The 60948-nt window shown below is 45.0% G+C and overlaps 2 protein-coding genes and 1 pseudogene across 2 annotated transcripts in view; 2 read left to right on the top strand and 1 right to left on the bottom strand.

Moving 5' to 3' along the window:
- The window catches only part of LOC101396901 (solute carrier family 23 member 1-like), a 16334-nt gene extending 2891 nt beyond the window's left edge, over positions 1–13443 (top strand). The window contains 9 exon segments of the mRNA XM_087434368.1: positions 1–80; positions 1328–1448; positions 2584–2740; positions 3579–3767; positions 3770–3831; positions 10875–11039; positions 11448–11556; positions 11653–11748; positions 13083–13443. The exon segment at positions 1–80 is cut by the window's left edge and continues 149 nt beyond it. Coding sequence (XP_087290494.1) covers positions 1–80; positions 1328–1448; positions 2584–2740; positions 3579–3767; positions 3770–3831; positions 10875–11039; positions 11448–11556; positions 11653–11748; positions 13083–13342 — 1239 coding nt within the window. The 3' untranslated portion in view covers positions 13343–13443.
- Positions 13444–25396: 11953 nt separating this feature from the next.
- On the bottom strand, positions 25397–41769 carry LOC101396807 (stimulated by retinoic acid gene 8 protein homolog). Its single transcript, XM_087435742.1, has 8 exons — positions 41546–41769; positions 39483–39558; positions 38742–38826; positions 35329–35541; positions 34157–34442; positions 30326–30399; positions 28448–28559; positions 25397–25471 (listed from the first exon to the last, which is right to left on the bottom strand). Exons 1-8 carry the CDS (start codon positions 41735–41737, stop codon positions 25397–25399), a joined length of 1113 nt encoding a protein of 370 aa, XP_087291868.1. The 5' UTR covers positions 41738–41769.
- Positions 41770–58309: 16540 nt separating this feature from the next.
- LOC101396109 (protein S100-A10 pseudogene) lies at positions 58310–58672 on the top strand (annotated as a pseudogene).
- Positions 58673–60948: the final 2276 nt, after the last annotated feature.

The raw sequence follows: 60948 nt of genomic DNA on the forward strand, positions 1-60948 counted from the left end.
CCGACCATCTCCCTGGTGGCCCTGCCTCTCTTCCATTCCGCAGGCAATGACTCCGGGATCCACTGGGGAATTGCAGCCGTGTAAGTACTCTCTGGGGAGGGAGCGCCATCTAAGTTCTCTTTGGTGGAAGGTTACCCAGTAAGAAGAATAAGATTCCTGGATATTGGCAAACTCTTGTGGTTTAGAAATACTTTTATGGGACCGGCCCTGTGGCTTAGCGGTTAAGTGCGCGCGCTCCGCTACTGGCGGCCTGGGTTCGGATCCCAGGCGCGCACCGAGGCACTGCTTCTCCGGCCATGCTGAGGCCGTGTCCCACATACAGCAACTAGAAGGATGTGCAACTATGACATACAACTATCTACTGGGGCTTTGGGGGGAAAGAAAAAAACGGAGGAGGATTGGCAATAGATGTTAGCTCAGGGCCGGTCTTCCTCAACAAAAAGAGGAGGATTAGCATGGATGTTAGCTCAGGGCTGATCTTCCTCACAAAAAAAAAAAAAAGAAATACTTTTATGGACATTATGATACCTTAAAAAGCAGGAAAATTGCTACTTATAATTTATTATTGTTACTATTTGTTACATTATTAGTGCTCACAGACAACGAATTTGGAGTTCATCGCAGGCAGTGTATAAGAATACTTAGTGTAGTGTTCACACAAAGTTGATACTACCGGTCCCCTGCCAAATAGGTTTTCATTGAGCAAATGTTTGTAAATTTCTGGACCCTGGGGAGGCTGCAAAGACATGGCCCCATCTCTCAAGCAGCTTGTAGTGTGTGGGAGAGAGACAAGACTTAGATCCAAGTACCTATGACACCGAGAGACATTGATGAAAGTCATAGAATGCCATGCGTATTCAGGGGAAGGGGTGAAGACACCCAGCTGGGAGGATCAGGAAAGCTTCCTGGACAAAGAGGTCTTAAGCATTTAAAGAGAGATTTGAAGGAACTTGGGGATGACACTGGACATTGTGGTTCACTCTGCCTGCTGTGGTCTGACCACAAGGACCTGCTGAAGGACCTGGGAGAGATGTTCTCTGACTCTGGCCTCATCGGCTCCACCTGCTGGATCCATCCAGCTGCTGATCTCCAAGGAATAACAGCTTCCCTTCCCACTCCTCCTCCTCAGCCACCAGCAGTTCCTGAAAGGCAACAGCCCACCTTATCAGAGATGGCAGGATGCTGCCTGTGCTGCAGAGTGGGGTCTAGATGGGGACCCTCCTAACTTGCCCCCAATCTCAGAGACATGTGGTGGCCCAGCTTTCTGGACCCTCATTCAGGATGCTCCCCTGATCACCAGGTTGGGTGTGGTCTTTTTCTGTTTCAGGACCATCTTCCTCATTGTGCTGTTTTCTCAGTACCTGAAAAACATCACGGTGCCCGTGCCCATTTATGGACGAGAGAGGAAGTGGCACACCTCTAAGTTCTACCTGTTTCAGGTCTTCCCTGTAAGAAGCACTGCCCACCCCCTTCCATTCTGAGTTGACTCACCTGGAGAGTGAGGCACAGCCTCTTGCACTCCAAGAGGGCCCCCAAAGCAAATGCTCCCCCATCTGCAGTGGCCTCTCCTCTTCAGCCTTCCTCAATCACCAGAGAAGGAGAAGGAGGCCAAGGGGAGGCCGGCGGCCTGTGGGGCGCTTCCTGACCATTGGTGAAATGCTGTCCTATGTCTTCCCTCAGTGCTTCTCTCCCATGAGCAGAGAACCTGACCTAGGTCGCTGCACTGGGCACCAGTGTGGGACAGCCTTCTCACCTTCCTCGGGCCGTCCTTATACCCTGGTACTGGGGGACACAGCCAGGTTCACTGCTAATTATACAAAAATAAGAGCCAAGTTAGTTAGATCCGATTCTTTCTCCGTAGCCTATGGGTAGTCCAAATACCCCGGGATGAGGATGGTACCTCCCTTTACAGAGCATTCCCTGTTGAAGTCTCTGTTGAACCACACTGTCAAGTCTGTGTAGCTGTCAACCACACAAATATGTTTGAAGGTTTCATTCAGCTGTAAACTACATTTTGCATTGTAAAAAGATCCTTCTACACAAGGATCTCATTGCTCCTTCAACAACACTGTAGGCCAGTGGTTCTAAAATTCAATGTGCATAAGAATCACCTGGGGACATTGTTAAAAATACAGATTTCTGGAGTCTGCCACCGGAGATTAAAAATCCATGTATCTGAGGATTCTAGAAATCCTGCTTCAGGCTCTGCAGAGCAGGGGTCGTCATTCCACTGTAGAGAGGAGGAAACTGAAGCTCAGAGAGTTTGATCCAAGGTCATGTAACCAACAAACAGTGGAAAGGGAGCCAGATGGTAATCCCTCTGAACCCGGCTGTGCCCACTTTACCAGACATTTCCATGTGTTTGACACAAGGTCTCCCCTTAGTTTATTTGCTACGTTCCTTTAATGTGCTAATTATCCACTGACACACCAGATTCCTGTTGTCACTGGAAGGGTGAGTAACCCAACACTTCCTCATTCCAAAGGGCTTTCCTGAACTCCCTCCTTTGCCCCACCCCTCTGGGAGTTTGTTGACCTGGGCTGGGGGTGAGACCCAGTGGTGAAGGGCGGCTCCTTCTGGCAGGTGCTGCTGGCCCTCTGCATCTCATGGCTCCTCTGCTTCGTGCTCACAGTCACCAACACCCTCCCCGCGGACCCCACAGCCTATGGGTACCTGGCCCGCACCAACACCAAAGCCAACGTCCTGAGCCAGGCTCCTTGGTTTCGCTTCCCTTACCCAGGTAATGAGAAGATGGGCCCCTTCTTGCCTGGGACACACATTTCCCAGGACTGCCCATGGGGCCCAGGGCACTGGAGGGAGAGTTGAATAGGGCCGGTGGGGGAGATCTCCTCCAAGGGATCTGACAAGGAGGGACAGGCCCTGATATGGACTAGGAGTCCATATCAGACCCCTAAGAGAGGAAGACCCTTGGGTTGTCCTAAGAATCCTTTGGGGCTGCCAGGCCAAAGGCTCCCACTCCCAGACCTACCTCTCAGCTGGCCTACAACCCTCATCCCCTTCTTCACATTGCTGAGACCCATGAGCCTGGGAGTGGGGTGAGGGCAGTGAGGTCTTGACCTCCTAGCCAGAGCTTTGGGTATCCTGCTGGATTCAGTGGATCCCACACAAGGGAGGCCTGGGACTGAATGAGAACATTTCTGAGGAGACAAGGTCAAGGCCACCCCTTAGGCCCCTTCTGGTCTCCTTACCTTGCAATCCTGGGTTCAGGGTATACAAATAACCAGGTTCCAGGGATGGCTGGCCTTGCCTCATGGACTGTGACGCTAGGGCCTCCCTGACTAAGCATCTCAGCTTCCAATGCTTCAAGGCCTTCCTGGGAAGAGGCCCTGTTGCTGGCACTTTTTGTGCACAGTGACATCAAGGTCAGGGCATCTGACCACCTCAGGGATGAATGGTAGGGCAGGAGTCCCAGCCAAAGCCTCTGGACAGTTGTGGGGTTGGAAGACATGCTGCCTGGTCTTTAAAGCCTTTGAGAGACCTCTCCAGCAAAGAAATGATTTGGGGTTCAGCAGCCTATTGTCTTCTGGATTAATATTCCCTCTGCATTGCCTTTGCAGGACAGTGGGGCCTCCCCACCATCAGCCTGGCTGGGGTCTTTGGGATCACAGCAGGGGTGATTTCCTCGATGGTGGAGTCAATAGGTGATTATTATGCCTGTGCCCGGCTGGCGGGGGCCCCACCCCCTCCGAAGCACGCCATCAACCGAGGCATTGGCACTGAGGGCATTGGCTGTCTGCTGGCAGGGGCCGGGGGACAGGGAATGGCACCACCTCCTTCAGCCAGAATATTGGGGCACTGAGTATCACCAAGGTAAGGCTGCTGATGGTGGGTCTTTGGGAAGGTTGGACACCTGAATCTGTCGTCAAAGTATTAGTCTCTCAGTACTGCTGTAACAAAGGATCACAAACTTAGTGGTTTCAAATACCCAAAGTTTTTACTGATCTGGAGTTCAGAAGTACAACATGGGTCTCGCAGGGCTGTGTTCCTCTCTGGAGGCTCCAGGGGACAATCCATTTCCTTCCTTTTTCCATCAGCCAGAGGCTGCCCACATTCCTTGGCTCAGGGCCCCCTTCCTCCATCTTCAAAACCAGTAATGTTGCATCTCTCTGACTCTTCTTCCATGGTCACATCTCCCTCTGAGCACAGCCAGGAAAGATTCCCTGCTTATAAGGATTCATGTAATTAGACTGGGCCCACCCAGATGATTCAGGATATTCTCTCCATCTCAAAATACTTAACAGAACTTAATCATAACTGCAAAGTTCCTTTTGCCAAACCAGATGACATGTTCACAGGTTTGGGGATTAGGATATGGCATCTTTAGGGGCCGTTTTTCTGCCCACCATACTTGACCTTCTTTGGTTGTGGTGTTTCCACAGGCAGAAAGTCTATCTGGCACTGGCAGACGTCAGTGGCTTTATGAGCACTGAGGAAAGTCCTTACTTTCTGAGGTTTAGGTGGGTGGTCCATTACCTCTGGCCCAACTCTGTGTCGAAGCTCCAAACCTGAATATTCAAAGGCCACCTGGTCACCTCCACCGGAATGTCCCAAGGGCACCTCATACTCAGTATGGCCTCTGTGATGCTCAGTGCGTGCCCCTATCCTTAATTCTCTTCCCGTAACCTCGTCTTAGTGCGTTCACCCAAGTCATCTAACTTCTCACTGTCCTGCATCCTCACTGTGGATTCTATTTTCTCAACATGCCTGCTGCCCTTCCTGTCCTCCCTTCCCCATTGCCAGTGCCACAGCTTTATCATCTCTCGCCTGGACACTGCAGTCTCCCTAACACCCTCTTTTCTAAGGGTCTTTCCGGTCTCTAATCTAGATACCACATGGCTGCCCAAGGATCTTTCTAGAACTCAATTAGATGACTCCCTGCTTAAAATCTCTTCATGGTTCCCCATTTTCCACAGGGAAAGTCCATATGACAGCCAGAATTCTTCTGGAATGTGCTCTCTAAGGTGACTTAGAAAAGAATAGTATTATTCATGTTGCTTTCGACATGCTTCAGATATATTTGCAATGGTTCCCAGCACAAGTCCTGTGAGCTTTGGAAAACAAGATCCCCCCACCCACATCCCCTATTCTGCATTTTCTGATAGCTCCCTCTGTGGTTCTGATGTGCAGCCAGGTGGCACTGCATCTTTCTAGCATCAGATCTGTCCACCTTTGAACCCTGCATGGCCTCTGACCCACAGTGGGGCTAGGATCTGTAAGCAAACAGCTGAGCCAGGACCCACCCCTACAGCAAGTTCTGTGTGCTGTGACACTGTGGACTCTTTGGTACTTGCCCAAGGTTTCTAAACCTTTAGTGCAAGTGAGGGGAACATTATGCCACATGAGGGCCACTGACCCACACAGAAATACAGCCGGAGTGGGCTACATAGGTATAAAGCAGCAAATATTTTTCTTGTTAAAGAGAACAAATCTGATGCAGAACAGAAAATTATATTCAATAAACAGAACATTTCTTTGATGTATCATTTCTAAACGAAGGCCTTTAGAAGAGAGGGAAAGAGCAGGAGAACAAGATACATAGAGAGAGCAGGCTGAGAATCCAGTAGGAGACAGATTAACCCTGGTCTGGGCTCACCCCTCCTCCCTGTGGCCTTTTAAGGTATTGCTTCATGTTGTATCTGCAAGGGAAGAGCTCTGACCCATTCTTGGTTCTCTTCCTGTGGGTGTGTTGGTGGTGGGAGGTGGGGGATCTGGCTGAAGGCCAGAGATCTCCCATCACTCTCTAAGAGGTCATGCTCCCAGCGCAGATGTCAATGCCTAGGACAAAAGAAGCCCAGGGCTGCATAATAAATTTTGTGGTAGCAGGATTGGGGAGGACTGCCATCTTTATAAGACCATCAGCATGTCGAAAGGCTCTGGTTGACCCGACAAGTTGATCTCTTGTGCTTGGATTCATGCCCTTGTTCCCACAGTGCATTGTTAGGACTGTAAACAAAACAATGCAAAAAGTCCTTTTGACGTGGGAAATTCTTACCACATGTCTTCTAATGAAGACAGTTAAGTAAAGAAGCTCTTAGACTAGAAAGAAAAGTAAGCAAAGGCTTATTTTTGCTACTTTATCTGCTACTTTATCGCTGCCTTAATGGACTTCAAGTAGTGACATTAGAGTATCTTTTTAAAAAATATTTGTAATTGTGGTTAAAGGCAGAGTAACATAAAATAAAATAACATAAAATCTACCATCTTAACCATTTTTAAGTGTGCAGTTCAGTAGTGTTAAGTATATTTACTTAATATACTATCATATAATACGGTATAGTAATATCTAATAATATAGTCTACTATATACTTGTGCAACAGATCTCCAGATCTTTTTCATCTTGCAAAGCTGAGACTACATTAGAGTAACTTTTAAAGACTGGGAGTAGACACAAATGGATGAGAAAAGTTTCAAGAACTATCTAAATACATTCATTGACAATAAACTCATGATGGGATATTCAGACACTTGCAGTACAAGTCTTTCTTTTGAGGATGATGCCAAATGCCTCAAGGTCAGACGTCATTTTTGTCTCACTGGTAGTAGCTGTCACTCAGACCCCCTGTAACCCTTGACTAGCACAACAATCAGTAATGTCCAGCAGCGTGGCAGCCGTGTGCACCTGGCACTGAGACATTTTCTGTGATGGGATGGGATGTGGCCCATGGTTCATGATCCTCACAGCAGAGTGCTTTTTAAAGCTTTGTAGAAACTTAATTTTAAGATCTACTCCAAGGGGGTGAAATGTACTTCCTTAGCATTCCCACACTCCCAGCTACTCGAAAAACTCTGTGCAACCAGATAATAGCAATTAGTAGTGACTCTAGTGCAACACTTGGTCCTCTGTAGAAATAAACTAGAAAAAGCCTCACTTGTAAGATTCCTGATAGGACCACTTAATGTTGTATAACACCATGGGAGGGGGCCTCGTCTCAGTTTTGTGTCCTAAATGAACCTGATAGAGATTAAGGAGAAATTATAGTTTACACATATTCCATAATAATTGCTTGTTGAAAAAATCTAATTTATCCTGATAAAACGTACCAGTTAATAATAATGAAGTTACTTTTATAGACAGAACTTTCTGAAATGTAGATCACACCATGTCACCACCCTGCTTAACACAACTCTACTGAGAGTTTCCTTGGTTTTGGGTTCTTTATTTTTAATTGTGATAAAATACACATAATATAAATTTACCATCTTAACCATTTCTAAATATACATTTCAGTAGAGTTAAATACATTCAAATTATTGTGTGCCCGATCTCCAGAACTATTTTCATCTTGCTAATCTGAACTCTGTAGCAGTTAAACAACTCCTTACTCCCCCTCCCCCAGCCCCTGTTAACCACCATTCTAGTTTCAGTTCCTATGAATTTGACTACTCTAGGTACCTCATAGCAGTGGAATCATACAGTATCTATCTTTTTATATCTGGCTTATTTCACTTAACATAATGACCTCAAGGTTCATCCACGTTGTAGCATGTGTCAAATTTCCTCCCTTTTTAAGGCTGATTAACATTCCACTGTATATATGGACCACGTTTTGCTTATGCTCTGTCTTTGGATTGTATTCTAACTCCTTTCCATGGCCCTTAGAGCTCTATATGACAGATCCTTTGCCTTACTCTCCATCCCATCTCCTATCTCTCCCTGTGTCACTGTACTCCAGGCACACCAATTTTCCTTTTATCCTCCTCAGCTGTGTTGAGATATACATGACATACAACACTGTGGAAGTTTAAGGTGTACAATGTGTTTATTTGGTACACTTATATACTGCAATATGATTACCACCCTGTGCTAACACCTCTATCGCGTTCCATAATTACTACCTCTCTTCTGTGGTGAGAATATTTAATATCTACTCTCTTAGCAACTTTCAAGGATACAATACAGTATTGTTAACTAGAATCACAATGCCATACATGAGATCCCCAGAACTTATTCATCTTCTAACTGGAAGTTTTACTCTTTGAAAAACATCTCCCCATATCCCCAACCCCACATCTTCTGGTAACCAGTATTCTACTCTCTATTTCTACAAGTGTAGCTTTTTTAGATTCCACATATAAATGATATCATACAGTATTTGTCTTTCTCTCTCTGACTTCTTTTACTTAGCATAATGCCCTCAAGGTCCATCCATATTATCACAAATGGCAGGATTTCCTTCTTCTATTATGGCTGAATAATATTCCATTATATGTATGTATGTGTGTATATATATATACATATATATATATACACCACATTTTCTTTATCCATTCATCCATCGATGGACACTTAGGTTGTCCATATCTTGGCTACTGTCAATAAAGCTACAATGACCATGGGGGTGCAGATATCTTTTCCAGTTAGGGGTTTTGTTTTCTTCAGATAAATACCCAGAAGTGGTATTGCTGGATCACATGGAAGTTTGATTTTTAAATTTTTAAGGAACTTCCACACTGTATTCCACAGTGGCTGCACCAATTTACATTCCCACCAACAGTGCACAAGGGTTGCCCTTTTCTCCATATCCTTATCAACACGTTATCTCTTGTCTTTTTGATGATAACCATTCTAAGAGGTATGGATAACATCTCATTGTGGTTTTGATTTACATTTTCCTGATGATTAGTGATGTTGAGCATCTTTTCATGTACCCATTGGCCATTTGTATATATTCTTTGTAAAAATGTCTATTCAGTTCCTCTGCCCAGCTTTTAATCATTTTAGTTGTTTTTATTATTGAGTTGTATGAGTCCTTTATATATTTGGATATTAAACCCTTATCTGATATATAGTTTCCAAATATTTTCTCCCATTTCATAGATTGCCTTTTCATTTTGTTGATTGCTTGCTGTGCAGAAGCTTTTTAGTTCAATGTAGTCCCACTTGTTGATTTTTGCTTTTGTTGCTTGTGCTTTTGGTGTCATATCCAAAAAGTCACTGCCAAGACCAATGTCAAGGAAAGTTTTCCCTATGGTTTCTTCTAGAAGTTTTATGGTTTCAGCTCTTACATTAAAGTCTTTAATCCACTTCACGTTAAATTTTGTGAGTGGTATAAGATAGGGGTCCAATTTCATTTTTCTGCATGTGGTTATCCAGTTTTCCCAACAACATTTATTAAAGAGACTATCCTTTCCCCACAGAGTATTTTTGGCTCCCCCATCAAATATTAGTATACTGTATGTGCAGGGGTTTATTTGTGGACTCTTGATTCTGTTTCATTGGTCTATGTGTCTATTTTTATGCCAGTAATCTACTGTTTTAATTGCTATAGCTTTGTAATATAGTTTGAAATGAGGAATTGTGATGCCTCTAGCTCTATTCTTCTTTCTCAAGATTGCTTTGGCTATTCAGGGTCTTTTGTGGTTACATATGAATTTTGGGATTGTTTCTTCTATTTCTGTGGAAAATGCCATTGGTTTTGAACAGGGATTGCATTGAAGCTGTAGATGACATTGGGTAGTATGGACAATTTAACAATATTAATTCTTCAGATCCATGAACATGGGATATCATTTCATTTATTTGTGTCTTCTTCAATTTCTTTCATCAGAGTCTTATCGTTTTTAGGGTACAGATCTTTCATTTCCTTGGTTAAGTTTATTGCTAAGTGTTTTGTTGTTTTAATGCTATTGTGAGAGGACTGTTTTCTTTATTTCTTTTTCAGATGTTTTGTTGCTTAGGGTATAGAAATGCAACTGATTCTGTATGTTGGCTTTTATATCTTGCAACTTTACTGGATCGTTGATTAGTTCTAACAGTTACTTGGTTGAGTCTTTTTTACACATAAGATCATATGATCTGCAAACAAAGATAATTTTGCTTCTTCCTTTCTGATTTGGATGCCTTTTATTTCTTTATCTTACCTGATTGCTCTAGCTGGGACTTCCAGTACTCTGTTCTACTCCTATGTTGAATAGGAGTAGCAAAAGTGGGCACCCTTGTCTTGTTCCTGATCTTAGAGGAAAAGGTTTCAACCTTTCACTGTTGAGTATGATATTAGCTGTGGGTTTGTCACATATGGCCTTTATTGTGTTGAGGTATATTCCTTCTATACCCAATTTGTTGAGAGTTTTTATCTTGAAAGAATCTTGAATTTTGTCCAATGCTTTTTCTGCATCTATTGAGATGATCATATGATTTTTATCTTCCTTTCTATTAGTGTGGTGTATCACATTGATTGATATGCAGATATTGAACCATCCTTGCCTCCCTGGAATAAATCCCATTTACTCATGGTGTATGATCCTTTTAATGTGCTGTTGAGTTCGGTTTGCCAATATTTTATTGAGAATTTTTGCATCTATATTCATCAGGGATATTGGTCTGTAGTTTTCTTTTCTTGTAGTGTCCTTATCTGGCTTTGGTATCAGCCTAAAGCTGGCCTCATACAATGAGTGTGTGAAGTAAGTATTATTAATCCCATATGGTTTGTGGAGGATGACATTTGGAGAGGTTAGGTAATGTACCCAAAGTCACACAGCTAGTTAGAGGCAGAGCTGGGATTGGCTCTCAAACCTCCGTTCTTAAGCATTGGGCCACTGCCTCCCAAGAGAGACTTCTTGCCTCACTGTAAAGGCTTCTTAGAGGAGGAGCATTTGAGTCAGGACTTGAAGACAAGTGTGAGAGCAGCAGAGTGGAGAGGTGAGGGCAGAGGCCAAGATCCAAGGTCACACCCTCATCCTTTCCCAAACCCCATGTGGGAGCAAAGGGGGTTCATTTTGGGGTTAAGTGGTGCTGTTCCTAAAAGTCCACTGGAGTGATGTTCCAGGTGCCCTGGGACCAGGGCTGAGTCTTCTGGGCATGTGGCCTGGCTGGTGCTGAGCTCCTTGTCCCCCGTCTCCTTGAGCACTGCAGGTCGGGAGCAGGATGGTGATGGTCGCTGCAGGCTACGTGCTCCTTGTGATGGGAGTATTAGGGAAGATCGGGGCTGCATTTGCCACCATCCCACCCCCCGTGATTGGAGGCATGTTCCTGGTGATGTTTGGAGTCATCGCTGCCGTGGGGATTTCCAATCTGCAGGTGAAGCGAGGCACCCTTGGAAAAGCAGCAACATTGCATCCCCTGAAAGGAACCCGTGGGGATGAGATGAATGGAACAGAGCTGGGGCAGGGGGGGAGGAGGAGGGCTTCCTTGGTTCCAGGAACCACACTGGCCCCCAAATGGAAGAAATAAATAGCCATGATCATTCAAACTTCTGAAAAACAGAAATTGCATCAGCTTGCATCGGATCATCTAAACCACTCAATTCCCAAGGTCAAGTTGGAATTGGGGCCTAGCTGGCCCACTGAGAGCATGTATCACTCTAAGTCCAGCCTCCCTCTCCACGCTGGTGGTGGAGGGAGGGAAGGGGGCATTTCAGGGATGTTAGATTGATGTGCAGTATTGGTGCCGATGCTTCTGGCCTGCCATGGGGACTCTCTCCTGCAGTACGTGGACATGAGCTCATCCAGGAACATTTTTATCTTTGGCTTCTCCATCTTCTGTGGGCTTACCATTCCCAACTGGGTGAACAAGAACCCTGAGAAACTCCACACAGGTGATTCTCCATCCTCTAGACTGTGACCACTCCAGGGGCAGAGCCAGTGGGCCCCTTTGTCACTGGGAATCCCTGTCACTTTTGTTCCCACTCTAGGGATTCTCCAACTGGACCAGATCACCCAGGTGCTGCTGACCACGGACATGTTTGTAGGGGGACTTCTGGGCTTTCTACTGGACAACACCATCCCAGGTATGGCTCACTTTCATTCTACAAGCTAGCAGTTTGGGTAGATGGTCAGTATTTGGGCCACCCACATTGCCTCCCTGGCCCGGATTACCATGTCAGGCTGGCCACAGCATACTGTGAGGAGGCCCTGGGTCTCAGTGGGTTGTACGGGCATGTGTTAGCTTTCTAGGGTTGCCATAACTAAATACCACAGACTGGGGGGCTTAAACAACTGAAATGTATTTTCTCACAGTCTGGTTGCTAGAAGGCTGAGATCAAGGAGTTGGCAAGGTTGGTTTCTCCTGAGATCTCTCTCATTGGCTCCAGAGGGCCACCTTCTTGCTGTGTTCTCATGTGCTTTCTCCTCTGTGTATGTGCATCCCTGTTGTCTCTGTGTTCTAATCTCCTCTTCTTAGAAAGATGCCAGTCAGATTAATTTTGGGCCCACCCTAAATACCTCATCTTTAACTTAATCACCTTTTTAAAGGTCCTACCTGCAAATACAGTCACATTCTGCAGTAGGGGAGTTTAAGGCGTCAACATATGGCTTTTGAGGGGACACAATTCAGCCCATAACACTTCCCTAAGATGAGAAATATACCAGAAGCAAAAAGAAAAAGACTCAGTCCCATCCCCAGAGCCTGCAGTCTAGTTGGTGAGGGAGAGAACACATGTATTCATTCATTCATTCATTCATATTTTCAATAAAAATCCATTGAGCACTTGCTGTATTCCAGACGCTGTGTACTGAGAATGCAAAAAGCAGAAAGACATGACCGCTGCCTTCCAGAAATCCACAGGCTAATAGGGGAGAGACAAGAACACAGACAATTACAATACAGGGTAATAAGTGTGATGATGAGCAAACTGATTCTATAAGTGCTGAGGACACTGAAGGTGAAGAGTGCAGAGCTGCTATCACTGATGGCTTTCATTGCTCCCTTCTTGATCCTCCCACAGCCTCTAGACAGGACATCTATGATAGTCCCTTCTTCATGGTATTCAATTTTCCAACTTCCTTCTCTCTAATAAGTATAAAATACATCTGCATTCCAAAAAGATTAAATAAGGAGAGGCCCACTCCTGAAGATGAGAAGAGGATGGTGGTTCATATAAGGTCGTACCCTAGAGCTCTGCACCATGTCAGCCCCACTGTGGAAGCTCAGGGGATGCCTGATAAGATGAGCTGTGATTCTTCAGATGGGCTTGGAGGAGGAGGAGGAAGCCCTTTTGGCAGATGGAGGGCACTTAGAGGAGACCTCATGGGTGCCTGCAGAGGGTGCCAGAGGCTCCCTCCCCCCCAACCTCTGCCCAGCTACATCAGGGCCTGGTCTTGACTGCTCACTGTCTCCTATTAGGAAGTCCGGAGGAGAGAGGCCTCCTGACATGGGATCAAATACATGAGGAGTCTGGGGAGACTACGAAAACATCAGAGGTCTACGGCCTCCCCTGTGGGATTGGCACAAAGTTCTGCACTTCCTCCTATACTCAGTACCTCCCCTTCTGGCCGAGCCTGGAACATGGTAGGAAAGGTGAGATGGGAGTGTGCCAGCTTACCCTCTGCTCCCAGGATTCCTCAGGAGAGTGTCTGAAGGGTGCCACAGAAACCAGGATGTAAGGAGAACTCTCTGCACTGTGGGTGGGAATGTAAATTGGTACAACCACAATGGAAAGCAGTATGGAGGTTCCTCAAAAATTTAAAAATAGAACTACCATATGATCCAGGATTTCTACTTCTGGGTATTTTATTGAAGAAAATGAAAACACTAATTCGAAAAGATATATACGTCCCCATGTTCATTGCAGCATTATTTACGATAGCCAAGATATGGAAACAACCTAGGTGTCCATTGATGGATGAATGGATAAAGAAAATGTGATACACACACACACACACACACACACACACAATGGAATATTATCCTGCCATAAGAAAGTATGAAATCTTGCAATTTGCAACAACATGGATGGACCTGGAGGACATTATGCTAAGTGAAATAAGTCAGACAGCTCTGCCCTGGTGCAGCCAGGTGGGTGGCCTTAGCCTCCAAATTCCCTGCTGAGCCACACAGGAGATCTCTGTGGAATTGGTTAGGGCCCTTTGGGCTGGAAATGAGAAAAGTGTAACTCAAAAAATGGGAGATTTGTTGGTTCTTGTAACTGGAAAGGAAGGACAGTGGGAGAGCTCACAAAACCATAAGAGGAATCATATGAACCAGAATCTTAAGGATGAGAACTGACGGTTCTTTCTCTCTCTCTGTCTTTCTCTGTCTTTCTCTCTCTCTGTCTCTCTCTGTCTCTCTCTCTCTCTCTCTCTCACACACACATACACACACACACACACACACACGTACTCTATCCCTGTCTCATCACTGCTTCTCCTTGCCTGTTAGCCTCATTCTCTTCCACTGCAGCCAAGGACGATGGCCACACACCACCCCAGATTTACATCCATCCACAGTGACTGCCAAGGCAAAGGGAAGAGAGCCTTCCCCACTGGGTCTACCAGAAACATTCTGGGGAAGACTATGGTATCTCAGCATATCCTATGCAAAGTAATTTTATAAGTGCTGAGTTTGAAGACTTTATCTTAATTGTCCCTGTATTAGTTGCCCAGGGCTGCTGTAACAAATTACCAAACACTTTGTGTCTTAAAACAACACAAACTTATTCTCTTAGAGTTCTGGAGATGAGAAGTCTGGAATGAGTCTTACAGGGCTAAAGTCAAGGTGTCGGCAGGGCTGACCCCTCTGGAGGTTCCAGGTGAAAATTCATTCCCTTGCCTTTTCTAGCTTCTAGAGTTGGCCCATATTCCTTACCTTGTCACCCCTTCACCATCTTCAAAGCACATCTCTAAAACCTCTGCTTCCATCTTCCAATCTTTTTCTGTCTCCTTTGATCTTCTTGCCTCATTCTTCTAAGGACACTTGTGATTACACTAAGGGCCCACCCAGTTGATCCAGGATAATCTCCCCATCTCAAGATCCTTAGCTTAGTCACATCTGCCAAGTCTTTTTGCCGTGTAAAGTGATACTCACAGATTCTGGTGATTAGGACATGGATATCTTTAGGAGCCATTATTCAGCCTACTACCATCCCTAATTAAAAATCTTATAATAGTAACTTTATAGTATAGCAGCTGTTCCTTAAGAACATGAGCCTGAAGACCCTGCCACCTGGGGGAAATTGATATGCAGAGATCGAACTCTTTACAAACCTGCTTTATTGACTCTAAATTTTCTCCCTGTGAAGCCACGTCAGCTCCCACTGGCAGTAGGGTTTCCTGGTCACCTTGTCACTTCCGCACTTCCAAATACACTAACCAGAGTCAGCATGGACAGCGTCCTCCTTGCATATAGCCTTAGTTGGGGAAAAGTCATGTATTCTTTTTTCACCATTTGCCGGTGAAGTTTTTAAACCAATTCTGCTCTTTTGAACAGTTTTTAATTGCTAATATAAGCATCTTTTGTTGATTTTGTAATGTATCCAGTCTGTTCTTAGAAGACATTTTGCAGTGTTAGCCCATGAAAAACTGACAATTATCTTTGCAAAGATAAGCCTCCACACATTTTCCTTTTTGCTATAAAAGATAATATACTCAAGTGAAATGTAACTTTTGTAAAACTCTACTGGAAGCTGATTAACAAACAGAAGTTAGCACTTTATTTTAGGATAGTGAGAATGGGGAAGAACTTTAATTCTACTCCTACAGGACATCTCCACTCTACTTCTGCTTTGAACCTCACCACATCAGACTTTCCGCCTGTGCCCTGTTTTGTTGGTGGCATCTGCAGACCCTGGTTACTAAGCCCCCATCCTTGAGGATGTCAGTACATCGGTCACTGTCTCTCCAACCATCCTCCTGCCTTAATAATTGATGACTTCATATCCACATAGCTCATCCTTCCCCCACCCTGGCCTCTTGTTCCTCCTTCAATAACCTGGTCCTTCACACCATCTCAGCAGCTCATTCCCATGGCCACATTCCGGTCTGGGCCTTGAAATCTACCTCCTACAGTCTCAATTTTCTCAATTTAGAGCAATCTCTGGCCACTGCCCCCTGCCCTCTATTTTTCTAGCTTGCTACCTTTAGTCCCTCCAGTCCAATAACCCTCTAATTGGCCAGGATCTTAATCTACTGTCCCCCCACCTCCTTCTTGTCCTCTCTTCCCTCCTTACCCAGCTTCAATTCCGTGATCAGTCATAATAATCACTTTCTTTCATTCTTAACGCCATTGGTCTGTTCTCTCTTTATGGCATTCACTTGGAAAAACCTTAATGCTGATCAAAAGCAACCTTCACCTACTCTGTGCCTGCGCCCATGCAACTGAACTGAGCTGACTGCTCTTATCTTAGATTCATAACCATGAACTTCATGTGGGTCTTCAATGCTGCCCAACAGTCATGCCACCTTTCCCAAGTCCACTTGCTCTCTCTTTTTCTCTCTTCAGAAACCCCTTCCACCTCCGTCCTCATCCTGAGTCTCAGCTTCCTGTTTCACTGAGAGCTCTGTGGGGTTGCAATCAGAAGCATCCACATCTCTCCACCCACAGCTTCTGCACCCCTATCCTCAGCTTTCCCTCCTGTTACAATGAATGAACCATCTGGTTCTTCTCTAGAGCTGATTCCCTCCCTTTGTGCTCCAGAGCCCATCCCTTCGTTCCTACTCAATGATTCACTGTAGCAAAAAGTTAAATTCCTCCCCTCTTTCTCTTGCATCATCAAATTTTCTCTTTCTTTGAATGATTTATGTCATCATACACACCTGCTGTTATTACTTTTATCTTTTAAAAAGTCCCATTTTGTGATTGTGTCTTGTGGTGGGTTAAAGTGGTAGGGTCTGCCCATATAAAGTGCTGTAATCAATATGCTGTGGATCCAGGACCTGGGCTCAGCTCTAGGGGAGCCTGGCTGCCTCCCAAACCAGTCAAGAGCAGTCACATCCCCTCTTCAGCCCTTCTGTTCTTCAAATCCTCTCCAATTCTCCCATTGGATTTTATAGAGATGACACTGAAGCAAAGCAAAGAAATTATTTGATGAGCTATAGCTTAAATAGTTGTATTATTTGGGAAATCTAGTTGGCTATTTGTGGCGGGCTGTTCTTTTTTTTTTTTAATTCTTTTATTGGGGTCACAGTGGCTTGTAACATTTTGTAAATTTCAGGTGTACAGTATTATATATTAGTTTCTGTGTAGACTGCATTGTGCTCACCACCAATGCTCTAGTTTTTATCCATCACCATACACTTGTGCCTCTTTATCCCTTTTGCCCTCCCCCCACCCTTTCCCTTCTGGTTACCACTTATCTGTTCTCCTTATCCATGTGTTTGTTTATCGTCCACATATGAGAGAAATCATACAGTGTTTATCTTTCTCTGTCTGGCTTATTTAGCTTAACATCATACCCTCAAGGTCCATCCATGTTGTTACAAATGGGACAATTTTGTCTTTTCTATGGCTCAGTAGTATTCCATTTTATATATGTACTACATCTTCTATATCCATTCATCAGTTGATGGGCACATGGGTTGCTTCCACGTCTTGGCTATTATGAATAATGCTGCAATGAACATAGGGGTGCATAAATCATTTTGTATTGTTGATTTCATGTTCTTTGGATAAATATACAGTAGTGGGATAGGTGGATCCCTATCCCACTATTTCTATCCCTATGGTATTTCTATTTTTTTTTTAATAATTTTATTTATTTATTTATTTTTCCCCCAAAGCCCCAGTAGATAGTTGTATGTCATAGTTGCACATTCTTCTAGTTGCTGTATGTGGGACGCGGCCTCAGCATGGCCGGAGAAGCAGCGCGTCTGTGCGCGCCAGGGATCCGAACCCGGGCCCCCTGCATCGGAGCGCACGCACTTAACCGCTAAGCCACGGGGCCGGCCCTCTATTTTTAACTTTTTGAGAAATCTCCGTACTGTTTTCCATAGTGGCTGTACCAGTTTGTATTCCCACCAACAGTGTATGAGGGTTCTCTTTTCTCCACAGCTTCTCCAGCCTTTGTTATTTTTTGTCTTGGTAATTATAGCCATTCTGACAGGTGTAAGGTGATATCTCATTGTAGTTTTGATTTGCATTTCCCTAATAATTAGTGATGGTGAACATCTTTCCATGTGTCTGTTGGCCATCTGTGTATCTTCTTTGGAAAAATGTCTGTTCATATCCTCTGCCCATTTTTTGACTGAGTTGTTTGTTTTTTTGTTGGTGAGTTGTATGAGTTATTTATATATTTTGGAAATTAACACCTTGTTGGATATATGATTTGTAAATATGCTTTCTGAGTTCGTGGATTGTCTTTTCATTTTGTTCATGGTTTCCTTGGCCTTGCAAGAGCTCTTTAGTGTGATGTAGTCCATTTGTTTATTTTTTCTTTTGTTTCCCTTGCCTGAGTAGACATGGTATTTGAAAAGATACTGCTAAGACCAATGTCAAAGAGGGTACAGCCTATATTTTCTTCTGGGAGTTTTATGGCTTCAAGTCTTTAATCCATTTTGAGCTAATTTTTGTGTATGGTGTAAGATAATGGTCTACTTTCCTTCTTTTGCATGTGGCTGTCCAGTTTTCCCAATACCATTTGTTGAAGAGACTGTCCTTTCTCCATTTATGTTCTTGGCTCCTTTGTCAAAGAGCAGCTATCCATAGATGTGTGGTTTTATTTCTGGGCTTTCAGTACTGTTCCACTAATCTGTGTCTCTTTTTCTGTCAGTACCATGTGTTTTGATTACTATAGCTTTGTAGTATGTTTTGAATTCATGGATTGTGATGCCTCCAGCTTTGTTCTTTTTTCTCAGGATTGCTTTGGCTATTGGGGGTCTAATGTTGTTCCATATAAATTTTAGGATCCTTTGTTCCATTTCCATGAAGAATGTCATTGGGATTCTGATTGTGATGGCATTGAATCTGTAGATTGCTTTAGGTAATATGGATGTTTTAACTATATTTAGTCTTCCAATTCGTGAGCACGGAATTTCTTTCCATTTCATTATATCTTCTACCATTTCTTTCAATAATATCTTCTAGTTTCCAGTGTATAGGTTTTTAACCTAGTTGCTTAAATCTATTCCTAGATATTTTATTCTTTTTTGTTACAGTTATAAATAGGATTGTATTCGTGACTTCTCTTTCTGCTAGTTCATTATCAATGTATAGAAATGCAACTGATTTTTTAAAGTTGATTTTGTACGCTGCAACTTTGCTGTAGTTGTAGATTATTTCTAATAGTTTTCTGGTGGATTCTTTAGGGTTTTCTATATATAGAATCATGTTATCTACAAACAGCAAGAGTTTTACTTCTTCCTTTCCAATTTTGATTCCTTTTATTTATTTTTCCTGCCTAATTGCTCTGGCCAAAACCTCCAGTACTATGTTGAATAAGAGTGGTGAGAGTGGGCACCCTTGTCTTGTTCCTGTTCTCAGAGGAATGGCTTTCAGTTTTTCACTGTTAAGTATGGTGGTGGCTGTGAGTTTGTCATATATGGCCTTTATTATGTTGAGGTACTTTTCTTCCATACCCATTTTGTCATAAATGGATGTTGGATCTTGTCAAATGCTTTCTCTGCATCTATTGAGATGATCATGTGATTTTTATTTCTCATTTTGTTAATGTGATATGTCGCATTCATTGATTTGCAGATGGTGAACCACCCCTGTGTTCCTGGTATAAATCCCACTTGATCATGGAGTATGATCCTTTTACTGTATTGCTGTATTTGATTTGCTAGTATTTTGTTGAAGATATCTTCATCTGTGTTCATCAGTGATGTTGACCTGTAATTTTCCTTTTTCGTGTTGTCCTTGTCTGGTTTTAGTATCAGGGTGATATTGGCCTCATAGAATGAGGTAGGAAGCATCCCGTCTTCTTCAATTTTTCAGAATAGTTTGAGAAGGATAGGTATTAAATCTTTGAGTGTTTGGTAGAATTCTCCAAAGAAATCATCTGGTCCTGGACTTTTGTTTTGGGGGAGGTTTTTGATTATTGTTTCCATCTCGTTAGTTGTGATTGGTCTATTCAGAGTCTCTATTTCTTCTTGATATAGTTTTGGGAGGTTGTATGAGTCTAAGAATTTATCCATTTCTTCTAGTTTATCCAATTTGTTGGTCTACAGTTTTTCATAGTATTCTCTTATAATCCTTTGTATTTCTGTGGTATCCATTGGAATTTCTCCTCTTTCATTTTTAATTTTATTTATTTGAGCCTTCTCTCTTTGTGTCTTAGTGAGTCTGGCTCAGGGTTTGTCAATTTTGTTTATCTTCTCCTAGAACCAACTCTTAGTTTCATTAATCCTTTCTATTGTTTTTTTAGTCTCTATTTCATTTGTTTCTGCACTAATTTTTATTATTTCCCTCCTTCCCTGACTTTGATCTTTGTTCTTCCTTTTCTAGTTCTGTTAGGTATAGTTTAAGATACTTTTTTGAGATTTTTCTTGTTTGTTGAGGTAGGCCTGTATTGCTATAAATTTCCCTCCTACTACCACTTTTGCTGCATCCCATAAGAGTTGGCATGTTATGTTTGCACTTTCATTTGTTTCTAGGTATTTTTTTATTTCTCTTTTGATTTCTTCATTGATCCAATGGTTGTTCAGTAGCGTGTTGTTTAGTCTCTACGTATTTGTCACATTCGCAGCTTTTTTCTTATAGTTGATTTCTAGTTTCATAGCATTGTGGTCAGAAAAGATGCTCAATATGATTTCAGTCTTCTTAAACTTATTGAGGCTTGGCTTGTTTCCAAACATATGGTCTGTATTTGAGAACATTCCATGTGCACATGAGAAGAATGTGTATTCTGCTGTGTTTGGATGGAAAGTTCTATATATATCTATTAAGTCCATCCGGTCTAGTGTTTCATTTAAGGCCACTGTTTCTTTTTTGACTTTCTTTCTGGATGATCTATCCATTGATGTAAATGGGGTATTGAGGTCCCCTACTATTATTGTGTTGCTGATAGGTTCTCCCTTTAGGTCTCTTAATAGTTGCTTTATATACTTTGGTGACCCTGTGTTAGGTACATATATATTTGTAAGTGTTATGTCCTCTAAGTGGAATGTCCCTTTTATCATTACATACTGACCCTCTTTATCTCTCATTGTCTTTTTTATCTTGAGGTCTACTTTGTCTGATATAAATATGGCAACACTCACTTTCTTTTGCTTATCTTTTGCTTGGAACATCATTTTCTATCCCATTACTCTGAGCCTATGTTTGTCTTTAGAGCTGAGTTGTGTTTCCTAGAGGCAGCATATTGTTGGGTCTTGTTTTTTATTCCATCCTACCACTCTGTGTCTTTTGATTGGGGAATTCAATACATTTACATTTAGAGTGATTATTGATATATAAGTGTTTAATGCTGCCATTTTATCCCTTGTTTTCCAGTTGTTCTATATTTCCATTTTTTCTTTTCCCTGTATTTCTGGCTGCCATTTCAGTTTCGTGGTTTTCTGTGATGGTTTTCTCAGTTTTCTCTTTATTTGTGATTTGTGGCTCTGCTCTGATTTTTTGTTTAGTGTTTACCAGGAGGTTTGTTAAAAGATCTCATAGATGAAATAGTCCATTTTCTGATAGCCTCTTATCTCCATTAGCTTAAGCAGGTTCAATCCCTTTCCTCTTCCCCTTCTGTGTTATTGTTGTCACAAATTTTCTTTTTTGTGTTGTGAGTTTGTGACTAAATTGAAGTGTTTATAGTTATTTTTGATGTGTTTCTTCCCTTTATCTTTTATGTTACAATTAAGTGTTTGATAACCTGTTCTGATAGACAGCTGTAATTTTCTGGTTTTGTCTGTCTATGTATCTCCTTGCTCAAAGCTTTGTAAACCTTTGCCTTTTTGTTTGAAGTAGGAGGGCTCCCTTCATCATTTCTTGTAAGTCAGGCCTAGTGGCAATGAACTCCCTCAGCTTTTGTTTATCTGGGAAAACTTTTATTTCTCTGTCATATCTGAAGTATAATTTTGCCTGACAGAGTATTCTTGGATGAAAGTTTTTGTCTTTCAGTATTTTGAATATATCATTCCATTTTCTCCCAGCCTCTAAGGTTCCTGCCGAGAAATCCACTGAAAGCCTTATAGGGGCTCCTTTGTACGGTATTTTCTTCTGCCTTGCTTCCCTTAGTATTGTTTCTTTGTCATTGATTTTGACATTTTTCGTATGAAATGCCTGGGAGAAGGTATTTTTGCATTGACGTAATTAGGAGTTCTACTGGCTTCATGTACATGTAAATCCAGTTCCTTCCCCAGGTTTGGGAAGTTCTCAGCTATTATTTCTTTGAACAAGCCCTCTGCTCCTTTCTCCCCCTCTTCTCCCTCTGGGATACCTATAATCCTTATGTTACTTTTCCTAATTGGGTTGGATATTTCTGTAAGAAAATTCATTTTTTTAAAATCTTAGTTCTCTCTCCTCCTCTACCTGAAGCATTTCTATATTTCTATTTTCTAAGTCACTAATTCTGTCCTCCATAAGGTCTACTCTATTTTTTATGGTTTCTACATTATTTTTTATCTCATTAATTGTGCTCTTCATATCCATAATTTCTGGATAGTTTTTTTTAAGGCCTTCAATCTCTTTGCTGAAGTATTCTTCCTGTTCATTAATTTTGTTCCTGAGCTCATTAAACTATCTTTCTATGTTTTCTTGTAACTCATTGAGTTTACGATAACTATTTTGAATCCTCTGTCATTTAAATTGTAATCCTCTGTGACTTCAGGTTTGGTTTCTGGAGACTTGTCATTTTCCTTCTGTTTTGCAGTGTTACTGTAGTTCTTCATGATGTTTGATGAATTGATCCTCTGCCAGCCCATTTGTGGTAATATTTGGTACAGTTTCCACCCACCACTGCTGGGCAGGGCAGGAGCTGCATTTTCTGATTCTGCACTGTCCACTGGTAGTTGTGCCAGTCAGGCTGCTCTGCGTTCTCATGGACTGGCTGCAGTTCACGTGGGCAGGGCTGCTGTGCTCAGTGGGCAGGTCTGGCTGACCTACTGCACTCAACATGTGAGACACCTTTTCAGGGTCTGAACCATCACTCAGTAGGGAGCATTTGCATGGGCAGGGTCACGCTCCTGTGGGCTGGGCTACCCCTCCAAAAATGTTCATGTGTGGGCCAGGCTGTCCCCACCTCCAGTCACAGTCATGCCAGCCACTGTGTGAGGATCCACAACCTGGATCACTGCTGCCAGGGTGGAGGAGGGGTCCACTCACCTAGTTCCACTGCTTTCCAGGGATACAGTCCACCCATCTTCAGATGTATACCTGTGTGGATCTCTCAGGAATCCAGTTGTGTTGTGTAGGGAATCTTCTGTTGGTTAATGAATGTCCATTTAGTTGTAACTCAGAGGGGACAAAAGGAACAACTCACTCTGCCCATGGATACTGACATCATTCTGTGATGGGTTGTTCTGAAATGTCACTTTCTTGGATTTGAGTACTTGACTCTGGCTTAGTTTTGGTTTGCTTATGTAGGCTTCTAAGGTATCAGAGCCACCTCAACCTAATGGCCTCCTTTTTTAATTATTTTAACAGGCTTCAAAACTGTAGCATCAACTCCTGTCTGAGTTTCCAGCCTGCTGATCTGCCCTACAAATTTCAGATTTGCACTCTCCACAATTGTGTGAACCAATTCCTTAAAATAAATCTCTATACCTACACCTATATCTATCCTTTTGATTTTTTTCTCTGACAGATACAGTACTGGCTGATACAGGAAGATTTCATCAAGCAAGATAGAGGAAGGGTCCTTGGTGGGGAGGAAAGGAGAATAAGCGGTAGTACCATCTGAGGGTAGTTTTATGCAACAAATCTATCCCAGGCTGTGCCAATATCCAAGGCACCCTGCAGGAGAGGGAGAGGGAAGTAGAGGGCTGTTGGGGCTGAGGAGTGAAGGTGGGACCAACACTCCTAGCACCTCACTGTGGGGAGAAAGGACACAGCATTTGCTGAGGTCCACTCTGACCAGGGGCCCACTGGCACATACTGCTCTGGGAATGAAGTCAGTCTTAGACTAAATAGGATTAGGGTAGGGGCTGGTACAACAAGGGAAGGGCTAGTTAGAGCCAGTACATGTTCCTTAAAGGCTTACTATGTGCAGGCACCTCTGTAACAACACATTTCTTCTTTCCCACATGCTGGCTTGTTCCTGGCTTGCTTAGTTACTGGGGATGTCTGGCCTCAGCACCAGTGCCATGAGAACTCCTCTTTCCTTTCTTCCCAACACAAGTTCAGGCAACCCCCAACCATGAAGGCCCTGCCTGCCCAGCTGCCTGGAAAGCCCCTGGCTGCTCCTCGATTTGGACAGTGAAGTGCTGGCAAAGCTCCAACCCCTGCATATCCCCAGGGGGAGACCTTGGGGGTCGCTTGGCTCGTGTGTCATAGGATGGTGCAGTGAGGCAGTGAGAGCTGGGGCTGTGGCATCAGACAGACTGGGATTAGATCCTAAGACTTAACCTGCATGTCAAGTTCTCATAGGGAGATGAAACAATCAAAGCATTTGGGAGGCCTTCAGTAGAAGGGAGCCACTGTTGTTATGTTGTGTACACTGTAAAGAGCCAGGTTAACCCATTCTGTCTGTCCATTCAGTGGATTAGAGTTCTCTAGAGAAACAGAGCCAATAGGATGTAAGATATACACAAACACACACGTCTATACATATATAGATAGAAAGATAGATTGATGTACGTGCACACATACATATATATATATAGAGAGAGAGAGAGACTTATTTTAAGGAATAAGCTCATGTGATCATAGAGGCTAACAAATCCAAAATCTGCAGGATGGGCTGGCAGGTTGGGAAAAGTTGCAGTTCAAGTCTGAAGGCAGTCACTGGCAGATTTCCCTCTTCCTCCAGGGAGGTCAGTCTTTTGCTATATTCAGTCCTTTGACTGATTGGATGAGGCCCACCCACATATTGGAGCGTAATCTGCTTTACTCTAAGACTACTGATCTAAATGTTAATCTCATCCAAAAATACCTTCATAGAAAACTCTAGAATAATGTTTGACTAAATATCTGGGTACCATGGCCTAGCCAAGGTGATACATAGAATTAACTATCACATCCAGTGTGCATGCCCAGGGACATTAAACACTCTTTGCCCAGGAACCTCACTGGAAAGTGTTCAGAACACTGTTGGATCTGGCTTGGACTCCAGTACGAGTCTTTATCACCAGAAGAAGCAGACGTAGCTGGTTCTACCCTGATGTCCTGTAATACAGGGCTGAGTTCTGTACCACTCCTGGGCTCTCAGAACATGCAGGATGAGTGGGTGGCCTCCAGAACTCTCTAGACTCATCAGAACAATGCCCTGAACCCAGAGTGTGCTGCAAGAACCCAGTGTTACGGCAACTCCAGAGACAGATCCTGCCTGTCCTCTTCTTGCAAGGCTGGTGGCCTGGGCCTCAGCTGCACCCAGCACCCCTGAATAGGAGCACAGTGAGAGCAGGAGCGTGCCCTGCAGCAGGCCAGCCTCTTATACCAAACAATCCTGAAAGACCAACACAGGCCCATGATACTTTTAAATACTTTATAATAATCAGAAACTAAAACCATCAAAATGCTTTTGGGACAGCACACTCTAAAACTTCCCAGAAGGCTGAGGCAGGTGCAACCTTGGCTGCCAGCATTCAAACTTGGATGCTGCCCACTCTTATTCATTCCCTCCCCCTCCCAGCCCTGCATCACAAATCTTCATCGTCAAAGGTCTCCGTGCACCTCAACATTATCATCTCATCGTCAATGGGAAGATCTGGTTCCTGCAAAACACAAGGTGGAAGAGGATTAAATTTTATTTAAGGACTCCAGGCCCCAGGCAGGTGAGAAGCCCCCACCATCTCAGGCGTGCCCTGCTCCCTCAGTTGCTACTCCACATCTCTTCAGCTGTATCTTCTTCTCCAGTTTCTGGCCAGGAGGTGACAGCCACACGGGGGAAGGTCCCATTTCCATTTCACTCAACTCCATACTCTAGGATCTCCAGAAAGGCTTTTCCTGGATACAGCAGAACTGGCTTCTTTCCCATCCAGGGATTTCCAGGATCGCATGGGAGAGACAGGGAAAGTCTTAAAGCTTTATCCAAATGTCCATTAATAGAAGATGGTGAATTACACCATGGTGCACCCACCAATGGAATATTGTGCAGCTGGTTCAAAAAAAGGAATGAAATTGCTGTCTGTGGGATATGCTATTACAAAGAGCAAGGTACAAAGCCACGTGCATAGCAGCCTAACATTTGTGTTTGAAAGAATATATGCTTATTTGAGCATATCTTTGGATCACTATACAAGAAACTGGGAATGGTAGTTGCATTTGGGGAAGGGTATAGGGTAGTAACCAAGGGATTCTGGTTGCCAGTTCTTTGTATATCTCTTGGTAACTTTCGAATTTTAAACCATGTGCCTGGGTTAGCTATTAGGAGATAATTTTTTTTAGGAAGCAGCACTATGTTTCTTTAGCAAGCGTTGCTCATTCGCTTTATGATGACCCAGCCAACCTCTCCGACTCTGCATTCCCTCTTCCCCTCAAAGTATGTTCCCGGGTTTTTGCTCTTCCTGTCTGTCCCCACCAGTAGAAAATGACCCCTGTAATTTGTTAGCCCCGCTGGTCAGGGGTTGATCCCCTTATTCCCTGGGAAGCATCCCTCACCCCAGTCAACCATCTCTTGAATGTGGGACCTGGTCCCAAGGGTGACGGCCAGATTGGGGGATGACCCTGCAAATGAAACCTTCCCGGCTCTGGAGAACGGTCCTCCCTTACTGTACTCTACTGATGGAGGTGGGGTGCATGGGGAGTCAGTCTCCAAGAAGGGGGACTAGGTGGTTTCGGGGAAAATCACCAGGGCCCCTTGTTCAGGGTGAAGACAACAGCAAAGGTTGAGAAAAGAGGGAGTCAGAGCATAGCGGGTGCCAGAAGGCCAAGTATCCTGGGAGAGAACCACCCACTCAAATCTCTGTCACACAAAGTGCTTGAATGTCGTTTAGAACATTCCACTTCCTTAAGCCCCTGAAAATGGTGTCTGAGCCATGTTTAAGCTGCAGATTTGGGAAATCAAGAGGCTGTGAGAAGTGTTTGCTGGAACTGGGTGTTGAAGTGTGTTGAATAGTGCTCCCCCCAAATTCGTGTCCACCTGGAACCTCATTTGGAAATAGAGTCTTTGCAGATGTAAGTAGTTAAGGATGTCAAGGTGAAACCATCCTGGATTTAGGGGGTCCCTCAATCCAAATCACTGGCATCCTTATAAGATGATGAGAGGGACAGAGAACACACAGAAGAAGGCATGTGAAGGCAGAGGCAGTGACTGGAGGGACACAGCTACAAGTCAAGGAATGCCAAGGATTGCTGGGAGCCGCCTGAAGCGAGGAAAAGGCAGGAAGGATTTTTCCCTAGATCTTTCAGAGATGGCATGGCCCTGCCAAAACCTTAATTTGGCCTTCTGGCCTCCAACACTATGAGAGAATAAATTTTTGTTGTTTTAAGCTGCCACGTTTGTGGTTATTTGCTATAGCAGTCCCAGGAAACCAATACAGTGCTCATTAGTTTCATCCACCACCTCCCATGAAGCTGACAGAGTCAGGTGAATGGGGAAGAGAAGGAAATTTCCCTCTTTACATCAGCATCTATCAAAGCCCAAGGCCTCCTGCACCAGAACCTCTTGGACAGCTTCTTCAAAATGTAGGTTCCTGGAGCCCCATCTCGCAAGACTGAAGGGGAATCTTGGGTGCTGGGGCATCAGGAATCTGCGTTTCCAATAAGCTCACGAGTGATTCAGGTTTGAGCACCTCTGCTCTATATGGATCACCCGGTCCCTGCTTGTTCTACATTTTCTGCCATGTGTGGAGAAAGGAAGCAGGAAAGCTAAGATTGTCCCGTTAATCCGTTCTCTAGGCCTTGGTACAGTGGACTGACTTCACTGTGTCCCAGAGACAGAGGGACACAGCGGTGAGGGAGGGGCAGCCAAGGATTGGTGGGAGGAGGAGAGCACAGCACAGGGAGGGGCGCTCGGCTCCAAATGAGATTCACGTGGTCTCGGCAGAGGAACATGAAGATTAGTGGGAAGAGGGCCTCATTTTCCTCAGCCTATTGAAAAGCTGTCTTAACGATTTTTAGACATTTTCATTTTTATCACTTCCCTTTTGAAATAAACAGTTGTATTTTTGCTAAATTAGTGAGAAAATCTATGGCTATGAATCTGAAAGAAACTGTCCCCTTGCCGGCTCAGGCATAACCCCCTCCCCCCATGAAAGCTTCCAGGAATGAACCTTCTAACCAAGACCCCCACAACTTATGTCACCATAAGCTGCAGAGTCAGCATTTTGGAAGCAGAAATGAATATCCTTCAAAAGCTGAAAGAAAATATCACCCAGGGTCTCAGAAGATGATGAAACAGTGCAGCCTCTTGGAAAGGTGTCAAGGAGTCACACAACATTTAGAAATGCCTGCGAAGAGCCAGGCCCCTGGGGTTTGGGTTCTGCTTCAAGGGGCTCCCAGTCTCAGGTCTGCCCTCAAGAGCATCCCTCTGTCTCTTCCCTCAGTTTCCCTGACATCTTCCATCCCACAGGATGCATTAGGCTGAAGTCGACCATCCATGGAGCAGGCCAGAGAGAAGGAAAGAACGCCCCTGCCAGTGGCTCCTTATAATGTCATCTGGGTGAGGTCCAGCCAGGGCTCCCTCAAGAGCCCTTTTCGCCATCCTAAGGGAGGGGAGTGGGGTCTCATTGCACTCTGCTCTGTCCTACCTGTTTGACCTGAGGGTTAACACAGCAAAGGCCTTTAAAATAATCGATGATCTGCATATAGAGCTGAAACTTCTCCTCTGGGTTTTCTGGGTCACAGTTGGCAAACGCTGAACTGACAACAGAAAGAAAGAAGAAACAGCAAGTATTTAGAATCCTAAACTCTTACCTCTGCTTGTGCCCCCTAATGTATCTGGATGACAGTGTAAACCAAGCACTTTTCAACACTCAGTTGAATCCTTGGATAGCCTGGAGCCCTTGGAAGGTTTGCATTGCCTCCGTTGCAATGTCACATCTAGAACCTGGTGGGAAAGCGAGACTTTAGGGGGACAGGCTCTTGTGTCCTAATTTAGTATCTGAGCTGCCGCCTCCGGAACAAGGGAGCAGGATTTCCTCTCCACCTCAGAGTCAGCCTGGTACAGCACTGTCCCACCTGTGGCTGCTGAGGGAGCTGAGGGAGCACACGGCCCATCTGAGTTCAGCCCCTTGACGTGCCTCCACTCAGCAGGTCTAACAGGCTCACAAGCCTGACACAGAAAGGAGGCCTGTCTTGCAGATTCCTTTCCCACTGCCTTCCTGGGACAAGGGGAGGAGCCCAAGAACCGGGGCCATAGGAGAGAAGCTGGGAGTCGTGCCCATACCGCCAGCATTTCGACCTCACTTCCTCCTGGGAGGTCCCACAGTCAGCTGAGGAACCCTCTGGCAGCAGCCCCTGCCTTTTCTAGGGAAGTAGAAAAAGAATTTTAGTGGGTTGTTTCTTTGCTCCACCAGCAGGGTAAGGGGTTCCAAATATTGCTTGGCAAGTACACTTTGGCAACTTCTCAACAAAGTTGTCCAGCAGCCCGAGCACCGCTCAGAAAGAGGAATGTGTGCCTCCAGCCAGTTTCAGCAAAATCAGTCTCCACACACAGCTGAGAAGAGCTGAGTCACACATAAAATCGCTTTGGAGGTTTTGGACAAGTCTGTCCAGGCCGAGGTGGAGCAGGAGGAGTGGAGGAACACATGCTGATGTCTGATCTGCCCGCAGGAGGCCAGGTTCCCAGGCACAGCTGTGGCCGCACGGCCTCAGGGGTGAATGGAGATATTCTCTGGGATCATGGGGACATGAATGTTGCCCTCTCTCTCAAAGCACAACTAAATGTTCAGGCTTCTTTTTAGCCATGACACCAGCACAGGTCTCTGAAGGGCCTGGTCCTTCAGGCCATAAGACCACAGCTTGTCAAAGCACGAGGGAATTTCAGTCCTAAACTAGCTCTCTTTGAGAAAACGCCCCTGGCCTACAGACTTAGTCAAGCTGCTTGTTTTATAGTCTCCCCAGATCCTGTTCTGTGTCTTCTCACTTCACGGGGTCAGCCATGCCCCTCCCCTCCTTCCACATCCATCCCATCAGCATCGTGAAAAGCAGCTGCTCCCCCTTGCGCGGCTCAGAGACTCCCCTAAGCTCAGGGCACAGGCCTGTTTTCCCATTGGCCCAGGTTCTCCGTGCCCCAGACCCCCTGCCCACCTCTCAGACTGGACCCACAGTTGTAACCTGCCCTCGGCCACCTCGCCCTGGGAAAACAGTGCAACGCAAACAATTTGGAGCTGAGTCTCAGCCCCAGGCCAGGATGGAAGAAGTTTCTACTCTGATGAAATCCCAGACAATATCACCCCCAGGGCCATGGCTCAATCCTGGGACCTGCAGGGCCCCTCGAATCACAGAAAAGAGTGGATCTCCAAAAACTTCCACTCAATTATGCACCCATCCGGGGAGCTGTGGGAGAGGCTCCTAAACATCCAGCAGGAGTACACACATGCCCAGACACACACATACACTCACACACTCATACACTCACCCGTATACACAGTCACACACACAGTGTCTCACACCCCCTTCCTCACCTGGGGCTAGATGCACTTGGAACCTCACTTTTGTCCAGGACACTTGCCATGTCGAAAGCATCTTCAAAAAGGATCTGAAAGAAAACACAGAACTTAGTGTGTCAGACATAACTCTCCGGTTTGACTCTTGCTCTGGGCTGCTGGGGGAGATGAGCACAAAGGCTCTCTCTTACTCCTCACCCCCGAAAGGCGAGCATGTTAAAGCTGGGGCCCACACCCAGGGTCTCTGCTTGGTGACCTTCCCAGCGGGTACACATTAAGCTCTTGCCTGCCCAAAACAAACTGCCAACCCCGGAAGTGGCTGAGAGGGACAAGGAAGCCCTGGGAACGGCGGTGTCCTCTTTCTAAAGAAGGTGGGAGCTCATGTGCAAGATGCAACAGCCACAGCCAAGCCTCAGTTTACACTGGCACAGTCTCGTCCACACCACCCGAGGAGCAGAGACTGTTTGAGCCCAGGACCCACCATCTAGCAGTTTTGTGCCAGGGCAGCAGAATATAGAGGTCAGGGGGCTCTGGAGTTAGGCTGCAGGTGAGCTGACTCCCAGCCCTGCCACTCGCTAAGCTGTGTGACCTCAGGCAAGTGACTCATTTTCGCCAATCCTCCTCTATGAAGGGGAATCACAGCAGCAATGTCGCGAGAATTAAATAAGATGTATGTGAAGCACCTGGCACACAATAATGGCTCAAATATGTTAGCTATTATTGAATATTATCTGCGTTATAAAAGAAACACATGTTCCTTATGGAAATTTTGGGAAATAGAAACAGATAAAGAAAATAAAAATCACTGAGAAACAATTCCACCCGGAGATGCCCGTTGTTGACGTATTGATCTATTCCCTCCAGTCATTTCTCCAGGCACATTATATCATAGATTCTCGATTTTGGAATCTTGCTATTTAGATGATTTTCAGTCCTGCTTTTCTTTAATTTGTTGAAGAATATGACATAGTCCATAGAATGTGATATACATTTAAGATTGCAAGATTTAGAAAATAAAAAATACGATGATTGGTTAAATTTGAATTTTAGATAAAGAACAAGTAATTTTGCGTGGGACATTCATTTTAACTAGGCATGGTTTGTTTTGTCAGGCACCCCATTTACATAGGCAGCCACTCTGAAGAGAGGGAGTTCTCTGGCCCTGAGTTTGCAGGTTCCGGCAGGTTCTGAGAGGTTCCTCAGGGTCTGTCCCTTCCCCTTACCTGGGACACTATGCTCTTTCCCTGTAGGCCTCATGTCTCCCCTTCATGTCTTCTTACAATTTGCTTCCCCTGAACTGAATCCCTTGGGATTCTGGCCGTGTGAATTGGCCCCCTCCTGGTTTTCTGGACATTTTCTGGTGTCCTTCTTATGCTATCCCTTTGGTCACCTCAAAGAGGATCTGGAAAGGTGTCACTGAAAGGCCTGAGCTCTTGTGTCCACCAGCCCAGAAGCCCATTGGCTCCATGTTCCTCACCGGTGGGCTTGAGGCAGGGACCCAGGAGCTAAATTCCTGCCCTCAACCCATCAGTCCACCAGAGCTGTGGCCACACACTGTCCCCACCTATGCAAACCCCTTCTACAAGTGAGCCCGAGGGGCACGGCCAGGATGCTCGGCCCTTCTGGAGCACCCAGCACACTTACAGGCCACGCCTCTCAGCACTGAAAGGGCACTGTCCAGACACTCCTGGCACACCTGACCCTGAGTCCAGGGGCTGGCCCCGAACTCAATTCTTCCACAGCACCACCTCTCCATATGGACCAGGAGCTACAGAGGTTTCACTGCACTAATTTAAAAGCCACAGCAGGAGTTCCCTTGGCTCCGACCTTGCCCTGGGCGTTAACTTTTCTCTGTTCTGCCCACATTTCACCAGCCCTGGGTTGGCCTAAGCCTGGGGCCGGCAGTGCGGGCAGAGCCCTGCTTTGGGCACGGCTGAGGGACTCTGCTGCCAGCTTCCCAAACACCAGAAGAACATGAGCCCATAGTTCTTCCTAAAAAAGGCCAGATAAGCTGCTTCCATGATTTGGGGACATTAGATTCTGGGGTTTTCTCTTTGGGTCTGCTCTTCCTTAAGGAAGCGTGCATGCTTGCAAACGCACGCACACACAGTCATTTTACAGTTTGACTGAATTGTTCACGCATTTGGCATATATTTTCCTTTTGTCTTCTTTGCTGTGAGACGCCAGGGCCAGGCACTTTGGGGCTACAAAGGTGTCTAGGCTGGCTGGTGCATGCCTCGGGAATGAGGTCTTCATCTGCTGGTCGTCTGGCCCTGCTTTGACCGTTATGGAAGAGAACTCATGTCCTCTCATGGTGGACCCAACATCAGTGGACAAACAGATGAGAAGTCCGGCGGAGTGACGACGGGAGGCGGGGGCACGGGCGGTAGCTGATTGACTGTTGCAGATCTGCACCGGGAGTTCCCTCCAACACGGCCCACGGGCATCAGTCACCTGGCATGCTTGTTAAAATGCAGATTCTGAGCAACCCCCCTCAAGGACACTGATTCAGTGGGTCTGTGGTATTAACCAGGCACCTGCCTTTGTACTAAACTCCACTTGAGAAGCATCAGGGGAGATCATGGAGGGTTGACCATAAACAGGTAACCAAAGGTCAAAGAGCTTTGAAAAAATCTGTGATGAAGCAGATATGATCCCTGAGGCAGGAACTGGACATCCTGGACAAGTCGCCCTACTCGCTAGGCCTCGTCTGTAAACTGGAAGGACTGGACTAGTGACCGACATCCCGTTGTCTCCAGGCCTGGGCCCTGATGGCTGGGAAACTTCCCAGAGGATGGGGGCGTTACAGGGCTGTACCTGCTGGAGGCCATGGATGCTAGATGTCCTGCAAAGCACAGGACAGGCACAGAGAGCCAAGAACTGCCTGCCCCTGGGCTGGAGAAGAGAGGGCAGACGCAGCCCCTGTGGTGGCAGCAGGCTTCTGAGGCTGTCCTAATTCTGGAAGAGCAGCTGAGGGGCCCACGTTGACCTCAGCGCAGAGTGACTGCTAACGCCACCCAATGCTCTGCTTTGCTGACCGTGACCATTCGTACAACTTGCACTCTGAGAGCACATTTACAGTGGCCCTGAGGTAGCCTCCTCATTGGTGTTCCCCTCTCTTCACGGAGTGACAGCAGTGCTCTTTGGGGTGGGAACTAACCTCCTCCCAGGGATTGGGCCTGATTGGTCCAAATGTAATCCTATCTTGATTATGCCAGTCATTGGTTCAGTAATCTGGCAATCTGGCCAATTCTGGCCAATAAGAGTGCAGGAGAGGGACGGTGGAAATTTCTGGAAAAGTTCTTCCTTGACCCTTAAGAAAAAGCCACAGGGAATCTTTCTCTCTCTTACCTGGTGTAGAAAAGGAAGAATGACAGCTTGGCTGCTACCAGCTGCCATCCCACAGTCACAGGGAGTGGGGACAGCAGAGAGGGGGAAAAGGTGAGAAACCAGCCTTAAGATGAGGCAGAGCAGGGAGAAGGGAAGAGTGGAGTCCATGGTGACATCACCAAGGTCACGGAAGCCCTTCCTGCCCCGGGACCTCCCTGGCTGTGAGTATACATTTCTTCATGGTTTAATGAGCAAGTAACTTGTATCCAGAAGAATCCCAACAGATACAACCTTCTAAGCCTTCTCGTCAAAATCCCCATGGAAAGGCCAGGAAACTAACGAGAGAAAAAGAAATGCTGTTCTGTGGTCCTGGAGATCATGTCGGGAAAAGCAAAAACCTACCGCATGAGCCAGAATCCAAACAGCACCTCAAACTTGCTCAGTGACCAGAGCAGATCCCTGGTGTCTCCAAATTGTTCCTGTGCACCCCTCTACCCAACTCCCACAGGGTCTGCTCACCTCCTCCGGGGTGGAGACCAGCGAGCAGCTGACCCCTTGGCTGTCGACTCCACTGTCCTTCACGCTGCCCTCAGCACAGGCTGGCTCCTGACAGGCCCCTGCGAGGCCCGGGGGGCCTCTGTGCTTCTGCGCCCAGGCCTGCAGGAGACTGGGCTTCCTCTCCTCAGAGAGGTTCTGCCACAGGTGGGAGATGGCCGCAGAGACGACGGGGAGCATCACCTCCTGCGGGGAGACAATCCCATTCCTGATCAGAAGGTCCATTGTCTGCTTATAAAAGTTGAGATACCTGGAACAGAAATGCACCATCTCCCAGACCTGAAGCTAGTGGCCGAAGGTCCCTCTCCAAGCCATCTCCACGGGATTCCGCTCATGGGGTGGTCCACAGCACACAGGCCTTGCCGCAGCTCTGTGCCGGACCAAGGGCTTAGCCTTACTGGTCTCTGCGTGACCCCAATGCTTAGAGCACAGAAGCCATCTTGGGAGCCACGAATGATATAGACTTGTGCTCTGGGGTCCTTCCCCAAGTCCTCCCTGAGCCCCCCGTGAAGATCTCCCCGATAGAAGAGAGTTGAAAGGCGTGGCTGGCTCAGCTCTCACCCATGGGAAAACGGCTTAAAATTCCAAGCCCATGAATGTGCAGACATGATACGATGCCTGCTTTAATTTGAGGCCTGAAAGTCAGGCTCAGCTGTGGAGTGAGCTTCCTTCTACTGGGCCAACACCTCTGGAATCCAACATGGCTGTCAAGGGTCTCAAGTCTGTGGAGGGACAGTGACAGTGGGAGTCTGAGCCAGGCATTTGCTGTCTTTCTTACTATAATACCAGTAACGCTGCTGAAAGCAGACTTGTGAGGCATGGGGTGGGGGGAGGGGGTGGGGATGCTAGCCCTCATAATCCCAATCAACAGCCCCCACAAAGCCACCCCACATAAAGACCCGGTCTAAGTAAACACAGTGTATGTGCTGTGCCAGTGTAGCTTCAAGACTATTTCTCTAGCCCCTCCACCAACCCTATTCCCACGTCCCAGCTCTACGGAAATTCTGGAGATTCCGTGACTCAGGGCCTGGTCTGAGAGAGCGCTGAGGCTGCAGCATGCCCCAGCTGGAGCCTCTATCCCCTTCCCCACAGGAGCTTCAGCTGTGCACGGAGCCACCTCTCCCAGCCTTTCACACCGTTCAAATTCCATGAGGTCTGGCAACAAGGTGACTGGGGAGTGTAAGAGCTCCACTGTTTTCTCCTCTTCCTCCTCCTCTTCCTCCTCTTCCTCTTCTTCTTGGTCTTCCTCCTCTTCCTCCTCCTCTTCTTCCTCCTCAGCATCCTTCCCAACAGCCTCAATTGGGTACCAGGTGACGGAGCCCTTCTGATGAAACTTATTTGAGAACAAACTGGGGAGGAAAGAGAAACGAGACGACTATAGACTAATGTCCCTCATGAAATCGACACCGAAATTCTAAACACGATTTTAGCAACAATATACACATACATAAAGGTCAATGCATCACGACCAAGTGGGGTTTATCCTAGGAATGCAAGATGGCTGCTTCAAATTTTGAACATCAATCAATGTAACTCACCATTATCAACAGACCAAAGAAGAAAAACCACATGGTCATCTCAATACATGCAGAAAAAGCCCTTGGCAAAATTCAATATCCATTCATGATAAAACTCTCAGCAAACTAGGAATAGAAGAGAACTTTCTCAACCTGCTACAGACCGTCTTCAAAAAACCTACAGCTAACATCATACTTAACAGTAAAAGACTGAATGTTTCTCTGCTAAGATCAGAAACAAGACAGCGGGGGCGGGCCCAGTGGTGCAAGCAGTTTAAGTGTGCGCACTCTGCTGTGGCGGCCTGGGGTTCGCCGGTTCAGATCCCTGGTGCACACAGAAGCACCGCTTGTCAAGCCACGCTGTGGCGGCGTCGCATATAAAGTGGAGGAAGATGGGCATGGATGTTAGCCCAGGGCCAGTCTTCCTCAGCAAAAAGAGGAGGATTGGCAGATGTTAGCTCAGGGCCAATCCTCCTCACAAAAAAAAAAAAAAGAAAGAAACAAGACAGGGATGTCCACTCTTACCATTCTATTCAAAATCGTACTGGAGATTCTAGACAGTCCAATAAGGAGAACTAAAGAAATAAAAGGTATGCATATTGGAAATGAAGAAGTAAAACTGTCTTTATTTGCAGACAATGTGATTATCTATGTAGAAAATCCCAAAGAACCTACAAATAATAACTAGAACTGAGAAAGGAGTATTTAACAAGGTTGCAGAATACAAGGTCAATATACAAAAACAAATAGTATTTCTATATATTAGCAATGAACAATTGGAAATTGAAATTTTAAAGAGTACCATTTATAAAAGCACCAAAAATCATGAAATACTTAGGTTAAATACTTAGGTTTAAACCAAAAGCTCAATCTAGAAAAGAAAAAATGCATACGCTGGACTTTATCAAAATTTTAAAATTCTGCTGCTCAAAAGACAGTTTTAAAACAATGAAACAACATGACACAATTTGGAAAACCAGGACTTGTACCCAGAATCTCTTCATACCGATAGGAGTAATCCCCAACGTGTCATGTTCAGTTACAAAGCAAGTGCAACAGAGGAAACATAGGAGGAATCTTTTTTTTTCAAATCTCAGAGTGGAGGAAGCTCTGAATATTCCCCAAACTCAGGTGCCGTAACAGATCAGTAGATTAGACTTCTTCGCATGGCCAAAACAAAAACCAAAAACATCAAAAGCAAAAGAATAAAACAAACAACCAAGGGAAAATTGTTGGCTAGTCATATACTAGAAAGAGATCTAATTTCTCAGTATACATAAAGAGCTTCTACCATTAAATAAGAAAAAGACCAGCAACCCAACAGAAAAACGGGCAAAGAATAGGTACAAATAGTTCTCAGGAAGAGAAATACAAATAATCTTGAACAAAGGCACTTAAGCTCACTCATAATTTAAATACTTAAGTAACTAAAATATAATAATCGTAAAATATAAGTAATCCTTTCCTATGCGGGTACCTCAGTTTTAATTATTGTAGTTTTATAACGTTTCTAGTTAAAAATTCTCCCTAATTATCCTGATGTTAAAAGAAATTTAGCCATTCTCACCTGGGCAAGTGACATAGGCATTGATAAGACTGTAGTATGTGATAAAGTTTGTGTCCTAAACCAGTAAGGAAAGGATGGCTCATGTCAGAAATGGGGTGGGATCAGTGTTCAATCGCTTGGGAAATGCCAATGCAGACGCCCACCTCTCTGAGACCATCTCCCAGGCTGATTGTGATGCGGGGCCCAGTCTGACTTGTAAGATGTGGCCACAAACACGCTGCCGCGTACACTCAACAGGTACACACACCACACCTGCCTCCTCCCCTCTGCAACCAAAATGGTGACTGAAGTTGTCTGTATGGAGTGCGAATATAGGTGACGTGTCATCCTTTATAGTTTTCTGTATTCTCACAGTGGCTACAATGTGAGTTTTACTTAATTTTAATAATTTATCATTTCTCCTGATTATCTCCCTTAGGATATAATACATGTTCATTATTTTTAAAAAATCTGAAAACACAAAAAAGCACAGAGAAGAAAATAAAAGTCATCAGCAACCCCGCTAAAAACAAAAGGAAACATCACTTCTTCTAGGCAGGCTCGTGGTAGGTTCTGAATAGCAAGCAGCTTGCAGTCCCATCTGCAGAGTGGGTAAAATTGCTCGTACTCTTGAGTCTCATCAGAGGCCAACCTGGATACACACTGCGATGCACATGCCCTGGGGCCACCAGAGATGATGAGGGCCCAGCCACTACGCCAAAACCCAAGCTGCTCTTGAAGCAGCCCTGCAGGATGAAGATGTGGTGCAGGGGGTTACGTCATCCCTGGAGAGCACAGCAAAGGATGTGTCTACACAGTACACGTAAAGAGCCCAGAGAGCATGAGAGTTAAATACCAAAAATGAGCTCATAAAAGTAAAGAAAGACACTTTTCAAGTCAGTCTCTCTTTCAAAGTCTGAGTGTGACGTTATGAACGAGGTTCCCTTTCAAAATCTGTGAATGTGGGTCTGCTGTTTTTTCCTTTCCTCTCTGAAGTCCAGTTTGGCTTTTCTTAGGTTCCTATAAGGCTTGAAAAGTAGGAAGAGATTTGGAGTTTCCTTATCTTCATAGGCATCCTTCAATAAAGCTGTTAGTTGAGTTTTTTTAAAAGCTATAATACAATATGAACTCATTTCTCTATAAAATAATGTGCAAAATTTAAAAAAACAGGATATTCTTTGAAATTAACATTGATTTTCCTTGAGAGGTGAGACAATATGTATTTTTATTTTCTTTTTCGGGTTTTTCTGTATTTTTGACATTTTATGTAATAAGCATGAATTGTTTTTATAATCAGAAAAAAATCCAATGCATGTTATTAGAACAAGCTAGAAAAGAATTATCTCCGGCACAAGTCTGTTCTAAATAGGCAAGCAGCAGCTCGTCCTCTGTTCCGCATTCTGGACGGGAAAGTTGAGCTGCTGTGACACAGCAGAGCAGTAAAAGAACAGGGGGCTCTGGTTCTCCCGGTGCTTGGGGGTCTTACCTGTGGTTTCTGAAGTACATGCTGGCATATTCTTCCTTGACCTCCTCTAAGCTGTTTGCATTCCCATCCTCCAGGTTGAAGGATTCTACTGGGGAGTTGAAGGCAAGGGTCACAGAGGAGAAAGTCAGGCCCTTGTGGAATCTCTCCTGCCTGTCTGGCCTGGATGGACCGTGGGTGGTCCCTGAGCTGCCCAGGTTCAGTGTTAGGGAGTCAAGAGCCCAGTTTCACCTCTCCTTCTAGATGCGAGGGGAGAACACCAGACCAGGGGGAAGGGGTTCTAGAACTGGCCCTTCTCAATCAAGACATCGAAAGTATCCCTTTCAGAGTTTAGCTTCCACCAGCCTATTAAACCCCCATCCTCAGCCAGCCATGTCTCCCAAACTGAGTGACGAGGAAGGGGGCCGGGTTCTGCCCTTAGCTTGTGAGTCTGAGAAGCCCTGGTCCACTTCTTCTCTGGCCTCTCGAGATGAGATCAGGTTCCCTTCACCAGCACCCCAAAAAGGAACTCATCATGCTCACACAGCCTGAGCTTCTGTCTGTCCCGGCAGACAGCAAGCTCCCTGAGGACAGGGGCGTGAAGCTCATCACACCCCCAGCCCAGGCGCAGTATCTGGCACAGAGTAGGCCCTCAATAAATATTTTTGTTCACTCAGTTTAACCCAATCTGTTCTGTTTTCATAGAAAAACCGACCAGCCTTCCCCTGGGAGAGTGATGGGCGGTGGCGGGTAAGGCTCTATTACCTTTCAGCTTCAGCAGATTATCCAAGGTTTGTTCCAGTTCCTGAATGTGATTCTTCACCTTATTCAAAACCTGCCACTGAGGACAGAGACAGACAATGCTGAAAAGCTGGCCTTCCACCGCAGACATGTCTCTGTGGACACAGGAGCCCCTTCCCCAGTCTGAGGCCACGCTCCCTCAGATGCAAAGTCATGGTCCTTGCCGTGGTCAGTGAAAAAAGGAGGAAGTTTGTTCTGCGGTGCAGAAGGCATGGAGTTTAATTTGTATTCTAGAAATGTTTCTCACCAAAATACCAAAGTGTCTGGAAACAACTAAGCTGCATTCAGCAGACTACTGCTGTGCCACTCAAGGCAAATAATTTAACTTTCTAGAGGCTCAGTGTTCTCATCTGTAAAACGAGGATGATATGAATAGAATTGTGAGGAATGAATGAGGTAATCCATTGGCAAATGAGACTAACATTTCTAACTACTTATGACAATGCTCCGTCTTTTCATGCCATTATCTTGTTAAACCCCATGACAGGCCTCTGAGGAAGCCATGACTATTGTCCCTGTTTAATAGATGTGTTCACTGACCTAGCAAGTAACTTCCCTCACGTGGACTGAGGCCAGTTAACAGCCCGGCTCTCAACCACCACCTCATGAGGTACAAATTTTAGGAGGTAACAATGGTTTTCCTCTAGATTTACTTCCATTTCTTACTTGGAGGCCCTGAACGCCTGTTCCTTCTGTGGTCATGCTGCCAGTCTGTGCAGGCTTCTTCACTGACCGATGACAGGGACTTTGGGTTTTAATGCACCCCTGGACGTCAGCAGCATATACCTCCTCATGCAGGGGACATGGAGCAGAGCTATGCTAGACAGGCTCTTTGCTGTGAGGCCCAGACGTGGGATATCCCCCCACTCAAACCCCGAGTCCTGAGCCCCTGAGCCTGGCTCACCAGAGAGAGGAGGAACAGCCCCCCACGCCTCCCACCCTCCATGCCCTGCTACAAGAGCCGGTGGGATCTCTGTTGATTCTCTCAGCTAACCACAATCGTGCCCCTACGTGGATCCCTGCACAAGGGTGCTCAGGGGCGCCTTTCTCTAATTTCCACAGAGGCCCTGGCCCTGTGCTGCTGAGGAGCCCTTCTGCGTGCCTCAGCGAGAGTCCTGTGCCAGCCCCAGCAGCGGGAAGCTCATGCCCATCAAACAATCCCTCTCCATTAGTGTCGCTCTGCTGAAAGCACCAGCCCAGGAAGCAAAACCCGCTGGCTGGAAACAGTTGCAGGATGACGAGCTGGTCTGGAGAGGTGGACGGTGGAAAGATGCCAGGTCCAGAGCTGGGAACGGGGCCACTTCCTGGTCCTGCCACCAAGCAGCTGACGGGTCTTTTCTCAACTCCAGTTCCCTCTTCTGTTAAAAGAGGGTGGAGGAACTAGAGGCTCTTGGGGATCTCTCCACTACTGGAGACGTCCTGCAGTGCTTCCTCCAGTAACATCAATTCCATTCCTTCTACCACCGCCCAAAACCACCCGAACCTTCCTCCGTGCTCTGCCAGAGGCACTAATTAGCTACAAAAAAACCATATAACGAGAAAAGCGAAATTAAGAAAAGGAAAGATAAATGCTTACCTGGAGAGCCCTGTTGCCTGGGGGAAAGACCTGGTTGGTGCATAAAACTCAAGGGGCGCACACATGCGTGTGTGTGTGTGTGTGTGCACGCATGTGTGGTGTGTGTGTGTGTGTTTGGGGTGGAGATGTCGGGTCTGGGAGCAGCTCCCGGAGACTCAGCACTGCCCATGAGAAGCACAGGCCGAGGAGTCGCTGGCTCACCAGGCCTCTCAGGCCCGGATTTCCCTTCTCACGTCAAGCTTGTCTGCAGCCGGTAGGTAAGGGCCGGCTCTCACTCTTTCCCCTCGTGCAGCAGCAGACGTGGCACCATGAGGTGTCCACAGCTGATCGCTGACCCCACCCAAGCCACAGCCGTCGGGAGAGGGGAGGGTGGGAGCTCCGGGCCAGTCCCCATCTCGCTCCTCAGTCCCTCTATGTGTGGAAACTTCTCCCCACACTCAGGTCACCATACCTTTGAGGCTGTGAGGTCAGACTGGGAGTAAACGGTTTTCCTGAGGTTGCTGAAGAGCCCTGCCATGGTGGCCCGGTGGCGGGCCTGGGACAGGCGTCTGCAGGCCACCCGTGTCTCAAGCTTCTGCAGCTGCGCCAAGGGCCGGGGCGCGGCTCTGCCGCTGGGGTTGCTGCCTCCTCCAGAGGTCTCCATTACAGGCTGCAAGGTGATATTATGCTTTTTTTGCCCTAAATAATAAAGATACAATATTAAAGGAAAAGGAAGGCAGATTGAAGCAGACAGAAAGAGTTACCACTCCCAAGTAAAAGGTCCCAGACCAATGAATATAGTCAATAACAGATACACAATAAAAAACAAATAACACAAAATCTGTTATTTAAGCTTGATTCCTAAAAACACAAACTGCTCATATTTGACTTACAGTTGAGGGGCACTGCTGCTTTACACTGGGAAGCTTCCAGAAATTGCAGAGACTCATCAGGCACTTGCTAATGGACTGCTGTGGCCAAGGAGAAGGAGCCATTCCCTGAGATCTCACTCTTTACAGCCTGTTAAAAGCTGAACAGGTATGTGTCCCACTCTTTGAGGTGAAGAATGCACCCCTCTTTGATCTGGGTAGTGGTTACACAGGTGTATATTTATGAAAAAAATTCGTCAAGGTGTATTTTTTAGATTTGTGGACTTTTCTGTATATATATATTCTATCTCAAAAAGAAGAAAACGCACTCTTCTACCTGTGGAAGCAAAAGGTCACATGACGACAGAAGTGGAAGTGGGTTCGCCTTGTCCTGCTCCTGGTGGGCTCTGAAGATGGTCATTATGTCGTCCTTTGTCACATTTGAGTTTACAAACCAGGAGCCCTTACCTAGGATAAGTGATTCTGTGACTGATACGTAATAGTATCAATAAGAGACAGGGACCAGGGTCTCTTACCTGAGCCATGGACCCCTCCATCAGGCGCTCCCCCCACCACTCAGAGGAAGGCTGGCTCCCCACTGCTCTGCCAGCTCTTTGAACAGAGAGGCTGTGTCTTCATCCCCTCCATATCCCTGGTGGGTGCTCAGTGCTGAGGTTTTGAGTGAATTAGAATGGGAGGTCTCCGCTGGGTCCACTCTCCCCTGAGCTCAGTCCTGCTACACGAGGACAATGCATGACCTCGCCAGGGGTCTGCCAATTTAGATGTATGTCGGTCACCTGGGGAGACTGCTGAAAATATACATGCCCAGGCCCCACCTCGAAACACTGGATCTGAATCTACTGGGGTGGGCCCAGGCATCGGTGGGCAATACCGTCCCAGGCGATTCTGATACTCTCACGATTTGAGCCATCTACACTAGGGTACTCATAGTAGCACCACAGCTGGCAGCAGCTGGGAAGAGTATCTCTTCTATAGCAGGAATATTGGGGAAGGTGGTGGAAGAAAGCTCTCCCACTAAGTTCTAGGAGGAGAGTTGCCCACAGAGATAGTGAACCCAATCAGGCAGTGTGGGATTTTAAAACATCTTTTAGGTCAGAAAGCAAACCTCCATCAACAACGTGGTCTTCGCAGTGTGTCTACTTTCCCTCTGTTTGCTTCTCAGAGCAATGGCAGGAGGAGGGTACGTGGGGGGCACTTTACTGCGTGGATCCTGGTAACTCTTGTAACATTCATCACCAGGGGTTACACCATCAGTGCAGAGAGGATGGCGCAGAACCTGCAGAGGCCCACCCAACCCGAGGGCTAGGTTAAGTCAGAGGCCACATCTTTATAGTCTCCAGTTTCCAGACACTGATGGATCTTTAACAAGAAGCAAAGTGAAACAGTGAACGTTTTGAACTGCCTAGGGAAAAATGGGAAACTTTTGACCCTAAGAACATAGGTTTTCTTTACTTGTTTAAATTAAAGAGAAATGAAGGTACCCGGACACCAGGGAATTTAGGTCAACATACATAAAAAGAGACCCTGATGGGAAACATTGTTCTAGAAGAATGGAGGTAAAAATCCCAGTGTCCTCCCAGGATCTCGAATTCTCTAATAGTCTAAGAATACTAATACCAAGGCCTTTGGGCTTGTGGGGAATCTGGAGCTCTGCCAGTGCCAATGCCGATAATTTGGGTTTCCTCCCAGGCTTCTACTTAAACACACTCCCCCTGAAGTATCTGGATGGCTGTGCGGACATCAGTCACTGGATAAGGGGGCAGCCCTCTGCCTCTCCCATAGGGGGCAGACCCTCCCATTACCGGCTCCCCCTAGATGCAGCCTTCCCTGCCCACCTCTAGGGGTGAAGAGGGCGCCAGAGCATCCTGTCTGGCTACTGGGAGCTGTGGCCTCCACCTCACCCCGCCTGCCTTAGGTGCCCTTGTCAGGAGCTGGGAGATATCCGCCGCCCCCAACCCTGGGATGAGAGGGGGGAACACCTCAGGGAAGATGGGAGAAGATCCTTCCACTCCATTTTAAGGGAGAATCAAGCCAAGTAGATGTTAAGCCTGATTAGACCTCATGCAATTTTAAATCTCCTACCCCTACATGCTGCCCGCTGCTCTCCACTGGGAGTGATTTGCTATGATTCCCAAAAGGCATTCTTTTGAAGCTATTTTCATTGACTTGCACTGTGGCCCTGACAGGAGCTTAGGTCAACATTTTTCAGATAGAGCTTTCCATTGCAATGATGCAGTTGGATGTGACCCGTCAGCACCTGTGAGCTGTGTGAAGGGGTGGATCGCCCAGGACAAGTACCACAGAAGTCACAATCTCAGATGGGGGAGCGGAGGGCAGGACCCTCCTAGCCTTATTCTGAGGTTGGCTCTTTTGCTAGGAATGGGGGAACTAACTGTATTGTGAAAATGAGATCAAGAAGTCATCTTTTATTGAAAACAAAACCAAAACAAATCTTTTCTCCCAAAAGCCCTATGCAGATGCAAAGCATGTTAAGGAAACTGCTCCCAGCACTGTAAGGAATTAGAGCAGTGTAGAGAGTATAGTCTGAGATGCCATCCCAGGGGCCTGGAAATCTGCATTTTAATAGCCTTGAAAACTCAGAATCTCCCATTTCCCCTTTCTCTCACTATTAACAAAAGAAACATTTGCTCTCCTGCCCATCCACTCTTGCCTTTCCTCCCACCTAGAATGCCACCCCTCTCTGCCACCCCCTCATACACTCAGTGTCTACCTCTCTAGAGTCACTTTGTCTTCAATTCCCAGTTTGAGTCCCAATTCCTCTCAGAAATTTCCCAGCCACAGACCACACTGGTTTCTAACTTAATCTTGTTTTGCCAACAAATCAGTAAGATCCTTGGTCAGGATCCACGTATCCAGCATCAAAGGTGTCCCTCCCAGGGTGCACGCCATGTGCGGGCATACATGATTAACTCCAACACTCCCTTTCCCGGCTGCTCCTCCCAGACTAAATCCACTAAGAGTTCTGCTGCCTGGACCACTAGGACAGAATCTCCCAGGGGTGGGAACAAGCAGAGGTGCTGGGCTGAATGAGCTAAAGGAAAATGAAGATTAAGAGAAAACCTTGGGGGCAGAGAATAACAGCTAGGTCCACCCTAACCCAAAAGATCCCTCTGGATCCTAAGCATTTACAGTCTCAAGAATTGAGTTCTTGGCAAGATTCACAGTGAGAGGCATGCATTTCAGAAGCTTAGAAACGCCTTTGATGGCCAGCCTTGATGCCTAGTGGTTAAGTTCAGTGCCTCTGCTTCGGCAGCCCAGGTTCAGTTCCTGGGGGCAGATCTACACCGTTCATCTGTCAGCGGCCATGCTGTGGTGTTGGCTCACATACAAAATAGAGGATGACTGGCAGCAGATGTTAGCTCCGGGCGAATCTTCCTCAGCAAAAAAAAAAAAAAACCATTGGAAGGTGATGCTGCCTAATTGCCACATAAGAGATGTGGGGAGGGATTATACAGCCACAAGAACCTGGATATCCTATTCTGACTCAGGAAAGTGAGCGTGTTTGGAGGCGTGAGTGTGAATATTTTGGCATCTGAAGCATGTGAGAATCGAGGGAACCTAGTACAGAGACAGTAGGTGGAAGGAAGCTAGTTCTAAGAATCCAGAATGGGTGGGATGATGCGGGGACGCACCCAGAGATCATACGGGTCCAATGGGATGAACTGGTGTGAGAAGGAAGGCTGGATTGTGGATTGGCTCGAGACCTAGAGACTATAACTCTAGGTCTATGTTAACCAGCCATGTGACTTCGTATGAGCCAAGAAACATCTCTAAATTCTTAATTTCTTCGTCTGTATAAAGGAAGTGAAAAAGTCTTTAAGTAGATTATACTTTAGACTTTTCCACCACTATAAGGTCGATGTCATAATTCTGTGACTATCTGGAGCGAGGGCAAGTGACACAAGCCGCTCATACTCCAACAGAAGGGGAGCTGGGAGCATACAACAGCGTGGGAAGCTGCATCTGATGGAATTCTGGAGACTAGTTCAGTGGACAAATGTTTACTGAGCCCTTTCCTGTGCAAAGCCCATTCATTCTGCAGGGAACTGAGGCCAAAAATAATATTAGGCATTTCAGAATGGCCATAGCTCTGACATGTTTTCCCTTTTATAAATGTTTCACTGTGTTCAAGCCTGTTCATCAGATCAGCTTGCTAAGCATAACCTTCAGTCTAGCAAAGTTAGAAGACAGTTTCCTTGATACGTTCTACTAAAATGGCATTTTGTGAAGATTAATACTGTCATGCCACAGTTTAATACTTCTCATCCATGAAGCAAAGCGTACTTTCATTGAAGGAAGTAAATTATATTAAAAATTTAAAAGTTAATACCTTAGAGACAGGCACCTCCACGCCCTAAGGATTCCTGGTATAGGAGGGAACGTTTATCAATCCTGACTGACTCTATTCATGAAAGACCCACCCTAAACTGTTTGGGGAAGAATTGAGAACAAGAGAGTGCTCCAGAGGGATAAGTTTGGGAGGGTCGGGGTGGAGGGGGTCCAGATGGGGACGCGTGTGTGTAACCTGATAATCGCTTTGCGCCATAGCAATTCGCGCCATAAAATGTAACTGTTTAAATGTTTTAAATTAGCCAATCATGTAAGACCGCGCCAACCTTTTCCCGCTTTATGCTTCCGAATCCTATAAAAGAGCTTGCCCTTTAAGGTTGGGGTCGACTCCTCTGTCTCCTGCGAGAGACACGTGTCGGCCCGGAGCTCCGCTTAATAAACCTCTTACCTCTTGCGTTTGCATCAAGCTCCGTCTTCTGTGTCTGTGGGTCCGCGCCTTCCCGAGACTGGAGTTGGGGTTCCCTTTTTGGGATCCTACATTTGGGGGCTCGTCCGGGATCTGCGCGGTCACCCCAGACTCCGAAGACCCCTTGGAGGTAAGCCTGAGTGACTGGGTGTGTGAGTGTGTGCGGCGCCGCGAAGCATTGTTTTGATTCGGTATCTGGGCAGCCGCCGCTTCGGCCGTGAAGACCGAGCGGCTGCAATGGCAGACGTGCTGGGAACTGCAGGCTGCAACCCTGGGGGACGCCCCAAGGGACAAGGGGAATGAGGAATGTTTTGGTGTGTCTTTGGTGTTCGTTGTTCTGTTTTTGTTCGTCACGTGGACCTCATTTGACGGGATGGAATCCTACAGCTGGAGGACCTGCCTTCTCCCTGGACTACTGCAGATGGTGAGATACGGGAACGCCTGACAAAAGCCGGCAAAAAGGTAAGATTTCTTACCACGTCAGCCTCCCGGAATCTCTATCTGCGGAGTCCGGCGGAAAGAAATGGTGAGAATTTTTTCTCTTTCTAAATTTAGATTGGCAGGAGAAAATATTTGGGAAACTAGTTTCTTGGGCTTTTAGTGACTCTTGGTTTAAATTTGGTAGAGTACTCTTGGTTTTTGATCTTGATCCCTTTTCCTCCCAAAGGTAGTCTCTGTTTTTCTCTTTTGTCTGTGTCTTTTGTCATAAGAAGGAAATACCATAGGGTAGGACGCAGGCATAGGCCCTATTAGCCTGCTGTCCGGGGCGGCCCCACAGACTGGTGAGTTTGCGGGTCTCACCAGACCGGCGTCTACAAACTTTGCTATGGGTTATTATGCACATGAAGTGAAGGTCATTGCCGAGGGCATCTTGGAAGCCAAAAAGGCCGCAAATTTAAGTGGGCGCGGGTCGAGCAGTTAAGAGCCATTAGGGCGCTCGCCACTTTCAGAAGACTCCCGTGACAGGATAAGTTGGGTCACGGAACGGGGTAGATGACACAGGTCCCCCGCCAACTGCAAGAAAATGTCCGTGCAACGACGAGGTACTCTGTAAAAGCACACAGTCCCCGACCCCGCGGCACCTCCCCCCCAGGTATTATTCTGGCTCCAAGAGACCTAAGGCGTGGCTAAAGCTGTCATTGTGCACATAAGAAAAAAAAAAAAAAAAAAACCGGATGAAGTTTTTCCTTCTGTCTTGTTCTGTGTCCTGAGAAAACTTGGCTTTGTGACCAGTGAGAATATTCTCCTTGGTCTCCACCATACGGAAGGTACATTTACCGGGGTGCACCTTGGTGGCCAGTCGAGTACACTGGGGTTCCGAACTGTCTCTGTCCGGCTGTGCCAAGCTCTCAGGGGAGTCTAAATATCTTTGGGAGTGAATTCTGTGGATCATGGGGGCTACATCATCTGCGCCCTCACCAGGGACGCCTCTTGCGTCCATGGGAAAGCTTTATTCTAAGCGTGGAAAGTTAACTCCGGGTCTTTCCTTAAAAAGGCTTATTGGTTCGAGTCACTATTAGAATAAATATACAAGTGAAGATCCTACTCGTCAATGGCCAGACGACGGATCCTTTAAATTAGAAAAACTTCTAAATTGGGGAAAAAAAAATGTTTTGAGAGCTCTCACATAATTGCTTAATTGGTACCTAAGAATTAAGGCTAGAAAAAGGAAGGGAAAGATTTGACTAGTCTTAAGACCTTGACTCAGGTTACAATTGAATTGAAAACATGTAAAAGGTAAATATTGATAAGATTATAAAGGTTGGAATGTTTGAGCTGAATTTGTATAGAGAGGTTGCATCAGCCTTGCCTGAATATGTTTTAAAATATCTGACTGAGAATGCTCCCCTGGTCCAAGATTATAAGACCAAGACCTATTGATAAAAATCTTAGTGATAACTATGTTTAAAGGTATAAAAAGTGAAAACTGCATGGAATTTTGTAGAAAAAAACTGATGTTATTTCTATTACAGAACTGGTTAACAAAAATAGTAATTTAAATGATGGCTAATTTTATCTGAAGTCTTATGAAGTCTTGTAGGCAATCTAAATAATTATTGGGAATAAGTAACTAAATAGTTGTAAAAAAGATAAACGTTGGATGAACTTTACACCATAATTATGTGTTATGGTGGTTACAGCTTCCAAACTCTTTCTGGTAACTTAACACTTTAGAGTTTTGCTAAATTTTATGATAAAAATTCTCTGAGTATCATCATTTCCAAATAAGATAAGATGTTAAACATTGATTGCTGAATGTACGTTTGTCTACTTTTGGCTTTTCATTACAGGAGAACTAAAAGATGTTTTAGGTCTGTTGGTAAACATGTATTTTATTGAAAGATTGTACTATAAAGTAACATATTTCTGGAGGTTATGAAGTGTTCATAAATTTTCCAATCCACAAAATGCTAATGTAAAAAAGTTTATAACTGCTTACTTAGTTTTTACTTAGAAGTCAAAGTCTATAAGAGTTAAGGTTTCTGGTTGATATATGTGATTAAAGCTACTAAAAAATTAAGAAAAATATGTCTGTGTACAAGGAAAGTAAGATGTATAAAAAAAAAAACAAAAAATGGAAATGTTTTGTTTGGTCGATTAAGAAAGATAAATTTGTCCTCAAGTACTAGAAGGAAAAAGAAAGACATGAGACAAATTCTGAATGTAAAAAAGTTATAAGTTTGTGAAAGAGGAATTCTGGAAAAAGAGTTTTTACATGGTCAAGTTGGCTAAGATTAAAATAAATTTAATTAAGTAAATGAGTTTTAATATCAAAAGTAAGCTGGTACAAAATTATAATTTGGTCTTATTTCTCTTAAAAGGATAATTTTCTTGGACTTGATAAAGAGGTTACAAAAGATTTTTCTTTACCTTTGAATAAGTCTACCTAAAAGACAAAAAATCTATGTTTTGTTAAAATAATTTCCTGTGTTCAAAAGACTGAGGTCTCTCTATTAAGGCTTTTTAGACTGTTAATGCTATGTTGCTTTGACTGTTTATATTTTTGACAAGCTCCCCCAAAATTCATATCTTAAAGTCTTTTTTTACTTTTTTCTTTGGGAATTTTCAAAGGGCCCTGGAACTTCTCAAAGAAATTTGCTCTCTTCCTATAAGGGGAAAGATACTAAACTTATTAGGCTGATTCAGTATGTTAAATTACATAGAAAGGATTGTCAGACAAGTGATGATAAGTCTGCTTAGGTGCTATTATGTGGGTAAATGTTATTGATATAGGTGTTTTAAAATTGTACAACATTACTGAAATGCTGATCTGTCCTGATTATCAGTCGTAATTCTGGTTATTATTATTTTAAAGTGTTGTATGTCACAAAATTAACCAAATTTCTCTGTCAATTGCCATTTTGAGGTCTTGTTCTTTACAGACTTATTTCTTTGCTCTAATGCTTTTGCAAAATGTTTCAACTTCAGAAAAATTCATAGAAAGGACTCTGACATTTACACTAAAGTACAGGCTTCTGATAAACTTTCTGATCATAAAACTGAACTTGATAAGAAATTACAGAAATCTGTTGGAGAGACTGATAACTTCATGAAGCTGCTAACAAAAAGATTGGGATCAAGAATGGATTACACAGGACTGAATGAACAGATTATAATTTTTATGATTTTTCATTTGAAGTATTGCTGAATTTTTAATGTTTTGTTTTTTCAGATTTAAAAAAAACTTTTTCTCTTTTCTCCTGAGCTAGCTATGACTTATAGCAATTTAGTAAATAATACTTTTGTAAGTAAAATTAAAATATTTATCTTTTTCTCTCTATCTGATCCCTCGAATTTGAAAACTCTTAGTGAGTATTGTTGTTTTCATGGCAATATAGTTATTTGCATAAGTTCAATAAGAATCTGTTCTCCTTGTAACAGGACAGAATTGAAAAAACTGGTTATATTACCAAGGTTATGACTGGAACATCATATTTGCGATATAACCATACAGCTTTTGAAGAATAAAGATTGGACTTTATAAAATAAAGCCACGTAGAAATATTGGCCTGGTACCTTGTGTTCCAAGCAGCACTTACCAGGATAAGTAAAGAATGTCACTTATCTGGCAGGTACAAGGAACCTTGAAATATTTTGGAGAAACCTCAGAATAGAAAAATTCACCCAAATTTATAGGTATTGCAGGCAAAGTCTGGTGACAAAATCCTTGGCTTGGCTTTCCTGGCCTCGAGAGGCCTTTAAAGTTCAATGTGAGATTCCTTATAAAAAGTTCCAGCAAAGCAGATTTGAAAGAGCCTATATGATCAATTGCTATTCTTACTGTACTTATGTTAATAATTGGGCCAACTCTATTAGAACTAGAAAAATGAGGGTGATTTTAGAAAAAAAAATTATATTTCAGTAAAAACTATAGTATACATTTGCAGATATTAGATCCTAGTTTTGTTAATTGTCTTTTGAGGTTTTTATTTTTTATATCTGTTGACTAGACTGGATCCTGATTTCTTCCAGTCTCTTGAAATATCTGGCTACAGATCTCCAAACTAACGTTTTTGATTTTTTCCATCATTTTCATTTGGAATCACTGAGAACTGAACCTGCCCTTTTTCCTGAAGCCTTACAAACTGAAGCTGATGGACTTGATACCATAATATAGGCGTAACCTTGAGAGCCCACCTACATCACCACCTTCCAAAAAGAACTCAATTGAACTGATCTATCATCAGGACTATAAAATGTGTTCAGTAAGATGAAACAATCTACCAACTCAGCTTCTGGACTATAAAACTTCTTTAAGTTTCAAAAGGACTGTGAAACTTTTAGTTTCAAAGGCGGGACTGTGAGAGATCAAGATTTGGCCACCCTGAAATATATCTTTACCTTGATTGTTTTCTCTGAAAGACATTTGACCTCCCGCAGTACCTATTGGGCAAAGATGGCACAGACTGTTTAACTTAGTACGGGGAGCTTACTACGCCTTAAATGGCTCCAACCCTAAAATGACTGAAGCATGCTGGCTATGCCTAGCGGTCAGCCCCCCCTTATTATAAAGGAATTGCCACCATGGGGGTCTATAATAACACCACGGACCACACGACTTGTCTTTGGGGCAAAGAAGGACGGCTAACCCTAACGGATGTGTCGGGGACCGGTTCAGGACTATGCTTAAAAAAATTCCCCCGGGCTACCAGGCTCTATGTAATAAGACTGAAGTCAGCCTTCCGACCACTCCTGGTTATTTTTTGATACCAGGGCCCAATAGGTGATGGGCTTGCTCCACAGGCCTGACCCCCTGCATCTCAACTGGCGTATTCAATTCGTCACAAGATTTTTGCGTGCTTGTGCAGTTGGTGCCTAGAATTTATTATCATACTGCCAATAGTTTCGAGGATAAGTTTGATCAGAGATCCAGATTATGGAAAAGAGAACCAGTATCCCTCACCCTGGCTGTACTCCTGGGACTGAGAGTTGCCGCGAGCGTAGGGACTGGCACTACGGCCTTAGTCACAGGAGAAAGGGGATTAACTGCCTTGAGCAATGCTATAGATAAAGACCTCAGGACTTTAGAACAGTCCATCTCTAAATTAGAAGAGTCCCTCACCTCCCTGTCTGAAATAGTGCTCCAGAATAGAAGAGGATTAGATCTGCTGTTTTTAAGAGAGGGAGGACTTTGTGCGGCCCTTAAAGAAGACTGCTGTTTCTATGCAGATCACACAGGGGTAGTCCGAGATTCAATGCAAAGATTAAAAAAAAGATTAGACATGAGGCAGCAAAGCAGGGAGGCGCAACAGAGCTGGTTTGAATCCTGGTTCACTAAGTCCCCCTGGATGACGACCTTACTATCCTCCCTAGCAGGACCCTTGCTGATTCTTTGTCTACTTTTGGTCTTCGGACCGTGTGTTTTCAATAGAATTACTGCTTTCATAAGAAAAAGGGTCAATGCAGTGCATGCTATGATGCTCCAACGCCATTACCAAGCTCTCCCACGCAATGAGCCACTGATAGTAGACACCGAAAACTAAGTTCTAAGATTAGAACTAGGGACAAAAGAAGAAGTGGGGAATGAAGGAAGTAAATTATATTAAAAATTTTAAAGTTAATACCTTAGAGACAGGCACCTCCACGCCCTAAGGATTCCTGGTATAAGGGGGAACGTTTATCAATCCTGACTGACTCTATTCATGAAAGACCCACCCTAAACTGTTTGGGGAAGAATTGAGAACAAGAGAGTGCTCCAGAGGGATAAGTTTGGGAGGGTCGGGGTGGAGGGGGTCCAGATGGGGACGCGTGTGTGTAACCTGATAATCGCTTCGTGCCATAGCAATTCGCGCCATAAAATGTAACTGTTTAAATGTTTTAAATTAGCCAATCATGTAAGACCGCGCCAACCTTTTCCCGCTTTATGCTTCCGAATCCTATAAAAGAGCTTGCCCTTTAAGGTTCGGGGTCGACTCCTCTGTCTCCTGCGAGAGACACGTGTCGGCCCGGAGCTCCGCTTAATAAACCTCTTACCTCTTGCGTTTGCATCAAGCTCGGTCTTCTGTGTCTGTGGGTCCGCGCCTTCCCGAGACTGGAGTTGGGGTTCCCTTTTTGGGATCCTACATCATCACCACTTTCCTGTTAAAACAGCACTTAACACATACTTAGAGCTGACATTTTAAAAACTCCCTAGACTAAATTTAAAAAATATATGACCTCGTATTCCCCAAGGCACAGAGAAACTTGCAGTCATTTTGAAGCGTCACTCCACAAAACATTTGAGTGTGATCCATTCTCTTTAGCAAACCCTAGGCAAACCCACGCAATACACTGGATAATGTTTTGCAACCCACAGGCAGGTTCCTTTGATTCCCTATGCCTATCAGATCACACACACACACACACATACACACACAAAATCCAGAATCATCCTCAGAAATACATAGGTCGTCACGATGACATATACAAACGTTCATATTAAAGTCTGGCCCCAGACCTAAATGTTCACCTGTTCCGAGGCACCGGCTTGAATCAATTCGCATGTGCATAAACACCCACATGGCCAAGTGCACCCTTCTGGAAGTGAGCGGGCACCGTAACCGCAGCGTTTAGTCGATACTCACGCTTGGAGGGAGATGGGCAGCGGTGCACACGACGTCCCCACTCCCCGGACACGCGGGCCCCCTGAAGCCCTGACAGCGGTGACAGCGATCATGGGCCTCGCGCACCAGCCAGGGTGCGGACCGCGGCTTCTGCCCAGGACAGAAGAGAGACCTAGTGCCTTGGCACAGAGGCGCGGACCAATCGCAGCGGGTCTCCGGCCCCCACAGCCAATGGGGACGCGCGGCGGCGGGCCAATGAGGGCGCGGGCAGTGGAAGAAACAGTTACCAAATTGTCAGAAGGCGGCGCAAAAAGGTAAGGGGGGGCAGGGCTGACCTTCTCACCTTGCCAGGTGGCTCCTTTTCAAGTGGAAGCCAAGTGGGACAGGGACGGGCTACTTGTGTCACCTCAGATGCCCCACACGGCCTGTATGTGCCCACGGAGGACTAAATGGATGTCCCCCAAGGTTCCACTCACCTGACGTTGAGCCCCACTTTCCTCATCCCTCAAATGGGGCTGTGACACTTGCCTTATAGGGTTATCTTGCCGCTTAGAGAAGCCTCCTTAAATACAGGGTCCAGAGCACAGGCTCGTGTCTCAGGGAAAAGATGAAAACACCTGGGTCTGAAGGAAAAAGATGCATAAAAGGGGTACAGGAGATGATGTTTTAAATAAGGGAAGAAGAAATGGGGGATGGGGCATAAGAGGGGTTGCACAGAAGAGATCTTTAAAAGCTCGGATTAAAATTATCAAGAAGATAAGGGAAAAAGTGCTCACTCTTTGGGACAATAGGAAGTAGGCATCTTTCTGGTTTAGAGGAAAAAATTCTTTTTTCCCCAAAAATATAGGTAACTATTGTCTTTAGGCCCCTTTTTGCTTGAATCCCTGCACCCCTAAGTATTTCATGATGGTCATGATCCCACTACTTCAGTTTAACACTAGGAGCAGCAGCCAGGCAGGTGCCCCCTTGCTGCTCTCTGACCTGGGGCAAGTTACTTCACCCGGGCAAGGGTTAAACAGAGGTCACGCAGCCCAGTAGAACCAGCATGGGTTTGGTGGCACATGGATTTGGATTCTGACCCAGGGTCCAACTCGCGATGACTGTGAGGAACACAAATGAGCCCTACCAAATAGGGTACCTGGCTTGAGTAGACACTCCTGAAATTCAACTTGGGTGAGGGGCAGACTCATCTTTAAAAGGATTTTGGTGGAATGTTAAATTGAACGATGTGTTATGTATAAACAAACTGTCACTAAGAAAGCACCCAGTAAGAGTCAATTCTTCTTCTCTCTTTCAAGGCAAATGTAAAATGTTCATTTCACTCCAAAATTCTGCCTGGGTCAGGGCTTTGTCCCTTCTGGCACTCAGGCAGCCTTTGATCCAGGGTCTCTGAGGGCCCCTGAGGAACTGCTGTTCTCCCTCTCTCTCCCACCGCCTGGTTTCTGTCCCCTGGGCCTGCTCCCTGTCTCCCACCGCCAGCCCACTCACAGCATATCTGGGCCCCCATGGGAGCAGAGGGTGTTCAGGAGTCTGTGCACCTCTGTCTTGGAGAGCCTTCCCGTTGCATTGAGAGGACACACAGAGGGTCTGAAACCCACCTGCCCCAGGCTTTCATCATAGTCAACCAGCACCACACACATCTGCCTCCCTGGGTGCACCTCACTGGAGAGCAGGTCTGCACCCAGAAGAGATGCAGTCCTGGGTGGGATGTTACTAAGAGGCTTATTTACCTGCAGCGCTAACCCTGGGGACCTCCTGGTGGCCTCTCACCAGCTTTGGATACAATCAGAGTTCTCCCCGGCAACATCTACGCACACATGCCATCACCTTCTGACCCTGACCCCTCCCTCCCAGTAGCATAGATTCTGTCCTGAAATATTCCCCCCACAATAGCATAGATCCTGCCCTGAAATACCCTACACACACACACACACACACACACACACACACACAATAGCATAGATCCTGCCCTGAAATACATACAACCCCTCCACTGCCCCCCATGACATGGTAGCATAGACCCTGGCCTGAAATACCACCCCTCATGGTAGTATAGATCCTGCCCTGAATCACTCCCCTCCCTTCACCAATTGGAGAGCATTTCCTCCTCCTAGATCCAGTTCAGCACGAGTCCCATGAGGAAGCCTTCTAAGATCACTGCATTAATGCCAAACCAGGCACTCTGTGCCCTGTTCTATGCCCCTCAGCTCTGACTTTCTGATTAGAGGAACAGCCTTTTGCACTTGTTCTTCATTGCGGGTTTTTATCCTTCATGTGAAAAAGGGCAGCGGCTTCAGACTCTATCATCTTTTTATCCTCCACACAAAATGAGAGCAATGGATCGTGTGCTGAGCATCTACTGTGTTCCTAATCCTCACGCACAACCCTGTGAAGAGTCTTGCCTCCATTTATAGATGAGGAAGCCAGACTCAGAGAAGGGCAGTGACTTGCCTAAGACACAAACACCTAAGGTTCTCTCTGGTCCTCTGCTCTCTGTGCCTCCTTGGGTGGCATTTAGTTCAATGAATATCGATGACCTTAGGTCAGAGAGAAATTTGCATGATTTGGTAAGTTTCAGAACAACAGACTATCAGCTTTGAACTGAGGTCTGTGGACAGCAGCTCCTAGGGAAGGATGAGAAAGGCAAAGGTCAATGGAGGGGCACCCTCTGACTCCAATTAGGGGGCTCCTAGCACTTCTGCCAATAGGAGACTCAGATGCAATCCCAAAAGAGCTTTTGCCTACCATCTCCCTTGCACAGGGCCAGACTTTGGCTTCCAGGGAAGCCCGTGAATACAGTGAGCTCCTTGTGGGGAGCAGGCATTGCTGGGTCAGTATGGCTGGGCACTTCCTGCTGTAAGTGGGCAGATATATGACCCCCAAAGACATGTCCCAGGGTGAGAGTTCCCACCCTCTCCTGATCTCCAGAGTAAAACTCCCAAGGGCTCTGGACCTGTCATCACAACTCAGCACCAATGTCCAAGGGACCTCCTTCTGGGGTTTCTGTTTTATGGGTTTAATGTACATGAAAGTGCTTTGAAATGTGGAAAGAGCTATACAAATACTGATAAATAAAGTTGAGGCTTGAAACTATAAAACTCCTAAAAGAAAACATAGGGGGAAATCTTCATAACATTGGTTTTGGTAATGATTTCATGGATATGACACCAAAAGCACAAGCAAAATAGAGAAGTGAGACTACATCAAACTAAAAGTCTTCTACACACCAAAGGAAACAATCAACAGAGTGAAAAGGCAACCTATGGAATGGGAGAAAATACTTTTATATCTGATAATGTGTTAATACCCCAAATATATAAGGAACTCCTATTACTCAATAACAAAAAAATAAATAACCTGACTTAAAAATAGGCAAAGGACTTGAAAAGACATTTCTCCAAAGAAGACATACAAATGGCCAAAAGGTCCATGAAAAGGTCTTCAATATCACTAATCATCAGGGAAATACAAATCAAAACTACAATGAGATATCACCTCACACCTACTTGGATGGCTATTATATATATTTAAAAAAACAAACCCAAAAACAGAAAATAACAAGTGTTGGTGAGGATATAGAGAAATTTCAACCCTGTGCACTGTTTGTGGGAATGTAAAATGGTGCGAGTGCTATGGAAAATACTATGGATGTTTCTCAAAACATTAAAAATAGAACTACCATATGACCTAGCAATCCTACTTTCAGGTATTTATCCAAAAGAATTGAAAGGAGGATCTCAAAGAGATATTTGCACTCCCATGTTCATTGTAGCTTTATTCACAATAGCCAAGAAGTGGAAACAAGCCAAATGTCCATCAATGGATAAATGGATAAAGAAAATGTTGTATATACACACAATGTAATATTATTCAGTCATAAAAAGAAGTAAATTCTGTCATAGTATACTACATGGATGAACTTTGAGGACATTATGCTAAGTGCAATAAGCCAGTCATAGAACGACAAGTTGCGTGATTCTACTTATATGAGGTACCTAGAATAGTGAAAGTCATAGAAACTCATAGAGTAGAATGGTGGTTTCCAGGGGCTTGAGGAGCTGCCAGCAGGAATGGGGAGTTATTGTTCAATGAGTATAGAGTTTCAGTTATGTAAGCTGAAAAAGTTCTAGACATCTGCTGTACAATATTGTGCTTATAGTTAACAATATTGTACTGTACACTTACAAATTTGTTATGGGTAGATCTCATGTGTTTTTTTACCACAATAAAAAAAGAAAGAAAGTTGAGGCTAAGTGATTTACTCAAAATTCAAAAGCTAACCAATGTGTCTAAGTATGGGATTTTCCCCATTATTATAGTGTCACTCATGAAACTTTGTGGTTAATATAGTCTTTACTCATTCAAGAAATATTTATTGCATGTTCCTTGTTTGCTAAACATTGGTTTAGGTGCTTGGAGATACAATGATTAACAAAACAGACATAAATGCTAGCCCTTGTTGAGTTTTAATTCTAGTGTGGTGAGATAAAAAATAAGATAAATGGGTTTATAGTGTATTAGAAGGTGATAGACTACCTCTCGTCCCAGCTAGCCCCACCATACCTTCCGGCCAAGGTTTCAACAGACCTCAACAAAATGCCATCTCAAGTGGAAGACATCGTGGAAACCATGATGTTCGTGTTTCACAAATTTGCTGGGGATAAAGGCTATTTAACAAAGTACTCCTGAGAGTATTCATGGAATAAGAGATGCCTGGATTTTTGGGAAATTGAAAAGACTCTCTGGCTGCGGACAAAATAATGAAGGACCTGGACCAGTGGTGAGATGGCAAAGTGGGCTTCCAGAGCTTCTTTTCCCTAATTGCTGGGCTCACCACTGAGTGCAATGACTATATTGTAATACACATGAAGCAGAAGGGAAAGAGGTAGGCAGCGGTGAGCGATTACTCCCACCGTGATAAGAGTTCTTCCAAAGTGTCGCTTAAGGAATCTGCCCCATAGCTTCCCCTGCATAAGGACTTCAGGAGCAGATTGGGACTCTTAGAAAATGTACAAATAAAATCCAACTCCCATTCGACAAGCAGAGAAAGAAAAGTAAGGTAAAGCCAGATAAGTTTTTTATTTTTATATTGACTGCATCCTCTTGCCTCAATAAACAAATTCCTTTTTAGTTTCTAAAAAAAAAAAAAAGAAGAAGAAGAAAGTGCTAAGTGCTGAGGAGAAAAACAAAGCAGAGAGGGAGAGAGGGAGTACAAAGGAGGGTGTCCATTTTAAATAGAGTGGTCGGGGAAGACTCTCAGAAAAGATGAGATTTGAGCCACAAGCTGAAGGAGACCAAGGAGCAAGCCACATATATATGATGGGGAGAATGCTCTCGGCGGAGGGCATAGCAGATGCAAGAGCCCTGGGACAAGAGTGTGCCTAGTGCAAAGCAAGGCATCCCTGTAGCTGGAGCAGAGTGAGGGAGTGAGATGAGGAGTATAGTGAGACGTGAGGTTAGAGGGGCAACAGGGAGGGGTGCAGGGTTTTCATGGGACCACTCTGGCTGCTGTGTTGAGAACAGAGAGTGAGGGCACAAGGGTGGAAGCAGGGAGACCATTAAAATAATACAGGCAAGAAAATATGAGAGGTGGTGGTGGAGGAGTTTAGAAATCATTAGATATTGAAGTCAAAGCCAACAGAATATCCTGATGCTTTGACTGGGGAGAGGCACGACAGAAAACAGAGAGCCAAGGGTGACTCCCAGGTTTTGAGCCTGGAGAACTGGAAGGATGAAATGAAAAGATGGGCAAGACCATGGGTCCAGTGAGTTCACTTCTCATAATTCAATCATTGGTCAACTTCTTGATTAATTTTCTTTATAAAATTAGTTTTATTTACACAAACAATACACATGCCCCTTGTACAAATGAAAGCATTTTGACCTCACCCTGGTCTTTCAACCATTACAGAATTAACTACTATTATTAGTTTGGTATGAATGTTTCCAGATCCCTTGCTAGACGTTTACATATCTACTGATATTTCCTTGAAAAATAAGGTTTTGTTTTGTGAGTTTTGGGAGGACAAATATTTACATAAATTTATCACTCTGCAACTTGCTGTTTCCATGCAATAATATGAGTTGAGGATGATTTCATATTTGTACATAGAGATCTACCTCATTTGTTTTCATTGCTGCACAGTATTCCATATATCAGACAACTATAAAGGAATGGCAAATTCAGTTGAAAGTGAAGAAATCTTTTGCAAGGTGTACCGGGGAGGGTTCTCCGTGGAATTCGAAAAAAAAAAAAAAAATATATATATATATATATATATATATATAGGACAACGAGTTGTTTTTTAGGAGGTGTGGCAACATAGATGGGATTCCCCTATGCTGTCCTCCACTTGATGTTTGTGAAGGCACTATTACTGATTAACCTAGGAGACTTGACTTGCTCCAGGAGTTAAAATGAATGATTTTATAGACTCATAAATCTACAGATTCCTACTGCTGGCAGCCTAATGCCATTGTTGGCAGTTTACTGCCCTGAGCAAATGGGGACTTTGCTGCCTTCTGGCGTGGGAGGCAGAGGGGTGAGAGGCAGGTTCTCATTCTCACTTGAGCTAGTGAGAATGAGGGCTATTCAAGGGATATGATCACAGTGGCCTGAGAGAAGGTGGCTCACTTTCAGTCTTTGCGACCCATTCCCTCTAAACAGACAGACCAAGGTTCCCAGCAGGTGCCTGACACCAGCATGAGGCCTGTGGACTGTAAGAGCTGGAAGGACCTCAGGGTCCTTCTGTTACTGAACCAAGTGGGCTCACCTCCTGGTGAGTTAAATAAGACTCTATACCAGTGGAAGTTGTCTCACAAAGTAAAGTGTATTTGCAGCAAATAAGAGACCATGAGGAATCATTTCCAAGGTCATGGCATCCTCAAAGGGAATTAGGGAACTTTATTTTGGATGGGGAATGAATATTCAAAAGGGAGAGATGGGTATTCGCTTGCACAGGCTCATTTGGAATACATGCTTCCACATACACTGCACGTTATGGTAATGAGGTCTAAGCTCCTCCTGGAGAGATCTTAGCATTAAAAATGAGGCAAAGATCATGGATGTAGCTCTTATGGTGAGGCTTGGTCGGTTTCAAGGTGGTTGGTGGTTGCATCTCACTAACAGAACAAAAGGGAAAAAAACAACTTGGAAAAATGGTTA

Source organism: Ceratotherium simum, chromosome 1 (assembly GCF_057802395.1).
Source record: "Ceratotherium simum simum isolate JZ-2026a chromosome 1, ASM5780239v1, whole genome shotgun sequence".
Classification (NCBI taxonomy): Eukaryota; Metazoa; Chordata; class Mammalia; order Perissodactyla; family Rhinocerotidae; genus Ceratotherium; species Ceratotherium simum.

Coding starts and splice junctions, on each gene's coding strand:
- LOC101396807 (XM_087435742.1), bottom strand. CDS start 41,737: ATGGAGACCTCTGGAGGAGGCAGCAACCCCAGCGGCAGAGCCGCGCCC. Junction 35,542..38,741: donor ATGTACTTCAGAAACCACAG/GTAAGACCCCCA, acceptor TTTCCTCCCCAG/TTTGTTCTCAAATAAGTTTC. Junction 30,400..34,156: donor TGGTCTCCACCCCGGAGGAG/GTGAGCAGACCC, acceptor GTTTTCTTTCAG/ATCCTTTTTGAAGATGCTTT.